This window comes from Uranotaenia lowii, chromosome 3 (genome assembly GCF_029784155.1).
Source record: "Uranotaenia lowii strain MFRU-FL chromosome 3, ASM2978415v1, whole genome shotgun sequence".
Classification (NCBI taxonomy): domain Eukaryota; kingdom Metazoa; phylum Arthropoda; class Insecta; order Diptera; family Culicidae; genus Uranotaenia; species Uranotaenia lowii.
The window spans coordinates 183,601,680-183,663,835 of NC_073693.1; the positions used below are offsets into that span (position 1 = coordinate 183,601,680).

General features: G+C 32.6%; 1 protein-coding gene and 1 long non-coding RNA gene across 3 annotated transcripts; one reads left to right on the top strand and one right to left on the bottom strand.

Moving 5' to 3' along the window:
* The first annotated feature begins 3,704 nt into the window (after positions 1-3,704).
* On the top strand, positions 3,705-58,923 carry LOC129754622 (nose resistant to fluoxetine protein 6). Of its 2 annotated transcripts, XM_055750785.1 has the most exons (10): positions 3,705-4,259; positions 38,419-38,678; positions 38,738-38,910; positions 39,364-39,644; positions 39,712-39,846; positions 49,768-50,026; positions 50,082-50,247; positions 50,339-50,644; positions 58,085-58,402; positions 58,477-58,923. In XM_055750785.1, the coding sequence occupies exons 1-10, from the start codon at positions 3,992-3,994 to the stop codon at positions 58,600-58,602; spliced, it is 2,292 nt and encodes a 763-aa protein (XP_055606760.1). In that variant the 5' UTR covers positions 3,705-3,991; the 3' UTR covers positions 58,603-58,923. The 2 variants fall into 2 exon arrangements, with proteins under 2 accessions (XP_055606760.1, XP_055606762.1); XM_055750787.1 differs by lacking the exon at positions 3,705-4,259 and having other exon boundaries at positions 38,544-38,682.
* Positions 30,206-30,878, bottom strand: LOC129754623 (uncharacterized). The gene is made up of 3 exons (XR_008739048.1): positions 30,583-30,878; positions 30,433-30,521; positions 30,206-30,367 (listed from the first exon to the last, which is right to left on the bottom strand). It is a non-coding gene; the product is annotated as an uncharacterized LOC129754623 (long non-coding RNA).
* Positions 58,924-62,156: the final 3,233 nt, after the last annotated feature.

Below are 62,156 nucleotides of genomic sequence, written 5' to 3' on the forward strand. Positions count from 1 at the left end.
GGTAAAACAGCCATAACTCCTGTTCCTAATTCGTGCGGTGGCTCAAATAGGCTTCGTTGGATTCCTCGGAAAAAATCACATAGGATTCATTCCATTTGGTTCAAATTTTTCAAGTCCGAACATGCTTTTTTCTTAAATCATTGAAAAATGTAGGGGAATTGAGGGTAAAAACAGCCATAACTTCATTTTCCGAAGCGTGCGGTGGCTCAAACAGCCTTTATTGGATTCCTCGGAAAAAATTACACAAGATACGTCCCAAAAGATTCAAAATTTTCAAGTCCGAACATGCTTTTTCTTAACAATTTGAAAAATTGAGGGGAATTTAGGGTAAAACAGCCATAACTCCATTTTCCAAAGCGTGCGGGGGCTCAAACAGCATTCATTCGATTTCTCGGAAAAAATCACACAAAATACAACCCATTTGGTTCAAAATTTTCAAGTTCGAATAAGCTTTTTTCTGAAATAATTGAAAAATATAGGGGAAATGAGGGTAAAAACAGCCATAACTCCATTTTCTGAAGCGTGCGGAGGCCAAAACAGCCTTCATTCGATTCCTCAGAAAAAATTACACACGATAGGTCTGTTTTCATTCAAAATTCTCTGGTTCGAATCAGTGTTTTTCTGGAATGTTTACAAAATATAGGGGAATAAGGGGTTAAAAAGGCACTATATCTCCGTTCGTAAGCTTGTGCGGCGTTTGAAACTATGTCCAATCGATTCTCCGAAAATTTTTACAAAAGAAAGTATATTTTCATAGATTTGGGTCATGTAGCACGAAAGATATTGAATTTCTTCGCGGTTTGTACACTTTTTTCCCCATTGTGCGATGTATAAAAACGACAATATCACTAAGATACTGAAAATTTAATATGGACGACCCCTTTTGCCGACCCCTTGCACTAAATTGGATACCTCAAATCGATTGCACGTCACTCAAAACTATCGTGTACAAATTTTAATCTGAATACGATGTATAATAACGTCAATATCGCAAAAACAGTGAACAGTTAATATGGACGACCCCTTTGGTTGTCCCCTTACACAAAATTTGACACCTGAAATCGATTTCTCGTCTTTCAACACACTCATGTGCAAATTTCCAACACAATCTGACGAAAAATAACGTCAATATCCTGAAAACAATATTTGTCTTGTATGGACGACCCCCTTCAGAAGGGGTCATCGACAAATCTGAAAACATTTTTCATCAATCCTGGTCCTAATGAATATCCATGCCAAATTTCAGCTTTCTAGCTCTTAAGACGGCTGAGTCTATAGAGGACAAACAAACAAACAAACAAACAAACAAACAAACATACAGAAATAGCTTTATATATATATAGATTTAACATAACTTTTAAGTTCTAATGAAAGACATTTTAAATTTAAGGAAATGCAAACGGAGTTAATTATTTTAATTTGAAAAAATAAAAAGCCATATGAGGTTAGGGGGTTTCGAAAAATCTTACGTAAGAAACTATACATGATAATCCAAATCCAAGCCAATCATGCGAAACCAATTTACTCAGTTTTACTTGCATTCTTATTAGCTCTTGTTTTTTAAATTGATGTTATGTTTACATTTTCATCTGTCAATATGTTGATCTATGGAACAATCTAGTAGAAGACTGATTTAAAATTGATACAGACCGTTTCAAAGTGATCCATCGCCGAAAAGCAAGTTCTTATCTGTAATTTAAAAAAAATATTCACATTACATACTTAATTGTAAAATGAAAGTATCGTGACCGATGTCTTAAATCCATTATTTGAGCGTAAATCTCATTTGTATGTTTTGAATTATTAAGTTTTGTACTAGTTGATTCATATATTTTTTTCTCCATTAATCGAAATCAATATGAGACGAAGAGTAGATTCACATTGATGAATTTCTGAAATAGACTTTTTCCAATTATCATTACCGAAAACTCATTTGTCTTTCCGAAAGTTTTAGAGCTTTTTATCACTGCTTCATAGATAGAAATAGGGATTTTCTTTAAGAAATACCTAGGACCATAGAAGGTGTAGGAAATCACGATCACACCATTTCCAAAAATGGATCCTGATCTATAACCTCCCTTACTAACACAACCCTTTCCTTGGATATTTGAATAAAGTCGCAGACGTATAGACGGTTTCGATAGTTGATGATATTGACTTGCATTCGTTTCTTAATTTTCCTAAACTAGGTTTTGAAATATATAGGGGTAAGAGGTTGTTGACTGAACCTAAAAAGTATCCTACTATCATTCCTTCCTATTTCCCCATTAACTACTAGGACGTGGCCGGCGCCGTAATTGATATTTTTCAAAGGGAGAGCATCAGTTTTGTGTACTGCTTATCCCAATCACCATTTTTTTGGACCTTGCACAAAATTCATGGTATCGATAAAATCACGAAGTAGCAACCATTGGTGAAGTAGAACTTGTTCTGCTTAGCCACACCACCAGCGATCATGGAATTGGAAATGCGTAAGTTGATCAAAGCCTAATAAATTATGTTGTGTGAAGTCTTTTTTGATTGTTGGTGTGTAATTTTTTTAAACAATTTAAATGAATAATTATAATATCAAACTTTAAATGAATAATTATAAAATCAAACCAATTTTTATTTCAAACTTCATGTCATTTAGAAATATACAATTGGAAAACACTTTTACCCAATCATACCTTTTAGAGATTTGTCCCTACGGCTTCATGCCATTTATGAACGATTAAAATACCACAATGTTAATTGATCTGAAACTTTGCTCTTTTCCGTCTTCACTGGAACAGCTCTGAATTTTCGAATCATAAATCATTTCCGGGATATCATCGTGGGCTGTCAGTTTCACAGCATTTAATAAACAAATTGATCGAATGATCTGTGCCGAAATTGGGCCAGGTGCCGAGTACAAGAAAAACGGTCAATTGCGTAACCTGTCAGCGTCTGGCGTATTTGTAAACAATTAGGTATCTAAGTTAAAAAATCAATTAAGGTAAGCCAGCCTAGATATAAAGCAACATAGTAAATGAATTGGATTATTTGTTCCGCAAAAAATACGGCTCCAGTGAATGTAGGTAGGTAGCTGGTAGGTACCAATCTTTCTCTGCTCGCTTGGAAACTTGAAACCAGCTGATGCCTTTTTTTTCACCTAAAGATGCTTGTTGCACGTTGTTACGAGTGGCTTGAGCGTATGCCGGCAAAGATGACAACAACAGAGTTTGCAGTTTTTCCTCTCACCTGAGACAGTGCGCTGCGCTGTGTGATGTGATGTGACATCACTTTCGATAGGCTCTTGGACCAATGCATGACGATGGGACGGACGAAAACCTCGAGTAAGGCACTGTTCGGATGATGGTCGAATAAGCAACCATAAAATCACGTGTTACCACATATAATAAATAGATAAAGACACAGCTGGTTGATATTTGTGTCACTGTGATTGTGTGTACAAGTATTGGACTATTGTATAACACATCATGTAGCATCGATCGCATACAACTTTACTTAGTCTGCAAATAGGGGAAAAGAAAGTTTCAACTGTAGATTTTGAAAATTGTTTAACTTATACTTTCATAGAGCACCTCACCAGACCAAATTATAGCTCTCACAGCTCTCCGTGAAGTTTTTTCGTCAGCCAATTTTTATGAAACTCTTGGGTATGCTGTAATAAAATAAGCCAACACGTGAAACGCTCAGAATGGTTCGTTGGCGGTTGCTGGCTCAGCGCTGGCTTAGTCTGCGATTGTCCGCCTCTATGTTAAGTCATTCGTTCGAACACAAAATCCCCACGGGCAGATACAAAAGGGTGTGCGCGCCAATAACACTGGAATCTTGAACTTTAACACGTTTTAGAAGTTGAGCTGATCGTGCTGTGCGAAATGTAAAAGTGCCACTAAGAGAAGCTTCTTAATTGGCCGATGATGTACTACTAGAGTGTGCGGCACTGCGGTTATAAAATTATTTTGAGTGCTATTGTGATACCTGCTGGAGTGTTTACGATTTTAAAATGAAAATGTCTACCGCAATCGCAATCTTTACACTTTGTGTTCTGGTATGTGCCAATAACATAAATGCACAATCAACAGAAAAAGAGCAATCAAGTGCTACGGGGTTTGGAAATCTCATCAGGCTAGATCAAATATTGGATATTTTTGATCTGCGCAATGTTGGATCCAAATGGAATGATATATCGAAACGGTTAACAAACAACTGCTCTGCGAATATGGAGCAATATTTCCGTGGATTGCAAGGCGGAAAAAATTGGGCAATTCAAAGTAAGTGAACCATACACAAAGTGTGTGCTTTAATAAAGTGTGTGCATTGAATGATTGGTTTTTGAACGAAGGTTATGAAAAAAAATGTTTCGTCAATATCCTCTAGCAATTATGGCAACAATTAGTTGAATAGTAAGAAGTTCTTCGATGCAGAAAATAATAATAGGTATTTCAAGAACAATGTAACCATGTTTAATGACTCTACACAACAAAACCTTTTTCAATTCAACGTACTTTATAAGAAAAAATGTAAAAAATTCGAAAGCCTGAAATAAAAAAAAACGGTATATTGTGGGTTTTTTTTTTTTAAATATCGTTTTAAAAAAATACAGAAATACTTTTTGTTCTTAATATTAAAATTTAAATATTGAACTGTTTTAAAGATTATCATTAAAGTGCCCGACTTTAAGTATTGCCATCCTTAGTTGTTTTTCTTCAACGAAGAAAATAGTTTATATAAAACACACCCCGAAACTTTATGTCACTACTATTTCCGATGACTGGCTATAAAGTGGAAGAGTGATGTACAAACAAAACGGCATTGAGTCAATACCAAATGTCACAATCCATCTGTTTTTTTTCGGTTTTTTTTTACTAGAAAACCTTGAGACGGAGCATCACCCAAAAATCTCGACTGCCTTGAGAACTTGTTGAAGAGAAGTTGAAGAAACAAAAACGCTCTTCGGTGTTCCGAACGTTTGTCCAAAACAGCGCGCGCGAAAATGCATTTACATAATTTTAGAAATATGCTTCTGAGTCAGCCGGATGCGCATATCAACCTGCCGACCTACCAGTAGCTTCCAGGGTCTTGATTCATTTTCCGCCTTGAAGAATGAAACAGTATTACCACACTCACTTAGTCGCTTTGGCCGAGAATGTTCAATGATAGTGGAAACGAGGAACTCCACGCGAGAACAAAGCCTTGATTTTATGTGAGTGTTCTTATTATCTTGTATGACCGGGACAACTTTCAGTTTCCAATTACATATTGCGTTCTAGGTCGAAAGTGTATTGCTCCAGATAAAGTTCCAATCAGAACTATTTTCTGACGAATGTTGGTAACTTCCTACCCTTTAAATATTTGGCGCACATTGAGCTGCTGCAAAAGTGAAGAGTACATATCTATATAAGTTATCAGCTGACCTTTCAAAAATAAATGAAATTTCCTAAAAATTATTACCTAACATTTTATTGTTTGGAATTTGTTTTGTAGGCATTTTTGAAGGAGGGGCTTCAATTTATCATAGAAACATTTCTCGTATTCGAATACCCTTACATGCCAAATTCGGTTCCATTTGCACGATCAGCTGTTCAGTTATGTTGAAAATTATTAGGCAGCATCCAACCCTTCCCATTTCCATCCGCCCAATTGAAAGAGTTAGGGTTACCAAATATTCATAAAAGCATTTCCGTACCGAATACCCTGCAATGCCAAATTCGGCATTGGATTTGCTGGAATAGTTCTTGCAGTTATAATAGTTGAGCAATAAAATTGAATGGCAGCTGCCCCTCCCTTCCCCGCTCCCCAACTCGCTGGAAAAAGGAGGGTGTCTCGATTACAAATATCCTTACATGCCATATTTCGTTCTATTTGCTTGATTAGTTTCCGAGTTATGTAAGAAATTGTAAAAGAGCCCACTCTCCTCTTCTCTATCATCCCACTGGAAAAATGATGGGTTACCAAACCATCATAGAAACATTCCTCGTACCAAAATACAACCCCATGCCTAATTCGGTTCCATCTGCATGATCAGTTCTCGAGTTATGGAGCCTTTCAACTTTTGTTTGAGAGATACCCTCCCTCCTTCAGTGAAAGGTAGGGGTCCTAGACTATTACAGGAACCTTCCAGCCCCAAAAACCTGCAGATACCAATTTTCACGATGATCGATTTCGTAGTTTCCGAGTCGATAGGGAACATACAGACAGACAGACAAACATTCATTTTTTATATATTTAGATTAGAATTTTTGAAACATTGTTCGAAATGTGTAAAATGGGGGTGACATAGCACAGCACAGATTAAAAATGTTATTGCTTACAACATTGATTGGGGATTTAGCATGTTTGACGGATTTTGCATGTTTGAACGGATTTTTCCACGATGAAGCAATTATATTTCTATTGGTGAATGATGTGTCCACGTTCATTCATTTCAAATTCACACTTCGTGTACTAGACGCATATCTAAAGTTTTTTTTAGAAAACGTGTTCTATTTTCGCACGCTGTGATGCAAAAATACCGATATTCCTATCACATACGGCTGAAATAGAAACAGTGCTGTAAAAAATACAACGCCCAAAGATCTTGAAAACATTTTTTCATGGTAAAATTTTCAAAATGTGCTATTTCTAATTTCTACCACTTTTCCTAACACGAGTGAACTTGCTCAACTGAACTGAACAACTGAAAATAGCAATAAAAATTTTGGAAGCGATTCATTAGGTCCTGAATTAACGCAACGAATTTCAATTTAATATGGGAAAACATAATTTTTCATTCAAAAATCACCAGAGATGTACTGGAAGTTCAGATAAGTATAACTTTGGATGATTAATATTTCTTGATTCATGCAGTGAATTTTATGTAAACAACCCTGTATCGTTGAAAGATATTCGTTGTTATGAGAAAAAATGTTTTACAAAATTTAATCACAAAAAAAAACTGTTTTACATAGCCAATAAGTTTGTTGATTTATATAACCCTTGCAAAAATATTTCATGAAATTATAAAAACTCTAGAAATCAAATACTTCCATTTTTGAACACTTTTCAATGATTAAGATTTATTATTTTTAAACAGTTATTATTTTTTCCATAAATTACTTAGCTTCTTTTAATGTTAGCCAAAAATGAAGCTTAAGAATATGCAAAACCAATAATTAAAGACAAAATTCAACAATTTTTTTCAAATTTTAAACTGATGCTTGGTGACCCAAAAGGCATAAAAAAAACATATGGGAGCAAAAAGTCAATTTTAGCAGCGGTCTATTGACCCACAGCCATCCACTCTACGTGACGAAGGGTCAATTTTAATTTGACCATAACTTTTTCAAAAATCAAAATTTTTCAACGATACGCTAACGAGATTAACTGAGAAAAAAAATTAAAATCATATTTTTTTAACCAATTGTCACTCCGCATGACCGTACAATAATAACAGAATGAGGACTGTAAAATAAAGAATGAATAATGAAAGATTGAAGAATGAAGAGTGAAGAATGAAGAGTGAAGAATGAAGTATGAAAAAATATAATTTTATTTTTAGAAGCTTGATATAAAATAGTTCATTGTCACACGTGATTATTTCCTGTTTTTACTGAGTAACAATAAAAATCACCCGACCCTTTTTATACTAGGGTAACGGACCAATTTTGGACCGCTTTGGGAAGTGGCTATGCTATTTTTTGAAATAAAAAAGTACATGTTACAATTTTTGACTACTTTATCCGTTCATTACGAAGATCAAGGCTTTTTCTATCAAAACATATCGTCGTTTGTTGCAATGAAACAAGATATAAGCCTAAAAACTCATTTCTTTGAACATTGCTCTGGTCGGTATTTTGGACCACCAAGTTTCTATTTTGGACCACCCTTTAGACCTATTTTGGACCACCCTTAAACTAAATAAGTTTTTTTTCGCAATTATGCCAATAATTCAGTTTATCTTTTGCTTTCTTATTCTTGCAGTCAAGTTTTGTTTGTTCATGTTAATTCATCCCTGAACTAACTTTCTTCAATTTCTCCCAGCCTCTATTTGAGTACACTTGTATGTTGAATATCTCCTACTAAAACCATCTGTTTTTTCTACAACTAATTATGCTTTAAAACAGTAATTTTCGATAAGAATTGAGTAAAAACAAAAAAAGTTCTCCGTTATATAGTGTATTGAAATGTTTTGAAAATTCCGTCAGCACACTGCAATCTCGACGAAATTTGTTCTGCTGTGTTAAATACTGGCCAGTTGGCTTATTTTTAGGATCAATTTTTTAAACGCAAATCTTCTTCAGACGACCCAATGATAAGTTAAGAAAGTCTGACAACATCAAATTGATGCATTATGACTTCCAAAACCTCAGTGGATTTGGTTTCGATTCAGTTCTGTAGAATTCGTAGATTCCAAGAAGATTCAAATGTGCGAGAATTATGCGATTTTTTGTAACCATCTAAAAGCCAGTTTTCTTTTCGCTGAAAAATTCGCAAAAGTTCAGTTTTATCTTTGAAACAACTTTTGTGCTACGAAATAAATTATCGTTGGAGTAAATTAATCAACAGTTTTCTTTTTTAATAATTGCATAACCACAGGGGCAGAAAAACTTGAGTTTTAGTACTTTTTCGCTTGTAATTTTTACACATTTCAACAATTATTTTCCCTAAGTTTTCAATCACGTTAAGACTATCTCATAGCTATAGTTGAATATATTATATAAATTAGTCTGCTATTAACTGAGATATTTCAACTGTTACCAATTTTAAACTCAGTTACATATTTGACGATTTGTTGTCGGTTTTTTCCCAACCCTTCTCTTAAACGGGGTTTATATTTCGTCTTTCTACCTAATCAACTATATTCTCGAAAATCAACCCTGTATGTTTGTAAGCTTTAGACTAAACTGTCAAAAAAAATTCATGAAACAGAACAAATAATGACTTAATAAAAAATTGGTGCATGTCCAGTTTTTCATGTTTTTGTTTAAGCTGTAGTTTTGACAACTGCTTATCAAACAGTTGCCATTAATGTAGATTGTAAGATTAACTTGGTTTAAAGCATAATGCACAAAAAGTAAGTTAAAACACTGATGAATTAAAACAATAAATGGCTTAATTATATGCCAATTGAAATGAACCCGGTCTGAGGGCGGTTTTGGGCTTTAGCGATTGAAATACTGTGCATAATAATTTTCATATCGCCGTACAACGTTTTAATGCGTTAATGAACATTTAACAACAAGTTTAATACGCAGGTTATGTTGGGTGGTCCAAAATAAGTCCCTAAGGAAATAAGTAGGACCTATTTTCGACATGGCTCGAATTGCGATTAAAACAAGTTTTTTTGATTCTGCGAGCTTACAAACTAGTTTTCAAGTGTTTTATCATAGCTGTGAACATATTTGTAGTTGTTAAACTTATCACAATATGTACCCGGTCCAAAATAAGTCCGTTACCCTATTTTGAACAGCGCCAAGAATGAATAGAAGATATAAATAAGTTTCCGTTGGAGTAATCAACAACACCGTGAACCAAAAACGGAAGTTGTATAATAGAAATCTATTTTAATTGGATTGTTTCCTTCCTATTTACGATATTAAATATAGCGTTTCCAAGTATGTTCCGCTTCAGATCATTTACTGTACATAGATAGAGTAAAAATGATAAGAGTCTCAGGATGAAAGCGTTCTGAAAAGTAAATAAAGATGTTACCTGCATTGAACCTTACTCATCACAATCATCACAACATATTTAAAAACATTAAGTAACACGAAGATCCATCGAATGTTATCAATTAGTCTCAATTGCGATGTGTCACACAAAAACAATAGTTAACACTAATAGGAACGGTGTAACCAATTACAAATGTCGAATCCAGGGTTACAGTTTTAAAAAAAAACATTGAGCTAATAGCAATTAACGTTATATATTTCACGCACCGATTGCTACGCTTCAAAATGCAACTTACCGGTTCAATGACGCTTGACACACATTCTATTTATGAAACAAAATTTCTGCTCGACCGTGCCAGTATCAAAAACCATTCGTCAGCTACAAAAGTGAGCCATGTCCTGGGGCTGGCCATTAACTAAACATTTGAATGCTGTCAGCTGTCAGTTCAATTTCTTTTTCGGTACATTTTCTGCACGACCGTTCGTACCTACGTGTGGCTCAATTCAATTGAAGGTCGAAAATCATATATCTTTAGGTATCAGGTTGATTTTTTACTTGCCAGCCCAATAAATCACGTGCCAAATTTAAGTCACATTAGACCAAGGCATTGGATTGCGTACGAGGTTTTCGATATTTGATCCCAAGTATCCAAGATTTTGGGTATTATTTTTTCCGGAGATCTCTTCTCGCTGGTAATCAGTTTAAGAAATGTTTAAACGTTATAAGAATAAGAATTCCTATCAGAAATAGTTCCAATTGATATACTGGGTCATTGAACTGGTCTTAAGATGACAACACAAAATACATAGAAATACTGCACATAGTGTGTGAGTGTGTGCATTAAAATATAAGAGGACAATATGATTGAAAATAGCAATCTTGATTTTAATCTAAACATCGAAAATGCAAAAAAAGGATTACCTATCGTATTTACCTATCGTAAAATGGCGTCAATAGGGACAAAAATTTTACTCTATGCATCCAATTTCTTCATCCTTTTGAAACCAAAAATTATGAAAATGATTTTCCAATTTGTGAAAAAAAAAATGATAGTCACAATGTTCCCGTATGTTTGGATAACGGGCCGCCTTTCTAATACCCTTTGTAGCTAACTCGTTCTTTATCGCTTGGTTTGAAATGTTGTGGCCAAAAATAATTCCAAAGCTAGTTGCATCATGTATAAGGTGGCCAGATTTTTTGTAGCACGTATCCGATTCGAATATTTGATTTCAAAATTGTCGACCAAAAATCCGGGCAAAATCCGGGCTTTTTTCAATGCTATCCGGGCAACCGGACCGGACAGAACTTTTTCAAATTTTGTATTAAATATTCGGGCAAACCCGGATAAAACCGCGTAATCTGGCAACCATAATCATGCAACAATTACATTTCATATCAATTTGTACGGAGTCTTAGATTGAACTGTTTCGACATCCTCGCTACTGTGCTAAGGCTATAAAACCTTCGTAATTATTTAAAATCGCATAAATTTTATAGGAAGGCGAATCATGTACAGTAGTGTTTTAAATAATAGCAGCTCATCAAATTATTCCACAGAATTATGTTGAAAACAATATTATGCACAAGGATTCATCAAGACAAAAATTCTTAGGAACAATACGGAACTACTTAGAAAGAACAGTTAAGAATATCTGAGAGTGCTATCAATCTACACAGCGGATTTGAAACAATTCTCACCCATCGCAACTTTTTTCTGAACTTCCCAGCTCACCGTTCCCTCTAGGTAGATTATATGAAAAATCAGCCATTACTCGATGATATTGTCAAAAAACTTAAGGTTCAAGATTATATCGTAAATTTTTGTAAGTGCTCAGAGTGCCTCCCAAATCACTCAAATTCCTATCAATTTTAAAAAGATTTCCAACTTTTTTTTTTGTATCAATCGATGCACCTTGAAAAAAATACATTTTATTAAGTAACACTCAAAAGCCAGCAGATCGTGGCCTAGAGGAGCCAACGTTCATGAGATCGAATCCCGGTCGTGACATAACCTGGCACACATAGTATGATGAAGGTTGGCGGTTTTAGCATTAGTGGAATGCTAGCCGGGTATACCTTGGAATTGTACGCCTCAATGATGCAGCACATGCATGTGGATGGATCTTTTTAAGGGAACTTAGATTGCACTTGGAGATCCTACCTAGTTATGTGTGTGCTCGTAGTGCTACCGGTAAACAACTGCAACTTCAACCAATAGTGCAGGGGTGTCAAGTAGCATAGCAAAGTAAAAATAATAACACGGGGTAATACCACAATAGATCAACTTAATGGTCGCAGTGGACTCTCTCCCCAACAGGAAAAAAAAAACACTCAAAAAATCGAAATATTAAACTTTTTTTAAATACCTACTCATAAAAACCAAGACTAAAAAAAATCTGATCACAAAGTTTGAACAAACCTCATAGACGTACCATTGGATTGAATTGCCTTGAATACAAATTCGTTTCTAAATAGAAGGTCATAAAGATGATATTAATCAGCAATTAAAATCTTGTTCAAACATTCACAATATTTATATTTTGCAGGACAAAATCTACAGGTCTAAAATATGAACAAAAAATGAAACCAACCATCTTGGCAATTCTATTGAAATGAGGCGTAATAATAATAGTTAATAATGCTGGACGACTTTTCATATTTTAATCTTCAACTAGTGTATTTCGGTTTTTTTATTCTAACCTCAATTTTATGGGTTGAATGAAAACTGCAAGAAAAATATATGGAATGAAAAAAAAAGGAAAATATCGGAGAGTGTTTTCTATATTCTCTATTCTTATTCTACATTTGCCTCTGAGTTTCTGGTTATGAAATTTTATTAAAAGCGGAGATTGCGGGTTCAAGTCCTGTAGGAGAGCCGTTGTATATTTTGTTTGACGCACATGTTTCTTTAAAAAATTTCTATCACCTTGAAAAATTTTTGCTAACAACAGGGAGACTGTTGGATGAATATACTGGTCGTGTATTTTAAAGTAAGGAAGCTATCTTTGACTAAGGAAGCTATCTTTGACTAAGCAAAAACAATCTTCGAATGTCAAATTACTCTGATCAAATCACCGGTCAGTGCAAAAGTTCAAATTTTATAACTTTTGAATGATCACCTTTTTTACATAAGTCTTTCAGAAAGTTTTGCATTGAACAGGTGTACACATTTCATCATATCTTTTTTATAAAACTCAGTTTGTGCCGAAAAGTTAAAAAATGATGCAACAAATATCTATCTTCCTCACTTGGGTTTATTTAATTTGCTATTCCTGAATGACATGATTGTTATTCAAATATTAACTGCTTCAAAATGTGCTAAAAGTGTCAAAATTTCTACCACTTTTTCCCAATACAGACCCCGTTCGTTTTTGGCAACACGCTCGTAAATTTTATGTTGCCAAAATCGAATGTTGCCAAAATCGAACGGATTTTTGTCACTTTTTTATTTCAAATTTATATTTCAAATTATTCAAAATTGATGTAAAACCTTATATAAGCATAAAATTTTTAAATTTGGCTCAATTATATTAGTTTTAATCAGTAAAATATGGAAAAAATCGTGTTTTTACAGTTTAAAACTATTATAAATTAGCCAAATTGAAAAATTTCATGCTAATATACGTTTTACATTAATTTTTATTAATTTGAAATGAAAATAAAAAATTAAAAAGTTACAAAAAAAAAACCGAATTTTTTAATGTTGCCAAAATCGAACGGTTTTTGCTCGGATGTTGCCAAAATCGAATGTTGCCAAAATCGAACGAGGTCTGTACGAGTGAACTTGCTCTAAAAGTTGTCAATATTGGAGGTGAGCATGCAATGTTGCTTATTCAGCAATTATCCGAATCATCTCATATTGTATACTGATGCTTAGAGGTATCGAAACAACATATGGGAAGCAAAAGGCAATTTTTTGCACCGGTTGATTTGGTTGTTTTTGAATTTTTTTCGTCAGTTGTATTAACAATTTCATGTATTTTGACTGTACGGTCAATTTTGAAAAATATTTTATGATATTTTTGGTAATTTATTCAAATTCAAAACCCAAATGATTTATTTTTATTTTTGTTATTTTGCATTGTTGGAAAAATTTTCTAATAAATATAGATAATGGGTAAACTCGCTGTCTCCATGTTACAAAGGGCCTAATAAACTGAACTACTCAACTCAATGTCGTGTACAAGATCAATTTTCTTAAAAATTAACAATATGTACCTAGTTATTGGCCACTAAACCATGTTTTATGTGTCGTGGTAACCACTTTTCAAAACTAATAACTATCTTAGAGAAGAGGGAAGCCGACATTTTTTTGCGGCGACTCGACATATTAGCAAAAAAAAAGAAATCTTATATGTATCAGAAAAGGAATGATGGCATTTATCTAAAAAGATTTAGGGGTGACTTTGGATTTTTTTTTCTCTTTTTGAAAGGAGTTGTTTAGGCATAGAACCCGTTGAATCATTCTTTCATTCACAAAACAAACTTAAAAAAAACCAAGGGAGAAAAAAGGGAGGCTGAATTTATTTTCCGAATATTGCAGTTTTTCTGAAATAACTATTCTTCAAAACCCTAACATTTTCATACTGATAAAATTTGGAAATTGTTAAAAAATCAAAATATGATATTGATTTTGATTATAAACCACACTACTTGGGAGTCTGTGTTTTCACAAATGTTCAAACTTCTCGGCGCGACGGGTTATTTAAAAAAAAAACGGTTTGTTTCCAATGGGTTAATAAAAGTTGTAAATAATGTACAAATACTCAAATACTGTATAAACATATTATCGATTGATTCAAAACACTGACCTGTGCTAAATTTCAGCCTAAACCGGTGGCTATAAATGAAAGAGTTGCCTTATAAAATGAATCCAAAATTTCGCCGAACAACATGTCAATCACAGGGTGGCCAGCGGATTTCCATTTTTAAATTCCCGTTTTTTTCCCGGTTTTTCCTAGTGAGATTTCATGTTTTTCAAGGTTTAAGGATACACTGTTAAATACATGTTACAAGATTTATTGGCCGAACAAATAAACATTATATAATATTTGAACGTGAAAGTGTGTGGTGAAAACTGAAAATGTTCAGTGAACCAATTTTGTAATTCGAAAGTTATTCACATCTGCGAATATTGCGATGAGGTTTGTTGATTTTTGTGCCGATAATGAAGTATTTAAATGTTGAAATGTAAAAGGGTAAGAAAATAATTTTAGTATTAATTATTAATCCACTCTGATCAGAACTGAATCTTCCATTTGTCAATAAAACAATTTTGGGGTTCAAATGACAATTTTGGGTTTCTATGATCTCTAAAATAATAATGAAGAAAATATATTTACCGATACATTAAAGGCTCGATTTTTTCGTGAAAATAATTAAGCAATTTTGAAATGCAGATATTTTGTCATTTTAAACTGCATAAAAATAAAGTTTAAATTTTCTTTAATTCTTCGAAAAACTAAGATTCTAACTAAGATTGAACGCGCAAATAGAGATTTATTGTCATTATTTCTTCCATAACTCTAAAACGAACGAATAACCCATTATGGCGTCTTAAAATGAAAGCTGTAACATCAAAAGGGCTGGAAAATTGTATATTTTGTCGAATATTTGGTGATATAACATTTCTTTAGGTTTCTCATATAGAAGTTTACTATTCAAAATATGGTAAAACTTCAATGCTTTTATTTGATTTCACTTGGAAAGTTAAAAAGTTATGTGCATTTGAAAATCTCAAAAAATAAAATTTACAAAAATCGCCAGAATGAACCAAATTTGAAAATTTTAGATAATTTCGATAAATCAGTATATTCAGATAAACAAACAAACTTATTTTGTGCTGTTTATGTATTTTACTTTTAAATTCGGACTTAAAATGTTGAACTTAAATTCTGAAATACCAACTTGGTAATAAAATTCTAATCCATGAATGTCGATATTAGTTTCAAAATTTAATTGCAAACTCGAACTTTGAGTTCAATTTCTTTTTATTCTGAATTTGGATATATGATTTTCGAATGATGTAAGAATAAAAATTATTATTAATTATTAAAATTACTTCTTCTATCATAGTACTGTGTACTGGTTACTGATTTATGGATTTAGATTATTAGTATCTTAATTTTTGTTTTACTTCTGTTCTAAAATAGGAACGGTAAACCCAGGTAATGAGTTTGAATATCGAATCTCAAGCTTTTAACATTGTAAAATTTCATATTGTGTCTAAAACTTACACCAGAATCTTGTCTCATAATTCATCTGCATTTTCAGTACCACTTCTGAATGCATGATTGAAGTCTTAACATAGAGAAATTAATTCGACTTTCGTAATAACAGATTATCACCGCTGGTTTTATGATTTTAATTGAATGATTAATGGCATTTCGGTGAACTATACATTCTTATATTCTTCCTATTAGAATGTATAGTTCACCGAAATGCAATTAATTATTGAATTAAAATCATAATTCGACTTTCATAATTCTGAATTTTGAATCAAATCTGTTTTCAAAATCTAAATTTGAAACATCATACTGAGCCTGAATTTTTAATCAAATTTTTCTATATCAATTCTGAATACAAAATTTGGATTCTGAAATCAGGTTTTAAGACCAAGATTTAACAATCCGAACAATTTCGGCTTTAATTTCTAATATTCGGTGGAAAAGGCGAACATTGAAAAATGGAAACACAAATAAACTTTTCCCATTTCGTATTTTCATCAGAGAAAACAATTATTATCTATTATGTCAAATTTTTGTTAAAAGTTTACTCTTAATTAACTTCAACTTCAACCTTTTCTATACGTAGGATTTATATATAAAAAGTTATTTCCACTGCATAAGGTTTTTCCCGGTTTTGATGTCAAATTCCCGGTTATTTCCCGGTTTTCCCGGTGCCATTTTCAATTCCCGGTTTTTTCCCGGTTTTCCCGGTTCGCTGGCCACCCTGCAATCATTATTATATTTACGAAGCGGTCATTTTGATATTTTTGCCATTTTTGTCATTTTTTCACTTTAGTGATTTCAGTCAATTTTTTTCAATTTTGGGCATTTTTATCATTTTTGTGATTTTTGTGATTTTTGTTATTTTTGTCATTTATGTCATTTTTGTCATTTTTGCCATTTTTGTCATTTTGGCAATTTTTGTCATTTTTGCCATTTTTGTCATTTTGGTCATTTTTAACATTTTTGTAATTTTTACCATTTTTGTCATTTGGTCATTTTAGTCATTTTATTCATTTTAGTGATTTGAGTCATTTTAGTCATTTTTATCATTTTTGTCATTCTTGTCATTTATGTCATGTTTGTCATTTTTATCATTTTTGGCAATTTTTTCAATTTTTTCAATTATGTCAATTTTGTCATTTTTGCAATTCTTGTCTTGTCATTTTTGTCAATTTTGTCAATTTTAGCATTTTCGCCATTCTTGTCATTTATGTCATTTTTGCCATTTTTATCATTTTGGTCATTTTAGTCATTTTAGCCATTTTAGTCATTTTTGTCATTTTGACATTTTGGTCATTTTAGTCATTTTAGTCATTTTTGACATTTTTGTCATTTTGGAAATTTGTTCAATGTTGTCATTTTTATCATTCTGGTCATCTTGATCATTTTTGGCATTTTGGTCATTTTTGGCACTTTGGTCTTTTTTTGTAATTTTTGTCATTTTTTCAATGTTGTCATTTTTATCATTTTTGTCATTTTTGCGATTTTGTCATTTTGTACATTTTTTGTCACATTGGTCTTCTTTGTCATTTTTTCAATGTTGTCATTTTTATCATTTTTGTCATTTTTGGCAAGTTTGTCATTTATATAATTTTTTTCATTTTTGCCCCTTTTGTCATTTTTTTCACTTTGGCTATTGTTTCAATGTTGTCGTTTTTATCGTTTTTGCCATTTTTGCATTTTTGTAATTTTTGGCTTTTTTGTAATTTTTTTCAATGTTGTAATATTTATCATTTTTGTCATTTTTGCCATTTTTATCATTTTTGTCGATATTGTCAATTTTGCTATTTTTGTCATTTTTTTCACTTTAGTGATTTCAGTCATTTTTTTTAAATTTTGGGCATTTTTATCGTTTTTGTGATTTTTGTTATCTTTGTCATTTATGTCATTTTTGCCATTTTGGTCGTTTTTGTCATTTTTGCCATTTTTGTCATTTTGGTCATTTTTGAAATTTTTGTAATTTTTACCATTTTTGTCATATTGGTCATTTTAGTCATTTTAGTCATTTTTGCCATTTTTGTTATTTTTATCATTTTTGTCAATTTTGTCAATTTTTTCAATTCGGTCAATTTGGTCAATTTTGTCAATTTTGTCATTTTTGCCATTCTTGTCATTTAATGTCATTTTTGTCAATTTTGTCATTTTTGCCATTCTTGTCAGTTTTGCCATTTTTGTCATTTTGGTCATTTTAGTCATTTTAACCATTTTAGTCATGTTTGTCAATTTGTTATTTTTGACATTTTGGTCATTTTAGCAATTTTTGTCGTTTTTGGTCAATATTGTCATTTTTGTCAATTTGGTCAATTTTGTCAATTTGTTATTTCTGACATTTTGGTCATTTTGGTCATTTTAGTCATTTTAGTCATTTTAGTCATTTTTAATCATTTTGGTAATTTTTGTCATTTTTGAAATTTTGGTCAATTTAGTCATTTTTGTCATTTTTGTCAATTTGATATTTTTGTCAATTCAGTCATTTTTGTCATTTTTTTCATTTTGGTTATACATATTGGTCATTTTGATCATTTTGGTCATTTTTGTCATTTTTTCAATGTTTGTCATTTATATCATTTATGTCACTTTTGCCATTTTTTTCAATGTTGTCATTTTTATTGTTTTGTCGGTTTTGTCTTTTTCGTCATTTTTGCATTTTTGTTATTCTTGAATTTTTTTCAATGTTGTCATTTTTATCATTTTTAACTTTTATGTAATTTTTGTCATTTTTGAAATTTTTGTGATTTTCGTCATTATTGTCAATTTATCAAATTTGTCAATTTTGTCATTTTTTGTAATTTTTGTAATTTTTATCATTTTTGTCAATTTTGTCATTATCGTCATTTTTTCAATGTTGTCATTTTTATCATTTTTGCCATGTTTGTCATTTTTGTCATTTTTACCATTTTTGACATTTTGACCACATTTTTCAGTGTTGTCATTTTTATCATTTTTGTCATTTATGTCAGTTTTGTCAGCTTTGTCATTTTTGCATTTTTGTTATTTTTTTCAATGTTGTAATTTTTATCATTTTTGTCGTTTTCGTAATTTTTATCATTTTTGCCATTTTTTTTCATCTTTGTCAATTTTGTCATTTTTTTCATTTTTGTCATTTTGTCATTTTTGTTGCTATTGTTGTTTACACTTTTTTTTTCATTTTTGTTCATTTTTGTTACTTTTATCATTTTATTTATTTTTATAATTTTGTAATTTTTGTTCATTTTGTCCATTTTGTCATCTATGTCATGTTTGTTATTTTCGACATTTTTGTCATAGTTTACTTTGTTAGTATTTTTGCAATTTTTCAATTTTTTTGTCATTTTATGGTTTTTTTGTCACTGTTGTCATTTCTTTCGTTTTTTGTCATTTTATGATACTTTCGTTATATTTTTCATTTTTGTCATTGTTGTAATTTTTTGTCATGTTTGTCATTGATATTATTGTTGTCATTGTTTTTTTTTCATTTTTGCTCATTTTTGCCAATCTTGTCAATTATTTCCGGTTTTCCAATTTTTTAAGAAAATTCGTATCTATACCTATATCTCCGGCAATCTACATACATGATCGGTTTTACATTTTTCGTCACCATTGGACGCGACCACCCTTAATATATTCATATAAACAAACATTCTAGGAATAAGGCCCACCACAACCAACAAATATAGTTCTCTTACTTTATTCAAATCTAAAAGACTAGTGATCGTCGGAGATTCCACACGACGAGACGGTAATAAAATTTCACCTTGGTAATGGTTGTCTACTGGAAAGGTCAAACGACAAGCAACGCCACAAGGGAGTCGCTAGACAAATGATTAATTACCGCGTACATCTTCAAAATCCTCTTCCAAGACTGTGTGAATAAACTATATAGCTAATAGTTCCTCTAATCAAACAGAAAAATCGTTAAATAGTTTTACAGACACAAAAGGCATATCACTTAAGTAAGAACCTACCGGCGTGATAATTAAAATCATTTACCGCGCAAATCAACACCTAGGCCTTCAATCGAACTTTTCGATTATAGGATAAAAATGAGATAATCTTCAAATCATACGATTTTTTTTTCGAAATTTGAATCAACTGCATCTGCAGATCTGAGATAAGATAATTCTAAGATAATTTTGCGTTTGCTCTACGGTTTGAAAGATTCTTTTAAAAATCGCATCGAGAAAATGTTAACTGTGCGGCTTACAATCAGGTGTAAGGGCAAGCATTTTTTCGATATTTTTATGATTTTGCTAAGAATGGAAATTTTCATTTAACGTTATTCATCGCAGCTGTGGCATTTTTTAGACCAGAGATTTCAAAGTGGTCTTAACTGCCCCTGGGAGGCGTTGAGAACCTAAAAGGGGGCAGTGGAAGGGTTCAGAGCTACCAATTTTCTATGCATTCCGGCACAAATTTGTTCAAAATTACTTTTAGGGGGGCGGTGAGTTCAATCGGTTGAGTCTAATCAGTTAAATTAAAAATTCAAGAACTAACAAAATCTGAAATCTGAAATATGTAATCTGAAATCTGATATTCAAAATCCAAAATCTAAAATCTAAAATCAAAACTCAATAATATAAAATCTAAAATCTAAAATCTAAAATTAACATTCTTAAATCTAAAATCTAAAATCTACAATCTAAAATCTAAAATCTAAAATCTAAAATCTAAAATCTAAAATCTAAAATCTAAAATCTAAAATCTAAAATCTAAAATCTAAAATCTAAAATCTAAAATCTAAAATCTAAAATCTAAAATCTAAAATCTAAAATCTAAAATCTAAAATCTAAAATCTAAAATCTAAAATCTAAAATCTAAAATCTAAAATCTAAAATCTAAAATCTAAAATCTAAAATCTAAAATCTAAAATCTAAAATCTAAAATCTAAAATCTAAAATCTAAAATCTAAAATCTAAAATCTAAAATCTAAAATCTAAAATCTAAAATCTAAAATCTAAAATCTAAAATCTAAAATCTAAAATCTAAAATCTAAAATCTAAAATCTAAAATCTAAAATCTAAAATCTAAAATCTAAAATCTAAAATCTAAAATCTAAAATCTAAAATCTAAAATCTAAAATCTAAAATCTAAAATCTAAAATCTAAAATCTAAAATCTAAAATCTAAAATCTAAAATCTAAAATCTAAAATCTAAAATCTAAAATTTAAAATCTAAAATCTAAAATCTAAAATCTAAAATCTAAAATCTAAAATCTAAAATCTAAAATCTAAAATCTAAAATCTAAAATCTAAAATCTAAAAAGAATGAGATCTTAAATCTAAAATTAAGATCTGAAATCTAAAATCAAAAATCAAAAATCAAAAATCAAAAATCAAAAATCTAAAATCTAAAATCTAAAATCTAAAACTAAAATCTAAAATCTAAAATCTAAAATCTAAAATCTAAAATCTAAAATCTAAAATCTGAAATCTAAAATCTAAAATCTAAAATCTAAAATCTAAAATCTAAAATCTAAAATCTAAAATCTAAAATCTAAAATCTAAAATCTAAAATCTAAAATCTAAAATCTAAAATCTAAAATCTAAAATCTAAAATCTAAAATCTAAAATCTAAAATCTAAAATCTAAAATCTAAAATCTAAAATCTAAAATCTAAAATCTAAAATCTAAAATCTAAAATCTAAAATCTAAAATCTAAAATCTAAAATCTAAAATTTAAAATCTAAAATCTTAAATCTGAAATCGAAAATTTAAAATCTAATATCAAAAATCTAAAATCTAAAATCTAAAATCTAAAATCTAAAATCTAAAATCAGAAATCTAAAATCTAAAATCTAAAATTTAAAATTTAAAATCTAAAATCTAAAATCTAAAATCTAAAATCTAAAATCTAAAATCTAAAATCTAAAATCTAAAATCTAAAATCTAAAATCTAAAATCTAAAAGCTAAAATCTAAAATCTAAAATCTAAAATCTAAAATCTAAAAGCTAAAATCTAAAATCTAAAATCTAAAATCTAAAATCTAAAATCTAAAATCTTAAATCTAAAATCTAAAATCTAAAATCTAAAATCTAAAACCTAAATCTAAAATCTAAAACCTGAAACCTAAATTCATAAATCAAAAATCTAAAATCTGTTATCTAAAAAGAATGTAGCCTAAAAAAATATATTGAATTTTTCAACTTTTTATTTTCATAAAGGACAATCTTAATATAATTTTTGTATAAACAACCCATTTCCTTTCCACGAATCGTCTTCACTTATGAGAAAATGATGACATTGTGACGATCACTGAATGAGCAGCTTCCACTGTGTATAATTCACTCCGTCCAGCAACTATTCGACATTGCCAAATGTTTTGCTTCATTTTCCAGTTTACTCCACAATTTTGCTTTTGTTGAATGTTTTGGATTGCGCTGCTTACGCTCTGAAGACATCATCGTCATCATCATGATCAGAAGCAAGCAATGGCTCAGCTCAACAGTGGGCCACATTGAGGCCGGTGCGTATTTATTGTTAAATAACCAAGGTAACCGGTTTCTTCATTTCAACCACACAGACGTAACATTTTTCGATTTTTTTGATTCATACGACGTCTGCACCAGCGATAATAATTATGCAATTCCTTTTCTACGAGCACTTTTTCCATCGGTCAGTGGAGCATGCAAAGATTTTTTTTTGTGAGGGACAACATATGAGTGGCACATTTTCTGCTGAAGCCGACGAAACTAAACAAGCGGTGTAATACCTGCAATTTCGCGCTACAGCTCGAGTGACCTTGAGAGAATGAAAAGAAAAGTGAAATTAAATGGGTAGTCGTTTCGCAAAATTGCGCTCGTGACCATTTGATATAACATTGCTATACACGTGTCAACGATTTTCGAGCAAATTTACTGGAAAATAAATTGATTCAATTGACCTGTTGTTGATAAATGTACTAGTACAACAAACAAATTTATTTCTGCATTGCATTGCGAAGAAGCTTTCGATATTCAAAATAATGGTTTCCGAAATCAACTACAGCATTCAAAACTCTGAAAAAACCGTTTTTCGAATTAAGATCTAGGATTTAGAACTAAAACTTCATAAATAGGAATTCAGAATTCTTGATAGAGAACTCACAATTCAGAATTCCAGAACTCAAAATTCAGGATGCGGAACGCAGAGTTCAAAATTCAGAAATCATTGATTCATTACATTCTTTCACTTTCTAAATTCAAACTCAGAACTCGAAGCCAAATAGAGGAAGTGTTTGCATAATGGGTTGCTCTAAATTTGAACTTTATTGAAATTACCCTTATTACTCCAAACCTTTCTCTTATCAATAACAAAAAATATGACCACATTTAAGCTTTATCGGATAACTGTATGGAAACCCTCAAATACCTTGAATTTTGTATGAAACTGTGAAAAGAAAAAGTGAAGATTAAAAAATAACTGTTGTAAACAGAAGTTTAAGTCACCTTTTGTCGTATTGACTGTCGTTATGAAAGGAAATGTTAGCACATGTAATGATAGCGATCATTTTTCAAGAAAATTATCAAATTGAATAGGTTCAACAACAATCCAACCTGAACTGGAAACAATAACTGATGATAGTTTTACAAATTAGCTAAGCAGCAGTCAATTGCTGCTAATTTGCCAATTTGAAGCGGCACATTAATCTACAGTACCGTTCGTAAATGTTGTACATTAGACGATAATGTGACACTAACAAAAACAAAAAAAGTTTGAAAGTACCGTGGCGATTTCAAACATATATATTTAAAAAAAATTCTTTCTAAACAAATTTGCACAAATTATTTTAATATTATGTTTTTTAAATTTGTTACAGATTCCAGACTAAACATTATAAATTTTTGAAATTGTGGCATTTTTTTTCGATATTATCGAAACGCGCTTAAACTTTGCTGAACATGATTAATGATTTTTTTTTCAAATTATTTATACACTTGTTTTAAAGCATATTTATAGATTCTATCTGATTTTGACTCAAAACTTATATTTTTATTTTGTTTCGATTATAGTCGCTTTACCATCTTTATGGCATTCGCGACTTTATCAACGTTGCAGTTGGCGGATCGTTATTGAAAAACTTATCCGGTACAACTGTGTTCGATGTTTACTCTTGGGCTCGAACTCGCGGACATTGGCTCAAGAGACAACAGACTTGCCAACTGAGCTATATCACAAGCCCAAAACTTATATTAAATGCTCGAAATTTCATTTGAAATACAATTGTTAAAAAACTTCTCACTTTTGAGAGATGAAAAAAAACATCAAATATTCTACCAGATTCCAAAATAAATTTCCAAATCAAAATTGGTGTTCAGATTTCATATTTTAAATTTTAGAACATACGTTATCATTTTGAATCGTTGATGAGGAATGAGTTTAAAGTTGATGAAATTTAAATAAAACAGACAGAAAACTTCCGAAACTTTTTCCTGAGTCGAAATTGATCGCAGTCTTCGAGAAAGTTGATTGTTGATTTGAAACCTATATTCTCAACATTTTTAAAATATTATAGGGTAGAATGAGGACACTTTATCCCTGGGGTTACTCAGCTTTATCGCTTAACAGCAGGGTGGCCAGCAAGTTTCCATTTTCAAATTCCCGGTTTTCCCAATTGAGATTTTATGGTTTTCCCTGTTCCAAAAACCGCAAATAAAATTTATATGCAAGTGTAACGTAAAAGTGTGAGTTGACTTAAATTAATTTTTAATTTTAGTTTAATCTTCAAACTCAAAGGTTATCCAGAATACGGTGATGGTAATACGTTAGAAAAATAAAATTAGTTGTCCTAACCTTAACCGAAAATTGTTACATTCTTTTCAGTCTTGCACACCATCTTTGCTTGTTATACGGAAAAATGCTTTATTTTCATTATTTGCATAAGTTAAATTATAGTTTTGATATGATGCATGACATTTACATAATACTTCTAATATTTCAAGTTGAAATACTGAATTTTAATATTGAAATCTTGCTTCTGAATTCTGAAATTGGAAACATAATCATGGGCGATGAATTGCGTATGGAATAACCGATTTATAAAACAATTTAATTTCAAATTAATAATGAATTAAATAATTAAATTATTCGAATTAAAATTTAAATTTCTGACACTTATTTTATTTTTTAAATAGGAAATCATGTTGTATTTTATAGCTTGGCTGCTGATTGATATTCTAATATTTTTCTTGTTAAGTTCTTAAAACAGGTTCCGTAACATCATTCTCATTTGAATACTTAATCAGTGAGTGAATCTATTTATATAAATTCTGTTAAATTTATCTTAGTCTGAATTTTCAGTCCTTTCTCAAAAATGCATGTTTTTATTCGAATTTTCAATTTGAAATCCTACTGGTTAAGGTAAAAAATGCATACAAGAAACATACAAAACTTGGTATCGTTTTACACCTTCTGCTTTCTGTGCGTTTATCAATTAACCAAATAAAATGGTGGCATCTTTTTGTTTTTTTTTGTTTCCGGCATTTTTTCGCGCAAGGGATAGTTCCTGATTTTCAAAAATTAAAATTGAGCTAAATTAGAAGAAAGTATTTTCGAAAACAAATAGATAAGTACCTCGAGATTAAATCGTTGTCAGATATTTAATGTTTGATTTTTAACTTATGTTTTGATAGTTTTTAACAATTTGTAGTGTGTTAGTACATATAACACAAACAAACAAAAATTATTTTTTAGCATTTTTTATTTAAACATTTTATTAATCAAATGAAAAATTGAAGTATGGTTATGAGTATATTAAAATTTTTATAAAGGTACCGTAAATTTCTTTGAAAACAGCTGAAAATAAGTAAAGTCGCGTCAAAAAAAAATTCTCATTTATTTGTTACTTTGATTTATCGGCCTAGCGGTGAAAAGTGATGTCCTTTTTAGTAGGGACATCTAAAGATTATGAAATTTTTTTTTTTTATATAGATGGATAGAAGGTTAGAAGAAATGAAAGATGGTGAAAATGAGCGGGTAGAATTTGTCTAGAAGCATTACCATCACATACCAAATTTTTGTTCCTCACGAGCCTACTACTATGAATACCTACATAGTAGTAGGCTCGTGAGGAACAAAAATTTGGTATGTGATGGTAATGCTTCTAGACAAATTCTACCCGCTCATTTTCACCATCTTTCATTTCTTCTAACCTTCTATCCATCTATATAAAAAAAAAAAAAAAATTTCATAATCTTTAGATGTCCCTACTAAAAAGGACATCACTTTTCACCGCTAGGCCGATAAATCAAAGTAACAAACAAAAATTACGGTGGTTAATCTCTTCATAAAATTCTCATTTATTTTTAAAAAAATCAATAATCATAACATCTTTTTAAAAAATAGCAGAAAATTAGTTGACCGAGTAAGGTTGAATAACTAAATTCGTATCTCTCTTTTAAAGTTCTATTAACAATCGATTTTTTTTCACCAAACTAGTTCGATATTTTTGTCGAACTCTTCAACTCTATTCCAGTTTAAAAGTGTTTGTTAGATTTCTAATATTTTATTCGAATTCCGTTTCAGCATATCATGTTTTTCTGAAAAAACAGTTCATGATACAGATTCAATTCTGGACTAGTGTATAATAATTCCAATTGAGGCGCTTAGGATCAGAGGGGTGCAAGTGCCGAAATGATGATTTCGAGAAAACGGGCCTCAAAGTTTTTTTTCTAAATCAAAATTATCGAATCAATTTTTCTACTAAATTTTCGATGGAGTGTGTCTCATGAGGTCTAAAATGAACGATTCTGAAAGAAAAACCAAATTTTTTGCGATATTTATGTTAAAACGGCGAACTACTTTTATTGATATTTTTCACTTGCACCCTTCTGATCCCAAGAATGACACTTGCACCCCTCTGACTCCAAACAATATGATAGCATCCTTTTGGAACCTGTATGTAACGAGTATTTTCAGTACGAAACTAGATGTTTTGTTTTTGTTCACACATTTAATTTTCTGCGTTTTCGGGCTTCAAATTTCTATGCAACTTATAATGAACGAGGTTTGCAAGTTCCACTATCCTAATTCCCAGAATTTGTTGAAAACTTTCAATCTCTCTTTTTCCTTAATGGATACACAAGAATACCTGCATATGTGTTCATTCATTGAAATTAACTGTTTAGCTGGTCGCTTTTTCCGGTAGAACCAACGTACGCTTCCCCTAGGTTTCGTAGCTTTTTTCGCAAGATGAGTTTCCAGACTGCCTGATTTCGTTGGCGTTTTTGGGGTCTTGATGAATGGCCAGTTGACTCTCCAGGAATGGACTCATTCTCGCTAGCAACTTCTGATTCTCCAGAAGAACCGGTGATGTTTAATTTTTCTTTTTTTGGTCTAATTATACCAGGCCTCTTTCCTAAACAGTTATGTAAATATTCCTTAAAAGACTTAATGTAATTTTTTATAAACTACCTGTCGCAACGACCCATCTGAACTTTTCGAAGTTTCATTTTGTTCCGTGGGATAGTATGTGACATCATGATCAGAGCCTGTCGAAAACTCTGAATCCTCTGAGCTTTCATCCGAGAGATTTTTCTTAGATATATTTGCCAAAAAATTATTGTTAAGTGCGTTTTGTGTTTGCCTTTTATCCCTATTAGCATTGGCTAAATTTGCCATTAAAAAAATATTTTAGAATTTTTGGTATACATAACAATGAGATTTTCATGCCGACGAAGTTACACCTGAATCTATTTTCATCACTTCTCTATCTGAGGACTTCGGATTATCCTGGTCAGAACCAGTAGAAAATCCTAGTAGGAGCTAGATGATGTTGTTTTCAACTGACAAAAATGTATACGTTCTAATGAAATTAGCCTAAAAGTATAATCCTTTGGTGTCAGAAGGGTGCAAGTGCACTTGCACCCTTCTGACACCAAACGAAACAGGATTTTCATTGACACGTTTTTTTATAAATAGCTTAAAAATATCGAAATAATTTTTCTTTTGACCTATGTCTTCTACAGAATGTTAATCTATACTTTAACTATCCAAAAAACAGTTTATCTCAGTTTTGATAAAAAATCACTTGCACCCCTCTGATCCTAAGTGCCTCAATTATAAGATAGATGTTGAGCTTAAATCTTAATTTTCGAGATGTGAATTCAATCGAAAACTGTCTGATTTCAACGTTTGAATTCACATCAGAACTATAAAGTCGCAGCATTGAGACTTTTTTAAAAATTTCACTCATTTCTTCATTCAGGTTTTTAGGGTCTTTTTTACCCATATATTCGTAAAGAAAATGCACAACGGCAAACAATCTTTAAATATTTACGCTTTAGAAATTAACTACTTAGAAATTTACTCATGAATATCCCGACATTTTCCTGCTCTTCCCGCCTAAATCATTACAAAGTTTCTGAGAAAAAGTTTTGTCACGATGAATTGAATTAATTGTAGGATTTGATCGATTTTTCTATGGGAAAAAAACTCGATAAATAATTTTCCCGGTTTTGATGTGAAATTCCAGGTTTTTTCCCGGTTTTCCCGGTCTCATTTTCAATTCCCGGTTTTTTCCCGGTTTTCCCGGTTTTCCCGGTTCGCTGGCCACCCTGCTTAACAGGAATGTTGAACAAAAAAAAATGTGCCAGATGGAGCAAAAAAAAATAATGCTGTTATCTTAGAAAATTTGAATTGTACGTAATGTATTTTCTGGGTTATCGAAATTTTTATGAAAAACTTAACGAAATGTGATAACGATCTTTTTTCATCATTTTCAAATATTACCAACAAGAACAAAATTTATCAAAAATATTTATTCCACTATGTCATCGTTGAGACATGAACTGAATGCCTTAATTTCAGAGCAAAGGTTAATTCTTAAATTTTTTTTCAGAAAAAATGTTAGACTTAGACTTTGAATAACGGAACATTGAAGAGTTGTAGCCTTAGGTGAATAATGTCTGAAAAACATCTTTGATTTTAATTACGGGGTTTTTGTTTAAAGCGATTGGGAAACGAAAGAAATATTTATATTGGTTTTAGTCAGGAGTGTCAAATTGACACTCCAGGGACTGTAACGGGTAAAAATTTCTGGGACGGACGGGGTTTAAACAGATCAGCCATGAAATTCATAAAATCTCAATTTTTGTTTTGAAGATACTATTGAAAGACTGAAATTTATTTATTTCAAATGAATCAACAGTTGGATGTATGTTTACAATAAATAAATATTATAATAAATCAGTGTTGATCTGATGTGTGTCCCGTTAAAATAGAACAAATAAAGTTATTTTTTCTCCTCCTCGAGAAGTTTGAAATGTCAATCAAATGATTTGTGTTTTTATTAATTCAAAAAGGTGCAATAGATATTCATGGAAAAAGTTAAGCATTTGTTACGGAGGCTTACCGTAGACGAAGCTACGAAATGAATAACGCTCGAAAACTTTAAATTTGAGTTTAGTTTATAATTTTTGCAACATTTTCACCCACATTTCCCCCATAGCATTTTCATTCAGATTCTATTGCACTTACGGCATCGTCCATGAAGGCGCAGCAGCGCACTGAGTGGCCACGAAGCTTTTCCTCCTCCGCCTTGGTGTGGGCAAACCTCCTCTCGCCGCCTCCGGCATCATGCCTCAAATGATTTCACTGATGTGTTCCGTTGTTGCGACGACCGCGATGCAGCCGAGTAGTGCCGTTGATGATGAATGGCCCAATGCCACAGTTGATTCGATGATAGCAGGTGCAGTCGAAGATTGCAGTCGAAACTGCCGATGATGATACGTGGCCAAATGCCACAGTTGATTCGGCGACCACCGATGCAATCGGAAAGTACAGTCGCAACTGCCGATGATGATACGTGGCCAAATGCCACAGTTGATTACACGACTGCAGGTGCAGCCGAAAAGTGCAGACGAGACTGCTGACGATGATATGTGGCCCGATGCCACTGCTGATTGCAGCACTGCAGGTGCAGTGAGAAATTGCGGCCGGAGCAGTCGATGATGTTGAGTGGCTAATCACCACAGTGTGCACTACGATTGCGGAATCCAGAAGATGGTGCTGTGTGGCTGAACACCACCGTTGATGTTCCCACTGCGAGCGCAGCAAGTTGGTTGATGCCGTCGATGTCGGGATGTTATCACGTGCCACCTTTCCTCCGACGAATGCAGCGAGAAATTTGCAGCTGGAGCTGCAGGTGATATTAAGTGGCTGGCCACCACAATTGGTGCTACGTCTGCGAACGCCGTAGAGAAGAGCCTAGACGCTACGATGATGCTTTGTGGCTAACTGCCACCTTTAATATTGTTACCGCGAGCGCGTTGTAGCCGAGACGAGACAGGCAGTTGTGGCCGAAATCACTGGTGATGTTGAGTGGCCAATTGCCACCCTTTTCTCCGGCGAATGTAGCGGAATTGAGGCGATAGTAAAAAGAAGGCCGCCTATATGGAGGAAAAAGGCGCTTGTTAGCAAGAAGGTTGCCGGTTTTTTAGCAAAATGTCGTCTTACCTATGCGACCCTCTTGTTTTTCTGTTTTTCCGAAGCTTTGAGCTTCTTTCCTCGCTCAAGTTCGCTCTTCTAGGTTGGCGTGTATTCACCTAGAGTCAGTGGATAGAACCGCATTAATTTTAATGAACGATTTGTTCAACAAGGTAACTTTTACCTTTCAGTTCAGGTTCAGGTTTCAGTTCACCTGTTCTTCCTGCTTCCGCAAAACACGTAACGCGTGTGAAGGTATGAACCTTACCGGAGCTGAAACGAGATGTTCGTTTTGTAGGTGCTGCGGTTCTTTACCAGCTCAATTTCCACATACCTTTTGCTGCTTGTTGCGTGCTGAGGTCCTGCCCCGTTTTCTACGGTTTTCTACCGATTTTCTCCGGTGTCGTTTTCCGACCGATGCACTGATGCACTAGCACTTGCTCTCCTGGCAAACTTTAACTTTTTTCACCCGGAAATGCGAAATGACGTTTCGCGGGTTTTCCACCTCACGCTAAACGTGAAATACTCGTGTATTTTTACACGCCGTGTATTTTGTCGTATTTTTGGGTAAATTTTAACGACACGCTATGAATTATCAACATGGGGATGGGTTTTTTAGTTGCCAAATTATCGTATCATATTATTTAGGACTAGAAACATCTAATGAAATTTAAATTGTAACACATTGAAGAATTTACAAACAACTGTATTGACTTGACGTGCGTAAGGTTACGAATTAGGAATGGTTATATATGGCACTATTCTTATATTGGATTCATTGACATCAATTTAGTTTATTCCAAATTATTTAAATTATTATTTTTTAAATTAGATTACCTACTTCAGTTGTTTTGCAAATTCGTAGATGTTGTAGGATTCAAATTAGGCAAGTGAGCTAGTTTTATCAAGGTTCAATTACGTCTCAGTTGTGGTCTCTTGAAATGCTATTGAAAATTAATTATCATTCATGACTTTTTTAAAAATCATTAGGAAATAGGAAGTTTCGGTAGAAAACGTCTAGGAGCATAGAAGGTGTAGGACAACCCAAAGGTCATACCAGTTACCAAAATGGATCCTGATCTATACCTTTCTCAAACTAACACAACCCTTTCCTGAGATATTTTAATATGGATTCGCAGTCATATAGACGGTTTTCCATAGCTGGTGATACTCGCTTACTTCTGTTTCTGAGCTTTTCCAATTAAGCTTTTGAACCTAAAGAGTATCCTACTAACATTCCTTGCCTTCATCTTAATTGACTACTAGGACGTGGTCGGCGTCGTTATTGATCTTTTTCAAAGGGAGAGCATGAGTTTTGTGCACTGAGAATGTACTGTTAATCCTAAACACCATTTTTTTGGACTTTGCATAAAATGATGTCCTCGATCAATCACGGAGTAGCAATTATAAGCGAGGTAGAACTTGTTCTGCTCCTTGTACGGGACAAGGAATTGTGCTAATTTTTGGGGCATAGAGATCTGAAGTTAACATGGATTCTTTTTTTAAACGCTTCTATTTTTTTTCAACAAAGATATGATCAGAATAAGAAAATGGTATCAAGTATCCCCATCCTCCCCTACAGTTTTGCAAAAAATTTGGACAAATTTTTTTAAAGTGAATGTTTGTCTATTTTCAAATGTTAACCTTCAAATCTCAAAACAGAACAATAGAAAAGTGCTACTTTTCTACACTGTTTTGATTTCGGAAGAAAAAAAATCTGTTTCTTAAGGTTGTAAAACTTGATTCGGACGGGTATTTAGCGATATTGCAAAAAAATGTGTATGCAACTCGTTACAAAAATCGTTTTTTTTTTTACCAATCAACGTGATTATTACTACTTGAAATGTACTGCTTATGCTGAAAATTTCAACTTTTTGCAACGTGTTTCATAAATAACTATTAAGGGGTAGCGGTAATTTTTCATAGTTTCCAATTTCTGTGCAAAAACCTTTATCATGCATCATGCAAAAACCTTTATCATGCATGTGTTTCTGGCCGATTATTGTTCTTCTTTTACTAACATAGCCAAAACATGTAAGCATCCTGCGAAAAAGATACTGGAACAAGGAAAGGAATAAAACTTGGAGTTCCAAACGTTTCATAAAGGTTTGTTTGTAAAAATAATACAATGTTAAATATCAAACTGCGAAAAGGTTAGATCTTACCAAAAAGGGACACATTCTTCACTGATTCGGATCAGTTCGTCTTTGGTTGGCAGAATCAGTTTGATACTGGGACCTATGGCAACCGAAACTTCTAAAGCCATTTTGCCGCATTTGCACTAAGATTTTGATTCAAAGATTTTTCAAAAGAAAAATTCTTTGAAACAAAGGAAAATGTCCTTGAACCAAAGGAATTTTTATTTATCCCAAAATCAAAGGAAAAAATCCTTTGTTCTTGCGGCACTTTCCTTTGAAATAAAAAATCTTTTTTCTGCGTGCACGTCTTTCCGGTGTATGAAATAACCACGGGATTCTTCCATTTGATAAAGCGCACTTCACAATCAGTTCACAATATTCACATACGCAGTTATAATCAGCCGGATCTCACGTTTGATTAATTGTATTTATACTATTTCTTACACTTGGAAAAACACTCATTTTACAGAGCGAAAATTTTGACGTCCATGTAAGGCAACGCCTACTTCCCAACCTTATTATCATGCATATGTTGCTGGACGATTTTCTTTTAACTCATTGTCATTGAACATTCATATACCTACCTATATACGAAAAACTGAAATAACACTTGAGTTTAATGCACGATTCAAGTTTGATAAGTCACTTGGCTTTTTTTGGATTTTGAATAACTTTCAATGAAAAGTGAAAAGAAAACTTAGAGGTTCTTATAATATGGTATTGAAAATATTTATGTTAAAAGCAGGTAGAATATGCGATAAAGCATAAGTTTGATTGAGATTTCATCCATTCCCAATGCATTGGATGGTATTGAAATAACTGCATTTATGATTTCATAGTTTCCAAAAACTTTAAAATCAAATCCTTGCGGGTTATAAGGACGATGAAATTGTTAAACGTCAGTACTAGTAAAGTTAGTTGTGAAAGAATTGTTTATTTCATCAACTCTATGATTAGACACAATCGCCTTCATAATCCTCCTATTCAAAGCAAACCTAAGTAAAATTACTTTTATACCAATCTTCTTTCTTCAGAAAATTTACACTTAACTTCATTTTGTATCTTTGAGCAGGGCTGGTAGCGGTTTGACAATGAAAAAGTAGGGACTTTAGTGACCAAAATTTGAAAAAAAGTGACCAAATAGTGGCTTTGAGGACCGAAAAAAGTGACCAAATTGTGACTATGTAGAACGAAAAAAGTCACTCATGTTCAACACACAAACAAAAAAAAAGACTGATTATCAAAATTTTGGAAACATATTATGTACAATGAATGTATCAAATTTTCGATAAGTCAAGAAAGTATGAAATAAATTAGTTTCAAAAGAATTTCTTAGCAAATTTAAAATTTAAAAAATCTGAATTCTAAAATAAATGTCCAATCTTGTACAAAACTTACCATGAATAGATGTAGGAAAATGATAATAATTGTTAATTTTTATTAATCTAAATTTGGAATTCTTTTCCTCATTTTCAACTGGAAGTTTAGTGAGAAATTCCGCTGTATTTTTTTAATTTTAACAAAAAATATTTAATCACGATTTAAAATGTGAACTACCGATTACTGAATAAGAAATCAATTTTGAACAGAATTTATTCAATGTTCGATGGTTTAATTTAATTTGATAAAAAGAAGAATATATTTATGATTATTTTAAAGTGCCAGTTATATGAGCCAGACATAAAACCTTCAATGAAGTAAAATCCTCTAGTTATCAAAGTTTCGTTTTTGAAGCATAAATAATAACTTCATGTTCAACTACACTGACACAGAAATGTTAGAAAATGAGTGTGTGAATGATAAAAACTGATGAAAAATTAAAAATAATGAGTTCAAAACTTTTGTTATTAATATTGAAAGCACAAATCAAATACAAAGTTAGTTAACACGGCGTATTAAAATTTATTTTAAAGTTGCTACTCAGAACAATTTTTCAAACTTTCTAGATTAATTTAAAAATCATGATCGATCCAAAGAACATAATTTCATATAAAAAATACTAATAAAAAGTTTTTGAATTTTCAATCGCAGGTTTTTAAGCTTAAAATTACAAGCTCTGAGTATTTTGTCTCTTTTGATTAAAATATTGGGTCCTGAAAGAAAAGAAGGTTGAAACTATGTTTTATTATTAAAAATTTGGAGTTAAAGGCTTATGGTTGAAGAACACGAAAATTCAGAATATAAAAACAAGGAAACAATATTTAAAAATATGTCTTAAAATTTAAAAAGTTTGATTAAAAAAAAATCGGCAAGTTGATTAGAAAATTGAAAAAAAAAACTGTACACTAAAATTCGATAAATTTATTTGAAGATTGAAAAAACAATATGGAAATAAAAAAGATTAGTTTTTAAAAACATTTCATGTAGAGTTTTTTCAATAAACATGTTTCACTATAACCATTTTGGTGCTTATTTTTTTTTAAATTATTCATTTGGTAAATAGTGTCCTAAACTAGAAATTTGGTCAAATTCGGCCGAAAACTAGTTTTGGTGATAAAGAGTTTATTACTATTTAAAGCTCATCAATTGATTCAATGATTTTAATTTGAGTTTTTGTAAAAAAAAAGTGTAGCAACTTCTCTAAAGATTTTTAATTATTTTCAAGTCATTTCAATAACAAAAGCTGATAGAAATATTGCATACATATTTAGATTCGGGGAACCCAAATTAGTTGAAATTATCGTTTAAATTCATTGTACCTAAGAAAAATGTAAATTTTGTGGCCTTGTGTAAATTTTTAAAACCCTTTTTTAAGTATTTAGAAGAACAAAAAACACGACATAAAATTGAGTATGAAATTGTTTTTTCAAAGAATATTTCATATCAACATAACATTTGTTATGACATAAAAGATTTAAAAAAAAATGGTTCGTTTCAATCTCAAACTTAGTTACACTTCTTAATAAAAACCCATTCTATAGACGAGATAGGGTTTTTGTATATCAAGTTTTGAGTTCCAATACAAAAGGTTGATTGAACTAAAAATTAAAATCTACAATCAAAGTTAGTTTCAATTCATGAACGTCAAATAATGCAGGGTGGCCAGTGAGTTTCCATTTTTAAATTCCCGGTTTTTTCCCGGTTTTCCCGATCGAAATTTTTTGATTTCCCTCGTTTCAAAATACGCCAAAAAAAATTGCCATCAAATTTTTTGACCAAAACTGAAGATATAATTATACAAGTTGAAAGTAAAAGTGTAAGAGGACTTAATTGTTTTTAGCTTAATCTTGAAACTCACAGGTTATTCAAATTACGGTGATCGTAATACGATAAGAAAATTAGTCTAGTTGCCTGAACCTAAACCGAAAACGGTTGTTTTCTCAGTCTTTCACAATATCCTCGCTTTTTATAAGAGAAACTGCTATAATTTATTATTTGCATGGATAAATCATAGTATGGATATGATGAAATAAAATACTTTTAAAATTCCAAGTTTAAATACTAAATTTTTCTATTGAAATCTACTGATTAATATTCTGATAGTTTTCTTCTAAAGTTCTTAAAACAGATTCAGATGAACCTCGTTCATGATAAGTAATCTGATATTTTATTTCGGTTCTCATATTGAATACTGGATCATGTTTTTGTTTGGATACCTTAAACATTTTTATTAGAATGCGCTGAATTCATGATTTTTTGTCCTATCTCAAAAATGCATGTTTTTATTCAATTTTGTATATAGTGTAAAGAAGAATTACACAAAAATTTGGTCTCTTGTTACATCTTCTGCCACCTGTGCGTTTATAAAATAACCGAATAAAATGGCGGCTTTTTTTCTTCCGGCATTTTTCTTGCATGGGAAAAAAAAGTTAAAATTGAGCTAAATATTAAAGAAAATATTTTCGAAACCACATAACTTCGACGTTATGTCGTCTATCAGCAATCTGAATTTTGATTTTTGAAATTACGTTTTGATAGTTTTTGATAATGTTTAGTGTTTTAGTTCATAAAACACAAACATAATATTTATTTATTTTTTTAGAATTTTTTTCAATATTATTTTTGAGGTACTGTAAAGTCGGCTGAAAATAAGTAAAGTCACTTTAAAAAATCGCATTGTTCAATCCATTTTAAAACTACCATTGATCATTAGATTTGTACAAAAATAGCTTTTCAGAAAATATGTCGACCGCGTTAAGACATGAATAACCGAATTCATATCTCTCTTCTATTAAAATTCAATTTTTTTCATCAAATTAATCCGATATTTAAGTCGGACTCTTCAAAAAAATTCTCCCAGTTTAAATGTGTTGGTTAGATTTATGATAATTTTTCCAAATTCCGTTTTAGCATAACGTGTTTTTCTAAAAAAAAAAATGAGCTCCTGATGCTGATTCGAGGTTCATCAATTCTGGACTGGTGTGTAATAATTCCAGTTATAAAATAGATGATAAACTACAATCTTAGTTTTCGAGATGTGAATTCAAAAGAAAACTGTCGGATGTCAACATATGAATTCACATCAGAACTATAAAGTCGCGGCATTTAGAATTTTTTTTTAAATTCCATTCACTTATTTCTTTATTCAGATTTCAGTTCTATTTTGTCCATATATTCGCAAGAAAGTGCACAATGGTAAAAAATCTTTAATTAATTAACGCTTTAAAAGTTAACTTCCAAGACTTGAAGTATGAACTATGAACTTCAGTTGTGAGACTTTTTTATATTCACTGCAGTGCGTGAGCTGAGAAATAAGGTAAAATTGTGGTCGATAAATCTCATTTTTTTACACATTCCCGACTTTTTACTCATTAATATAAAATCATTTTACTCATAAATATAAAATCCTGACATTTTCCTGCTCTTCCCAAATAGATAACAATTCTGGAATAAACCACTATAGGTTGTAAAGTTTCTGAGAGAAAGTTCCGTCATGAGGAAATGAATGTATTTTAGGATTTAATTTATTTTTTTATTTACATAGTATTCCGTCTTACGACATAACTTGACGAACATAATTCCTAAAATTCACTCGGTTCATAGCCACCGTTCTCCAATTTCTCGGGCACCCCACGTTCGCCAGATCACGCTCCACTTGGTCTAACCACCTCGCTCGTTGCGCCCGTTTAGGATTTAATAGGATTTATAAATAATTTTCCCGGTTTTGATTTGAAATTCCCGGTTTTTTCCCGGTTTTCCCAGTCTCATTTCAAATTCCCGGTTTTCCCGGTTTTCCCGGTTCGCTGGCCACCCTGAATAATGTCATAGATCGAAATGTCTCAAGCCAAGAGTGATTCATGCCGAAATTCCGCTGGAGGCGAAACAAATTTTTAACTGACTGATCAAGTAATTAACCGTTACTACCGTCAATATTAACACGCGCAATTCAAATTACTTTGGTTTATTTTCGGTGAAAAAAGTGAATTTTGGTGATAAAAGTGACCATTTTTCGGAAAATAGTGACTTTAGTGACCAAATGATGAAAAAAGTGACTTTTTAGTGACTTGCCCAAAAAAATTGACTAAGTCACTAAAAAGTGACTCGCTACCAGCACTGCTTTGAGCTAGTTATATAAAAACCTGATTTAAAAATTTAAAAATGCCTTTAAAAAAGCATCTTTTGGTTGGTGAAAATTATAATAAAAAAATGCATGCCAACTTTTTTTCAACTATTATTTTTAATAATTGAAATAGTTGAATAGTTAAAACGTTCAACGATAATAAATTGACCTTAAAAATGTTCAAAAAATACTTCAAACCATTTTTTAGCTCGCCATAACTTAATTAAAAAAATGTATATTAAGAGATTAGGGTGTTCAAAAAAAATTGCTATGTTCCAGAATCAAAACCTTGATGACTGGAATTCTTCTTTGGGCTGCCAGAAGGCCCCATGCCAAATTCCAGCTCATTTGATCTAACGGAACTGCAAAACCACTTTTTCATCTAACTTTTGAGTACAGCATCGATTGTTCTACAAATTTGGTTTTCTTAATATTTCATCTAAAGACCGTAAGGTGATACGAATACGAAGATATTTTAATATCCTACAGTTATAAAAATGCTAATACTATATAATTTTTCATTTATTTACAGTGGACGATTCTTCAGGAAAATATAACCAAGGATTTTTTTGGGGCAACAACTACTGGACGGGATCGAGTACGCAATGTTCTTACATTCATCGAAAAAACGAACCGATACTGAATCAAACTAAAACTAGCAAAAACAGCGATCTGTCCTATATCAACGGAAACTTTCTCGGTGCTTCAGAGATCATGCATGAGAATCCACCGTTTATGCCTGGATTTTACATGTTAAAAATACTGTTGAACGATACACAAAACTTGGGTGCGGTAGGTAAAATATGCGAAAAAATGTAACACCGAAAATGCCCAACATCCTTTTATTTCAGCCCAGAACGGTATTCATTGGACTTTGCCTGCCTGGCACGTGCCAACTGAATGATGTCATAGAGATGGCGCGACATCAGCAGGAACCATCAAGCAAGTTCGAAATTTTGGGCGTGAGATCGCCAACTTTGAACCACTATTCCCTTTGGAAAGATTCGACGTTCCAGATTCTATTGTAATTGTGGTTATTAGTCAGTCCAAACAAATTATTGATATCATAAAATATTCTTTCAACACTATCTATAACACATTAACTTTTAAAACATTTGGACCCTCAGTTTTCATTTTCTTTAAATTACTCTCATTTTAGATGAACAAAATTTGTTTTCAGGCTGCGACCAAACTCCTTGCAGACTTGGAACGGAACAATTCGGAAATGAATTTCTAGAAACAAACGGCTATTCCATCTTGAATAAATAGTCTGTTATTCCTTCTAAATTTATCACGTTTTATGTTTGTTTTTTCTTCATTCTATTACAAAATCAAATCCTTCATGATTGATCCGTTTTGAAATTTTCTGTTAAATTAGCAACAGAAATGAAAACTGCAGGGCCAGCCACGTGTAACACCAATGCAATTTAGCTTTATATACGAGGTCGATTTGATTTAATATTTTTATATTTTCCAGCTCTGTCACTTGTCTGGTTACGTTACTATTAATCGGAGGCACAACTTATGATGTTATCCTGCGCAAGCGCTATGAGGCGAAACAAAATATGAAAAAATACTCCAAGGAAATCAACTCCGAATCGTCGTCAGGATTAGGCTGCACCACTTATGATCTTACTCAAGGAATGCCTAAGAAAACGGGGAAATCCAACGCATTCGGACTGCCAACTGGTGTGAACAATAACAACTCAGATGAAAACCTGGCTATTGCACCGTCAGGAGTAGAAGAAGAAAAGCTGAGTAATTTGATACTTCCGATCGTTATCGTTGTACGTTTATCAAATCAAGCACGTTTTCTCATTCACAGGCATTTGGGCCGAGCTATTGCTCTCGTTTTCTATTGTAACCAATTTCAGGGCTATCTGTGACAAAAAAGTCGGCAACGATACGATTCCATCGATACACGGATTGCGATCGTTATCTATGCTATGGGTAATTCTAGGTACATCATAACTATGATTATAATGTCTCAACCCGACCAAGCAAATACGATTCTCATATTCATTTGCTTTACGATTATTCCAACTTTCAGGTATATTGGTAACATTTTCAAGACTGTTTGATTTTCTAACCAAATCTTATGAATTGATAGCTGATAAACTTAGATACTGACTCTATTTCTTTTCGATTCAAGACGCAGTAAAAAAGACCTGAACCTACTGTGTTGTGTATCCTTAATTTTGATACAATTTGATCATTAACACTGTGGAAGTGTTCCTAAATGCGCATATCGGGTAATATGCGCATACAGCCGTTTGACAAAATGGCTGATAAATCAATATTTAAATCCAGTTGTGGACAATACGCTTTTGACACAAGGCATGAATAAATTTTATTTTTTTTTTAAACGAACACAAACACATACAGAATCTCTATGAAACATGACGTTTCATCGAAGAGATTCCTTTTTTCTTAACTCTAAGCGTACATCCTTTGAGGATATGACGGTTAGGCTAGCATCTTACAAATGCTAAAACCACCAACCCACCGAAAATGTACTATGTATGCCGTGACCGGGATTCGATCTCATACCCTCTAGTTTAGAAGACTGGAAGGCTATCCTCTACGCCACGGGCGGCGGCGTATATATTATTGATAAATAAGTTTTTAAACCATTTGTTTTTAAATATATTTTACTTTAAAAATCGTCTCGCTAATTCTGTTGAAAATCAGAATTCCAACAAATTGAAGCTTTAAGCAAAGTTATGAATGATATTCATGAACGAAATATGAAACGGGTTTTTAATGCCCATGTCAGTAAGGTTAAATGCCTCTAATAAGAAATAAAAAAAAACAGGTTAATCATTAGAAATTTATGGTTTTTATCATTGGAATTTAATGTACGATCTATTTATAATCTTACAGTGACAATAGAAGCGTTTTATATTGATCTGATAAAAATTCAAATGATAACCACTGAAAAACCATGAAATGGCATCCCTAACTATGTTTGATGCAAAAGAACTTGTGATAACTGAAATTTTGCTAAAACTTCAGTTTAGACGTAAGCTCATCATTTGTTTCTACCATTATCATTTAAGTTTTACGAAAATATTGTAAGTGGAACTGAAACATTGCCTGAAACATACATAAGTATGCGCATTTAGCCCGCCCGGTTTCGGAACTTAATGACTTTGGCTACTAGCAATATTAACTTATCTGAATCAAAGCAATCGAAAAATGGAATTAAAGGGAATCTTTCGATGATTGCTTTGATGTAGTAGAAATATTCAATCAAGAAGGCTCACAACACATAATAGAGCATTAATTCATCTTAGTCCATCACTTGAAAAAAAAATCAACTCGCCTACTTTTACAGTTCCTGGCAGCTCATAGGGTAAAAGTTCATATAACGCCCCATGTGGCTAATACGCGCCACCCTTGTTTTGAAGAATCTGAAGCATTTTAAGCCTGCAAAATATTACCAATTTGTTCTAAATGCTGTGATTGGTCATGGCAAGTATGAATTTTTCCTTAAAATGCTCCTGTGTCGTGATAAATTCACAATTTAGGTTTTTCTTCATTTCGATCTAAATTTTAAAGCACTTTCAATAAGGTGTCACCAAGCAGAGAAAAACGAATAAGACAATATTTTCTGACACATCGATAGAGGAGAATCTAAACTACGATTTAATGCTAAAAAAATATACCGAACTCGCTATGGTATGCTTTTTATGGGTATGTTTTATCACGGCCCATGCGCTCTTTATAACGCGCCAATCATAGTAGGCTGAAAATAGCATTAATTTTTCAAAAAGGCCAATTTTCATTGAAAATGAACAAAAAGTCTAAAACCTTATTTTGAGCGTTAATTCAGCCCAAAAAATCTACTTATATATTTTTTTTAAATTTTGATTAGTCCATTTTGATTTTATTTTCATTCAAAGTGTCTGTAAGTATTGGTGTGTTTTCGGTCTTCGGCTGCTTTCGGGTGCAGGGGTGCCAGGTGGTTTCATCAAAAATCAGGACAACGCGAAGTTAAAAATCAGGATTTTTCAGGACACCTCTTGATTCATAAAATAATAAAGATTTCTGCTTAGATTGCATAAATAAAGGCGCAATGCAGGTGCTGTAAACGCCTTGATTTATGCAACATCAGTACGCAGCGTATTGGCTGGCCGGTAGTTCATATCGCAAAACATCATATGAATATCATCTGAACCGAAAATTACCATGTGTTAAATGAGTTTAACTATTTTCTAATCTATTTATTCGATTTTCTCATAGTTTAACTACAAATTCGATCAAATTTAAGAAGTTTTTATGAAAATCAGGACAAATCAGGACATTTTAAGGATAAATTTAAAAAATCAGGACAATTCGAGAGTTTTTGAAAAATCAGGAAGGTCTCTCGAAAATCAGGACAAATCCTGATAAATCAGGACACCTGGCACCTCTGTTCGGGTGTGTTCGGCTGCTAGGCGCATATTGAATACACGGCGGCGCGTATTTGCAACATAGTTTTGTTCTGTTTTTTTGAATAAGGTTTTTAAAAATCAAGTTTTTGAAGCAACTATAGCCATTTGAGTAATAAAAAATCATAGGCATTTGTAGAAAACAATTTTCTTCAACGATTGCACTCATTTTTAACACAATTTGTACATGGAATACATAGAAAATCAGCGATTCGCTTAGGTGGCGCATAATAGGGCATGTTCCCCTAATTCAAGTTCATATGGTCCAAAAATAAGAACGATACTTGATTCCGTAGAAGAAAGACATTGATGCATTGAGGAGTTATAAAATAGAAAATTTAAAGACGGATCGGTTAGTAAAATAAATGGAAAACAGAATTCTTAAAGCTGGTATGCAACCTCCAAGTCCATAGCAGGGATGAGCAACCACATGCGGCCCTCAAGACATGTTTGTGCGGCCCGCGAAGCTTTTCTCAAATTGAATTTATATAACTTTGTTTACAATAGATTATAACTCATCATTAAATACTGGTCCATATCAATTAAAAAAATGATATGTCAGTAAATTGCAGTTGCAGTTGCCCAAAAACCATTCAGATTGTTAACTTTTTTTTAGAATTTTAACTCTGTTAAATGAATTTAAACATAAACGTTGTCTTCTAAGCACTTGTATTACATCAAAATGCACACAACTCTGTTAATTTTTTTTGTTTGCCCCAATCTGAGATATGATTGAATCCGTTCGAAAATGTATAGTTTTCACAATTAATGATTCATACAACCTTTGAACATAGTGTCCAAAAATGGTAAAATTCCTTTAAAATCTGAACATTTTCGTTACATAAACTTCAAACTCACCTCCAGGACGCAAAATTGATCCAATTCAAATTCTTCATATGCAGTTTAGTGGATGTATAAGAAAGTTGCAAAATAAATTAGATTAACATATTTTGAACCAAAGGAGTTGCTATAGGGGTGCTGATTTACGTTTTTTACGTCGTCATGTCACGGTCAGGTACACATGTATTGTTTTCTCTTGACTTAAAATGTGAAAAATTGTCAAAATTTGTGATCATCAAGAACTTGGCGGGAGCTTTCCAAAAAGTATCCGTTTTTGAAAATCGGTACGGCTGGTTCATGAGATAATGCACCCGCGCAAATTTCCGTCGTCTCGTCACGCTTTTCCAAAAACCAGTACTCAATGTGGATCTATTTGAAGTGAGGTTTATAGCAATTTCATCTAAATTCTTCGAAATACTTACTCTAACCTGGAGTTACCACATCCTGCAACGAAAAAAAGAGTACATAGAAAAAAATATATGTAAAAAAAGATAAGGAGAAACGTTATACAATCAAAAACCAAGATATTTTAAGTCATTCAAATACTGCCAATTTGTTGGAATTTTTTACATGAAAACTATAAACTTTCTTTAGAAATATTCTTAAACTATTAAAAAGCGAAAAGTCGGGGACTGAGAAAACCTAGTTGGTTTATTGGGAATTTATTGCATTGCATTGCCAGATTTTTTCAGAACGTATCTGGGCTGGACGAATCTGCGCAATTTTATATTAAAAAAACCTGGTAAATCCGAGCATTTCATTTCGAAATTGTCGTTCAAAATTCCGGGCAATATCCGAACAAATTTGGCCAAAATTCAAGAATTACTTAACAGGAATCAAGACAAAAATTTTTTTTTCATAAACACTCATCAGCAAATTTTAAATCGTATTTGAGGTTTCAAAAAAATTTTATGATTATTTTTAACTTGCTCATAAAATTTGGTTTTGGACGCATAAATAAAAACTTTATACAACACAATTGGTTTTTTTCTTGGATTATTTGGCAAATAAAGTGAATAAATCCAGGCAAACTCCGGACTTTTTCAATGAAATCCGGGAAAACGGGCCGGACCGGGTTTTCCCAACTATTGTATTAAATATCCGGACAAACCCGGATAAAACCGGGCAATCTGGCAACCTCAGTTTATAACGACTCAAACATGCCTTTTTGAAAACACGATGGTAAATTTTTGTAAGTTGTATTTCTTTCGTAATTCTTGTGTAAGACGTGGAACTCAAATTTCATGAACTCGGAAAAATAAGTTTGTTTTTCTGATTAAATGTATTTCTACAGAAAAAGAGTACATAGAATAAAATTTCAAAAAAGGAAATGTAGGTACGCCCATTTCTCGCTCGAAAAAGAATACATTAGTTCTTAGAAGAGTTCGTACGGTACACTAACTCCGTCTAAATTATACATTTTCGGAAACGTTAGAAACCAAAATTTTAATTTAATGAAGATATTTTGATTTGAGGAGCACGGCGTAGGGGAAAGTCGGGTAAGACGGACACCCTAAGGTAGAATCGCAATAGAAAATCAGATATTGCTTTTTTCATCGCTGTTTTCGTACAGATGGGCAGTTTAGGTTGTTTGCTATCGCGTTAGCCATTGGAATTAGTAAAATTTCCTTCATCGAGACTGTTTTTATAGCTATTCAAAACACGCTTGCAATTTACACTTTTCAAAAATGGTCGAAAGTCGCGAATGCCATAATGATGGTAAAACGACTATAATCGAAACAAAAAAAAAAAAAAAAAAATGGTCGGCTAAAACGGAGACTGCTCAAAAAAGGTACATTTTGCCGCAAAACTTGCTGTACAAGTTGATATGTTTGTGAGTTAAGCATTTGAAATCGTTCTTCAACCAAAATGGAACCAACTGGTCCGAGTCCGGAAGCGAAAGAGTGTAGTTTCGAAATTTCGTATTTTATAGGCGCTTTCTTCACCGGAGATCATGTTTTTACAGTTTTTTTCGACCGAAAATTGCTCTTGCCAAGGTCTTCTGACCGCATATGGAGGAACAAACCGATGAAAAAATTAAAATACCTGGAGATACTTATGTGTCCGTTTTACCCGACCTTCTGGTGTCCGTCTTACCCGCCTTGGCAACTTTTTTTTCATAACGTTTGTTGTTCAAGCCCTTTGACCGAAATTCGCAGATTTTCCTCTAAACAGTTAAAAAGAAGCCTAATAAACACTCTACCTTTGAAAATGGTTGAAATTTTCGAAAATTTGGCGAGTTATGAACTATTTTATGAGGAGAGAAAATTACATCAGATAATGGATCCTCAAAGATTTTGTTTGTTTTGTTTACTATTATGGGACCTTGCTTGCTATAAATAAACAAAAGGTCTCGAAAGTGTTGATACACTTAGACGAACATATTCCCATCATTAGATTTGTGGCAAACATTGTAATTTTCGAAAAATTGAAAGTACATCGTTTTACCCGCTGTGTCCGTCTTACCCGACTTTCCCTACATGTATAAACCAGGGTGGCCACCGGATTGCCATTTTCAAATTTCCAGTTTTTCCAGTTTCAACATACCTATATAAACAAAAAAAAACAAATATTTATATTTTTAAGAATACTACAGAATATGTCTAAAATATTCAAATCAAAGGTTTTAAACCAATAATCAACTGTCTCGAAGACCTCAAAGTAAGTTTTATTTTAGTTATTTTTTTCCATTCGATAAAATGTAAGAATCTCAAAAAAAATATAAATGAATTAATACCAAAACTTATGATTTGCTAAGTTTCACGGTCTTCAACTAAGTTGTTCAATAAATTAAAATAAGTCTGACCGAAAGATTAGAAGCATTTTCCGGTGATGAAATAATCATGAATTTTTGATGAATTGAAAATGTAAGGTTTTTTTTAACATATATGTATCTCTGAAAGCTTGATTTGAATTGAGGATATAAAATAAGTGTTTGTTTTTAGTGCAGAATAGCAAGCAATAAGTTGTCATAGGCTAATTTTAATTTAAAAAAATTGATTTATGATTTTTCAAACGACATTTCACCAAAACATGAGGTGATAACAATAAAAATACTGTTCTTCGATGTAGTTATTCGCTGAACTTTTTTTCTGTCCTCTTACTCGATTTAAACTTTTACTTTTTTCAACTGACTACGAGTTTGTGCTGTTGCTGCACAATAAAGCGGAACGAAAAACTGTTTTCAAAAATTCAAAATTCGTCACGTTACGTTTTCAACATAATTTTTCTACATGTTATTGAGTATTTAAAAAAAACTAGAACAAAGTTTGTGTCATACAAATTTGGTACCTTGCTTAAAATGTTGCTTTAAATGTTAGGCTGATGTCAAGCTGAGGCGACAAGCAACGCAACACGTTCACCCGACAAACCAGCTCTCATTTGATCTCCATGGAAAAAAGCGCAGACGTGTCATGCTGAGCGCATTGGAAAGCGCGACAAAGCTGATGCCACGGTGTTTTGTAGCGCGACAAGTAGGAAATCCAATGGGAATATTGTTTTTTCTCGTTTTAAAACAGTAATTTCGGGTTTTAACCACAATTATTCGAAGATCCGTCCAAATTTGTGATAATAAACTAAAAAATATCTGAATCGACAAGAAAATTTTCATAAATTCTTGGTTCCCGCATAAAAAAACAAGGAATTTTGTCGGTTCAAATTTCGGCATTCTTGCAATCCGAGCATGATCTGATAAGTTTTTGACGGTTCCCGAAAGAAAGGAGACGATTCAAAGCATTATCAGATGTAGAGAAGTGATGATTTGTAGGGAATTTCAAAGCGACATGTCGCGCCAGCATGACATCCCAATGCGTTGCATTGCAATTCTTATTGGAACGTAGAACCCAAAGCGTTGCTTGTCGCCTCAGCTTGACATCAGCCTTATTGTCTAAGCCAAAAAATATCTTCTCAATGAAAAAAGTTTGGAAGTCAATATCAAGTGAAAAGTCACACGGCCTAATTTCACCGTTTGTTTATTAATATTGTATCGCTGGAACACTGTGGATTGTAGTAATATCGTTCTAAGCAATGATCACGACACATTTAGAAGAAAGACAAGTATTTTTGAAATCAAGGGATAAATTTAACCCGTATGTAAAATTTGAGAAAAATATTTTTTTTGAAAATATGGCCCTAAGTCACCCAAGGGCTCAATTCTCCCCACTCTCCCGTCGTAAGACTAAATCCAATATCCATTCAGCTTAGATGGGGATTAAAATGTTGGATGATGATATTTCCCGTTACTAGCTGAAGGATATTCTGAGTCTTTAGAACAACGTTATTTCTATTTACGAGAATAAATGACGAGGAAAAAGGCACGTAAGATTGTGGTTTGAATATTAAAAACAAACTCCAAGGTGGACCGTTTGAAAAAAATTTAAAAAAAAATCGATATTGCGCTGATAGCTCTTAGAATTTTTCGCACCAATTATTGACAATTGATATCAACAAAATGCATAAATCACTAGCAATTCACACTAGAGTTTTCAATTTTACTGTTCTCAGTTTGTAATAGTCTCAAAACGTATTCCTGACTCGTACTTTCCCCCCACCTTAATCTATATATTTTTAATAATGTTAAATGTTTACCTCCTAAATTGAATGGATTTAAGGTATGTAAAGGGTGATACGGTCAAAATTTGGTCAAGGGAAAACGCGTGTAAATCGGTGAAATCGTTTATTAAAAAATCAAATTCAATGTCTTTTTCAAGTTTAATTAGTATAAAATTCAGGAAAAATCTTCAGTTAGGCTTCCGCTTTTCCAAATCCGAATTGCCAGGCCTTACGCTTAACCCCTGCCATCAGATTTTGTACAGCCACCTTGTCCACCTTCTTCGCCACAGAAAGCCAGTTTGCCTCGTCCTTAGCAGTTTTTTGGTCTTCTTTAGGTTCCGCTTGACAATAGCCCAGTATTTCTCAATTGGGCGGAGCTCTGGCATGTTGAGAGGGTTCTTGTCCTTGGGAGCCACCTGCACGTTGTTGGCGGCGTACCACTCCATGGCCTTTTTACCGTAATGGCAAGATGCCAAATCCGGCAAAACAGTACGGAACAACCGAGTTTCTTCAGGAAAGGCAGCAGACGTTTATTCAAACACTCTTTCACGTAAATTTCTTGGTTGACAGTCCCGGAAGCTATGAAAATACTGCTTTTCAAGCCACAAGTACAGATGGCTTGCCAAACCAGATATTTCTTCGCGAACTTTGACAGTTTCATGTGCTTGAAAATATCTGCAACCTTTCCCCTTCCTTTTGCCGTATAAAACTCTTGTCCCGGAAGCTGCTTGAAGTCGGCTTTGACGTAGGTTTCGTCGTCCATTACCACGCAGTCAAACTTCGTCAGCATCGTCGTGTACAGCCTCCGGGATCGCGCTTTGGCCGTCTTATTTTGTTTATCATTGCGATTTGGAGTCACTACCTTCTTGTAAGTCGATAGTTCGGCTCGTTTTTTGGCTCGATGCACGATTGTAGACGATACACCCAGCTTATTTGCGGCATCTCGGAGAGAGAGGTTAGGGTTTCGTTTGAAACTACCGGCAACTCGCTTTGTCGTCTCAGCGGCTTCCGGTTTTCGATTTCCCCCCGATCCAGACTTCCTGGCTGTCGACAAACGTTTCCAAACACTTTAATTACATGTGTAACGGTTGATTTGGCAACTTTTAGCGATTTTGCCAGCTTTGCGTGCAAGTAGCTCGGATAGCAAAATTTTGATAGGGTGCTCTTCTTCCTTGGACGGCATTTTGACAACTGAAGAGTGAATTCCAAAATAGGAGCAACATTCTACACACACACACCTTCAAAATGAGGGCTGTTCAGGTTTTTTCAATGCAAAATTGAAAGAAATGCGTCAAGTTGATATTGACCAAATTTTGACCGTATCACCCTTTAAAACCCTTTTCAACTGTTTCCTAATTTACTACCCAGTTCAAATGAATTTGCTTACTAAGATAACTTTGAAAGTCCGTCAATAAATAGCTAAATTCAGGTTGCCAGATTACCCGGATATTTAATATAAAATTTCGGAAAAGTCCGGTTGCCCGCATTGCATTAGAAAAGCCCGGATTTTACCCGGGTTTATTCTCATTTTCATTCTTACCGAGGGATGAATGACATTCCGGTGTTAAAATCCTTATGATCAAATAAATAAATAAAACAAAATCTCATTCTCAATTCAAACTAAAAAAAAAAACAAATTGTGTTGCAAAAAATATATTTTTTTCATGCGTCCAAAACGAAATTTTTCGAGTAAGTTTCATAAAAATAATCATGTAGGGTTTTTGAAAGCCTTAAAATACGATTTTAAATCTACTGATAGATAATTCTGCGGCAACTTTAAGCTAAATATGTAACGTTTAAGGATCCCTTTAAATTCAATTGAACCCGCAATTCCCGGCCTTATGGGCCAACGCATTACCGACTATGTTAAAGTCAACTTCAAATTTAAGGACGATAGGGAATCAATGAGAGACATTCAAAGGTATTTTCCCACAACAGGAATTAGTCGAAATGACAAGCTATACATATTCACCATTTCAAACCATTCCATGCTTCTTCATTTCATTACAGGCTATTTTATTCGAATAAAATTAATTATGATTATGTATATTCCTTAGGTCATACGATGATTGTTGTTTTTAAGTATTCCGACAACATGGAATTGCGTAAGATTGTTGAACAAGAAGTTTTATTCCAAGCTATTTTGAATGGGGCCTATAGTGTGGATACGTTTTTCTTCATCAGTGGGTTCTTAGTATCTTACATTTATTTCCGCACCAACGCCAAAGGTAAGCTAGAGGTTTTATCGAAGGGGGTCAATGAATTCACGGCTGGAACGTACCACTTCATTGGACTTGTTGGTTATCGATTTGTGAGGTAATGCTTTCTACATACGTTTTGTCCTGCTTGATTTTGATGAAATTTTTTTCAGATTAACCACACCATACTTTTACGTTTTGGGAGTTGTCGAGGTAACGATGAGATACTTGGAACAGAATTCAGTATTCGAACCACCAACCAGAGATCACGTCACGTGCCCGAAATATTGGTGGCGCAATATTCTTTACATAAACACACTGTTTCCAGTCGAACAAATGGTATGTGAAACTTATTTCTGTCCAACTATATCCCTAGCCCAATGTGTTATCCCAACATCTGCCACATTATACGCTAATTTCGTCTTTTCAGTGCATGCTTTGGAGCTGGTATCTTGCAGACGATACCCAGTTTTACATAATCGGAGCTATTATCCTTATCATAGCTGTGCGACACTTCAAGTTTGCAGCGGCAGTTATGACTTGTTTCATGGTTTCTTCGTGGGCTACGACGGGTTACATTGCGTTCTCGAACAACCACATGCCAAATGCGGATGATCCGTTCGCGCTGTTCGACAAAATTTACGACAAACCATGGACACGTCTGGGACCATATCTGATTGGCATGAGCCTCGGCTGGATTCTATTCAAAACGAATTGCAAGATACATATGCCAAAGGTGAGCAAACCGAATAACAAAAAATCAAATACAATTTACCAAAATCATTTCTCAAGTTTAATCCAATCAACAGCTAACAACGAAATTTTAGGTTAAAAAACACACGAACTTTGATATAAGATTTAAAAGTAAAGAAAAAAATTAGAATTCAAATTATTATTCGAAATGCAAATTCTGAATTTGAGTTAAAAATGAGTGTTCTGATTCAAATTTCTGATTATGCATTTTTGAATCCACTTTGGAATCCAAATTTTATATCTGAATTCTTTTTTTTAATTTTTTTTTATTTATTTTTTTTACGCTTTATTTATTGAGGGATTAACCTTTAGTTTTCACCCTCATTATTAATATAACAATACTGGATGTTACAGAGTTTCTTAAATTTGGTCGTACAATGCACTTTGTTTAAGGAATTTTATCACTTTTTTAACACATTCACTAGTCCTCCGGCGTCGGGAAAAATATTAGCACTTTGCATGTCGTACTTCCTGCAGTCCACCAATAAGTGTTTAACTGTGATTGGAACACCACATGCCACACACGTTGGGGCTTCAGTTCGTTTCAATAGGTGCTTAAGGGTGATCTTGCTGTGTCCGGTCCTCAATCTTGTTAGAATTTTCTGGTCCTTCTTCAGCGCCGTGTCTATCCATTTCGATGTTGATGATTTGATTTCTCTTAGTGTTGTTTCCTGTTCGTTTTTCCAATTTCGTTCATGTGTCATCCACAGTCGATGTTTAACCCATTTAAGCGCGTCCGCCTTGGGTGTTTTTTCTGATAATTCTGTCTCCTTCTCTGCCCAAATTTGCCAATTTGTCTGCTTTTTCGTTGCCAAGAATGCCAACGTGACTAGGTATCCAGACCAATGTTACGTTTTCTTTGTTTCTGTGTTTTTGAATATCTTGGATAATCGGATGTTTTATCCCAGATTCCAAGGCTTCTAGTACACTAGCTGAATCAGAATATATTATCGTTGGGGTAATCGCTTTTTCTACAGCTAGCGCAATCGCTGTTGCTTCAGCCGAGAATATTGAAAAAGTGTCAGGTAGCCTGTGAGAAATATTGTTTTCGGTTGGACTAAAGATGCCAAAACCGACTTTTCCATTTGAAAGGGATCCATCTGTGTAGCCTTCTTTTTTGTGAGGGTACACTGTATTTTTTAAATTTGAAAATAAAGCAATTGCTGCTGCCTTGTTTCCACCCGTCTTATATTGCCTTTTGATAGTCCAATCTATTTTTACAGGATTTTCATACCAGTCCCTGGTTACTTCGGAGCGAAGTTTTGCAATAGGGGGTCAACGGCAATTGGATGTTCCTTCCAGTAAGTTGTTGGCTCTATTTAAAATAAAATTTTCACTATGCTGTGCTCTTTCATCAATCCATGAAGCTTTCCTTGTCCAATTATCAGCAATAAGAAATTCTGAATTCTGAATCTGAAATCTGAATTTTGAATCCAAATTTTATATCTGAATCCTGAATCTGAAATCTGAATCTAAATTCTGAATCTGAATTCTGAATCTGAATTCCGAATCTGAATTCTGAATCTGAATCCTGAATTTGAATTCTGAATCTGAATTCTGAATGTGAATTCTAAATCCGAATTCTGAATCTGAAATCTGAATTCTGAGTCTGAATTCTGAATTCTGAATCCGAATTCTGAATCTGAATTCTGAATCTGAATTCTGAATCTGAATTCTGAATCTGAATTTGAATTCTGAATCTGAATTCTGTAACTGAATTCTAAATCTGAATTCTGGATGTAAATTCTAAATCTGAATTCTGAATGTGAATTCTGAATCTGAATTCTATGAAGGATTAATGACCGTAATTTATGTTTGATACTTTAATTTATCGGTCTTATCGTTGAAAAGTGATGTCCTTTTTAGTAGGGACATTTAAAGATCATGAAATTTTGTATACATGGATAGAAGATTAGATGAAATGAAAGATGTGAAAATGAGCGGGTAGAATGTATTTAAAATTATATCAAATTTTTGTTCCTCACGGGCCAACTACTATGAAGTGGTAGATGCAGATAGAGTTGCATCTACCATCACACATTAGTAGGCCAAGCGTGGTTCGCCCCACAAGATGAAAACTGGCAGTGCGAACGAACAAAAAGATGATATGTGCTCAGATAAGCTCCCTTTAACTCAGAAACGCATCTATCGATGTATGACTCTCAGTTTGTTATCATCGCGTTTGTTAGTCTGAATTCTGGATCTGAATTTATGCGCCATAGATATGAGCAAGTAGGGCCGTAACAAGAACCGCCTCTTGGGAGGGGGACTGATTTTTTCTTCTGGTTTTTTTTCGCCCAAACAATGAATTAATAAAAGAAACTTTAAAATCATATTTTTTGTAGGTTTTATTGGATTGTTCATTTTTAGGTTCTTTAACATTATCAGTCTTTCAAATGAATTCCGAAATCTTTATAATCCATAGCTACATTTGTAAAGCCTTCGTTTTTTTTTAAATGAACACAAACACATACAGGATCTCAATGAAACTAGTGTTTCCTCGAAGAGATTCCATTTTTTTAACTCTAAGCGTTTATCTTTCGAGGATATGATGGCTAGCATCTTACAAATGTTAAAACCACAAATAACAAAAAAAAAACTTTCTTTTATTGATGGTTGAAAATTTTGAACTTGCTCATCTGATAGATTTACCTCATTTGATTTGAGCACAGAATAAGTTTTTTTTTAAATCCTTTGATGTTTTAGAAAAAAAAACTTATTCTAAATATGTTCGAATCAAATGGGCTAAATCAACCAAACTTATGAGCATATTAAAAAAAAATCAAAATTGAAAGTAAGAATCTGATTCTTGCAATTTGAATCTATATTAAAAGTTTAAGTTTGAAAGTTGCCTTTTCAAAAAACAGCAGTATTAATACACACAAAAAAAAGCATAGTAAAATTACTAAATCCGTGGTTTAAACGAACAACAGGCGACCATATTTTTGAGTCAAATATGTTTTGTTGTTTATAATACCTTACGCATAGCTATTTTACCACGTGCTCAATTTGGCTGCGCATAGTAAATTCGACTGCGTTTTAGTAAAATTGTCAATGAAATGATGCATTGTTTTACTTCGTCCCTAGTAAAATTAATATGTTTCATGATGAAACTAGTATGTGTTATGATAAAGATTAGGAGGAGCGAGGAGCTTGATTTAAATAGTAAAATTACTATGTATGTTTGTTTGTTAATTTGCATGCATGCATTATGACATTATTTGAAACATGAAAATTCAGACTTCCGACACACGTCGGTCAATGTTAGTGTGTTCTCCCGATGCTCTGGAATAATTTTCAAAGTTATGTAACTATAAAGCAGCTCAAAATTAGTTTGGTTTTTTTACAAACGGGTTTGATGATTAATGATCCTGAATTAGTGTAAACAACAAGAATGTTTACCATAGTAGAATTATCATACGCACTTATGTTTTTGAGTCAAATACGTTTTGTTCTCAAAAGTACGATGTGCGTAGTATTTTGTTGATATGAATTGGTGCTACAATGTCAAAATTACTATGCGGACGGTAGTTGTGTTAGAAATTATGATGAAATTATCATGACCATAGTATTTTCGACAACAAACATTGAGAGTTATCGAAAATTACCAGGTACATAGTAATTTCAATATTGTTTCATGCGCACTTTCACAAAATCGATGTTAAACTTTTCGTGGTTGAAAATACTACAGCGCTGAAATGGTAAAATTATCATGACAGCGTCTTTGGGATGACCACTCAATTTTTTTCCGTGTAATGTTAAACAATACACCGAGAAAATATGGAATCAACTTAAGTTAAAATTAAATGTTTCTTTTTAGCAAATACTGTTTATTAAAAAACAATTCCTTAACTAAAATTCTGAGGAAATTTTATTTCAACCATTTTTATTTTCTTATTAAACTCAAATTCTACTTAAAGCCTTTAAGCTAAAGTGTGAATACAAACTGACTGATTCATTTTTTGATTTAAAATTTTGAAATTAAATTAGGCGTAATCCTAATAATGTTTCAACACCATGGAAATAAAGTAAATAGCAGCCAGATATGGTGTTTGAAATATGGTAATTCAATTTGTAAAAATAAACCAATGACAGGCAACGAAAGATGTTGCCTATGTGTACGGAGAGGATTGTGGTCAGTTTATTTTGGCTTGTAAAATGTGAATTGCACATAAACGTCATTGTTGGTTGGTTATCTTTCGAATACAGTAGATATAAGATAACAAAGCGGAAATTCAAACGAAATATTGAGGAAATTTAAAAAAGAATACAATTTGTCTATGACCGGACATCATACTATTATCTATGCGGACAAAAAAATATTTAAAATTAAACATGATTTCAACTTGAAATTTGGAATGCTTCAACAAGATTTTAGAGACAGGAACCTACCCTGAATGTCTCAAGACAGCTAGAGTTATTCCAATATTTAAATCTGGAGATACTCTCGATGTAAATAACTACCGTCCCATATCATCTTTAAGCATTTTTAGTTAGGTTTTCGAAAAGCTCTTAATAACCAGAATGAACAGCTTTCTAAACGAAAATAATGTTTTCTACAATCTACAATATGGGTTTAAATCTGGAACAAGTACGCTTACAGTCATCTGCGAATTGCTAGATTCTGTGATTGAAAAAATAGATGCCAAAAAATCGTGGGTGGACTCTTTCTAGACCTTAAGAAGGCCTTCGACACTCTTAATCATGGTATATAACTGAAAAACTTGGAGTGTTATGGCATAAGAGGCCTAGCCAACAATCTTATACTTGGCTAACAGGAAACAATTTGTCATCTTAGGTGAGGCAAAGAGCTCTCTAGAGAGCTTCCACGTTGGTGTCCCACAAGGCAGCAATATAGGACCTTTACTGTTTTTACTATACATCAATGATCTCAGCAAATTACCGCTGCGTGGTATACCTCGTCTATTTGCTGATGATACAGCCTTATTTTATCCTGAAAACTGTCCAAATGCTGTTATAACCAACATGGAAGAAGATTTAAAACTCCTTCACAAATATTTTTCAGCTAACCTCCTGACCCTCAATCTTGCTAAAACGAAGTACATGATTTTTCACTCTCCGAGGAAAAAAATTGAACTTAATTGCGATCTCAATCTATCAAATACAACTATATAGAGGGTTACCAACTTCAAATATCTTGGAATAATTCTAGACGAAACTCTGTCATGGCTCTGCCACATTGATCAACTAAATAAAAAAAATATCATCCCTGAGTGGAGTCTTATGGAGGGAGAAGGCTTTTGTCCCAGGTCATATTTTACTTAAATTTTATTTTGCTTTTGTACACTCCCGTTTATACTATTTAATAGCTGTTTGGGGCAGAGCGTTGTTTTCCCTTGTTTTTCGTCTACAACCCCTTCAAACCGTTGTCTGAAAACCATACTCAATTTTCCTGTTCTCTATCCAACAAATTTAATTTATTCTATTCGCTCTCATACTATGTGATCTTCAAACTATAACCTATGTTTTTGATAATTTAAACTCTTCAAACAATAATCAAAACTTAAGATTCAATGCGGGTTTGCGATATCACAATACTCGTCAATCTCAACATTTGATGCGCAGTACAAGTTCAACAAGTTTTGGCCAACGTCGAATTTCCTTCATTGGTCCAACAAAATTCAACAGCCTTCCTGAATAAATTAAAAACAGTTCCAACAGAAATATTTCTAAGACCAAACTTATGCAGTACTACAAAGATAACCTAATCCGATGATCAAGCAACCACTTATTTCAGTCCTTTTTTTTAAATTTTCTTAGCGATAAATTTAATTTAAATTATGTAGTTTTAGTCGTACTCTTAGTTACTCTTTATATTAATAATGCTTTTAAATATTAGTTTTTTCATTAATAATGGATCTCTTAAAAGGAATTACTTTCACTGAGATTCATTTTAACAAATATTGTTATATTCCCTCATTACATATCCTCGCATTAAATAATCACTTTGAAAGTTCTCAGCATTATTAAAACTTTGCTCGCGTTTTCAAGTACATATTAAGTTTTTTCTTATTTTGCTGCCAGACATGCTGAGAACAGTTAGCGCCCATTACCAGGGGGCTCAAATCGAGCTTTTTGGTGTGGGGGAGTGTGGTGAGCCGCTAAGAAATAAAAAAAAGGGTTCTAAAACAAATATATTTTGGTCTTCTGAGAAACTTTGAATTGAGCTGTCTGGTCATTGATAATATTTTTATAATTTTTTCGAAACAAATGTTTCATTCTGGTTTGTCAAAAATACTTTTATGAGAGGCTTCATAGAATGTTCAATATTAAAAAAAAAAAGAAAACCGTACTCACAAGACCTGTGAAACTGATTTGAAACATTTTGCTACGTTTTTGTGCTATTAGTGACAACTTTGGTGAAGAAATTCGTAGTGTTTGGCACTTTTGGAAATGTTTTAAAACTAACAAAAAATGATTGCTTTTACCACATGAATATGTTGTAAATTCATTCATTTGAATTTTAATTACTTATTCTGAATCTGAGTTATGAATCTGAATTTAATATTTGAATTTTGAATCTGTTTCCGAATTTCAATGCGATTTCTTAAATGTACAAAAAAACGATTTTTGAATTTTTATTCAGGATCAGAATTTTAAATATGAACAAAGAAGGGAAATTTATTTTAGAGCCCTCAACTCAATCATGAATCTTTAGTTTAAATTCTGATGTTTTGGGTTTAAATTTAATTTTTTTTCGGACTTACGTATTTGAATGTTTATATGAAATTCGTATTATGAATCTGATTCAGATTTTTAATTTTGGATCGCCATTTTCAAGCATTGTTAGTTTGAATTCTGCATCACAATTAAGTTTAAGAACTTTGAATTTGAATATGAAACAAAAATTCAGAATGGTTTCTTTTTTTCATATTCGGAATATTATTATCTAATTATTGAAAATGAATCTGAGTTCCGAAAACCATAAATCAAACTTTTGAATGAAATCTTATTTGAAACAGTATTTCAAAACAGCATTTCATTTCTAATTCCCAATGACGATTCGAACGAAAACAGAAGTACAATTTTTATTTAAGTAACACGGAACCAGAACTTCCGGAATGAGTTTAATGTCATTTGAAGTTTAAAATCCAGAACTAAATTTGCATCAATAAATGAGAAATTTTGAAAAACTGTATCAGAATGCTGAAGTTGGAATTAGTTTTCGAGAGTTTCGCATCATCGGAATTTTATTTAAAAAAATATTATTTCTGGGTGTAATGTGAAAAACATCGCTTGCTGTTTCTCAACCCTCATGAGGGGGGCCTCCGAAACTGCCATGTGAACACGTATCGAAAAAATAAAATAATTTTGGAAAAATACATTATTATCAATAATGTACCTTAGTAGATAACTCCCAATCAAATGTTACTAACTAGTACCTACACTTCTTATATTTCAGATTGTAGTCGCATCAGGATGGACAATATCGCTCGGCATGATACTATACCTTCTGTTTGGATTGTTCAATACAACATTGACCCGATTCGCGGCTGCCGCGTACAGTGCATTATGTCACACAGCATGGGCCCTGTCATGCGCCTGGGTTATTTTGGCGTGCTCAACGGGTCATGGTGGATGGGCCAACAAACTCCTCTCAGCCCCTATACTGTATCCATTCTCTCGAGTGACATATTGTGCATATCTAATACATCCTCTTGTGAATAGGATATATGCAATGGAATCAGATTCTCCTATTCACATGACACCAAATAACATGGTACAGTATATGTTCAATTCCGACGATTGATTTACTTAATTATAAAATTTGCTCTTCTTCGCTTTTTTTTGCAGACCACGTTGTATCTCGGCCAGGTGGTGGCGTCTTATGTGATAGCCTTCCTAGTATCACTTTCATTCGAGGCACCCGTTGTTACTATGCTTAGAATAATGTCACCTAACAGAAAACGACAAGTATGACAAAACTGTTGCAGTTAATTTGAAAGCAAAACAATTCCACACAAATAAGTTTTGTAATTTACTATTGCTCATAAATACATTCCTCCGTTAGGCAAGCTAGATTTAGGTTAATACTCATGGGACTCTTCACGTTTCACGTCAATTCACCATAACAACGAACCAACATAAATTTACATAAAAAACGAAAACGACGTGAAATGACTTCATTTAATTGTATGGATCCTCTAGAGATCAAGTGTACAGTGACGCGATTCATTTGACTGATGCTATTAAATTATAACAAATTCATACGGTATGCATTAAAAAAACATAAACTCTAAAGCATGAATTATTTCTCTTTAAGCCGAAACTCTCCACATTCGATACCAAGTCCTCCAATATACTTGTCATGAGTGCTAACCTATAGATTATAGGAGCGCTGAACTCCCCACATAGAGATTGAGAGAAATATCGTATCATTAGAAATTTATGAAATCATAAGTTTCTGGAATACTGGTAAATCTGGTAACAAACTATACTGAAAATTATAATTCAAAGCAATTCATCAATTATTCCTATCCATACAAAAAAATTGTATCGATGTGTATATTAATCTGTAATTTTTGTCTTTTTTTGGATTTTGTCATTTTAACCTTTTTTGTCATTTTTGCCTTTTTTTTTGTCATTTTTGCAATATTCGACGTTTTTTTTTGTCTATTCTGTCATTTTTGACATTTTTGCAATTTTGTTCATTCTCTTAATTTTGTCATTTTCGCTATTCTTGTCTTTTCTCTCGTTTTTGTCTTCAATTCTCTGTAACTTTTTTGTTGTTGATAATAATAATAATGTATGTTATTATCATGGAATAGATAATTTTTTTCAAAAAATTTACTTATCGTATTGTTGTGGTTGCACCTGTAACTTCATCATGAAAAATCAATAATAATTATTAATTTACATGTGGTCCTATCGCATCAAACCAATCTATTGGTGAAACAATCATTCTGAATTCAATTTGTCAATGTTTAAAATAAAGATATGCGAACAAAAAAACATACTCTCATCTTTTTTTTATCTTCGCATAGTTTTGGAAAGTTCTGTACTTCTAAAAAGATCAACTTTGGAAGCTTACTTGGATATACTAATTCATAAGTTTGGATATAATAATTTTGATTAGATTATGCTTAAATTAATAATAAGTTCTAGTATGTAGATATGTACAATATAAATCTATTAATCAACAAATGAAAATAAAAATAAACCTACCTTGATGTTCCATCTTCTGGCTAGTAACAAATTGTAGCAATGTGGGATGTTGAAAATTATAAGTTGGGAAACGGTGACAACATTAAAAGCTTTCACATTTTGAACATGCATAAGCACCATCTAGCGGTAAACCTTCTAGGCTTTTTGGAATAGCCCCGATCTTGAATCTTGTAGATGAACTGATTACACCAAACCAAAAAATAAACGCACAAATTTCCATATTTGATAATTGAACGAATATTTTTTCATCTCACACACACGCACTTTATGAACCGATCTAGTGAAACGCATGCAATAAAACACTACAAAACCACACAAAACTCAGCAAAATCAGGCCTGCTTTCAAAACTGCAACTTACACGCACAAGTGTTCCCAAAACTCTCATTTTAAGCTATTTTGCATCTTGTAATTTTATTAATTTTTGTCATTTTAATCATTATTTTAAATTTCGTACTTTTTATTTTTTTTGTGATTTATGTAATTTTTTCGTATTTTTGTAATTTTTTTTTCATATTTTTGTCATTTCTGTGATTTTTTATTGTTTTCATTTTTGTCAATTTTGTTATTCTTGCGACAAAAAATATGCGAGAAAATAAACGTTTACACTCTTTTAACCTTTTTTATTTAATTTACATGATTTTTGAAAGAAATTTATTCACGAATGAAAATATCCTACTGATTCTTTTGACTAGTCACGAATTGTAATGTGAGATGTTAAAAATTAGGGGTTGAGAAATGGTGGCAACGACGGGAAAAGCTTTCACATTTCGATCATGCACTAATGCCATCTAGTGGTGAACTTTCTAGGCTTTTTCGTGAAGCCCTTTAACTTCTAGCACGCAGTCCATGAACCGCGCCATTAAAGAAAATAATAAACGCACCAATTCTATCCTTCCCGTATTCAATAATTAAACTTTTATTTTTCCATTTCACGCGCACGCACCTTATGCACCGAATTAGTGAAACACATGCAATTAAACACTACAAAAACACACAAAACTTAGTAAAATCAAGTCCGCTTTCAAAACGGCAACTTACACGCACAAGTGTTCCCAAAACTCTCGTTTTAAGTTATTTATCATTTTGTGATTTTCATTCATTTTGATCAATATTTTAAATTTCGTACTTTTTATTATTTTTGTGATGTATGTTATTTATTCAATTTTGATATTCTTGCGACAAAAAATATGCGAGAAAATAAACGTTTACACTCTTTAAATCTATTTAATTTAATTTACATGGTTTTTGAAAGAAATTTATTCACGAATGAAAATATACTTAATATTTTGGCTAGTCACGAATTTTCATGTGAGATGTTGAAAATTAGGAGTTGAGAAATGATGGCAACGACGGTAAAAGCTTTCACATTCCGAACATGCACTAATACCATCTGGTGGTGAACTTTCTAGGCTTTTTCGGGTAGCCCTTTAGCATCTTGGAAGCAGTCAATAAACCACGCCATTACAGAAAATAATAAACGCACCAATTCTATCCTTCCCGTATTCAATAATTTAACTTTTATTTTTCCATCTCACTCGCACGCACCTTATGCACCGAATTAGTGAAACACATGCAATTAAACACTTCAAAAACACACAAAACTTAGTAAAATCAAGCCTACTTTCAAAACGGCAATTTACACGCACAAAAAGGCGCAAATTTTTGTAATGAGATGTTAAAAATTAGGGGTTGAGAAGTAGTGGCAACAATGGTAAAAGCTTTCAAATTCCGAACATGCACTGATACCATCTGGTGGTGAACTTTTTAGACTTTTTCGTGTAGCCCTTAGCTTCTTGCACTTATTACGCCATCACAGAAAATACAAACGCACCAATTTTATGCTTCCCGTATTCGATAATTGAACTTTTATTTTTCCTTCTCGCGCGTACGCACTTTATGCAACGAATGAGTGAATCACACGAAATTAAACACTATAAAAACACACAAAACTAAGTAAAATTAAGTAAAATTGAGCCCGTTTTCCCACCTGCAGCTTTCACGCACTAGTGTTCCCAAAACTCTGATTTTTGTTATAATTGTTATATTTTGTTAGTGACCCATGCATGCCTATTCAGGTTCACTATTTTTTCAACTTCGTCATTTTTTGTCTGTTTCGTCAATTGTTCCATATTCTGTTATTTCATTTTTTTTGTTGGATACATTTTCATCGGTTTTTAGGGAGTCAGTGCAATTTACATTAAGATAACGGAAATCTCCAATAAATATTGGAAGTGTAATATATTTGAAAGTCGAGTTATCAGTACAAAGCAGAAATATCCATCCATGCTTTTCTCACTTTTTTTCAATT

Excerpts from the sequence above, each read along its gene's own strand:
- LOC129754622 (XM_055750785.1), top strand. The coding sequence starts at position 3,992 with ATGAAAATGTCTACCGCAATCGCAATCTTTACACTTTGTGTTCTGGTA. Across the intron at positions 39,847-49,767 it reads TATGCTATGGGTAATTCTAG|GTCATACGATGATTGTTGTT; the intron begins GTACATCATAAC and ends TATATTCCTTAG. Across the intron at positions 50,645-58,084 it reads GCAAGATACATATGCCAAAG|ATTGTAGTCGCATCAGGATG; the intron begins GTGAGCAAACCG and ends CTTATATTTCAG.